The sequence below is a fragment of the Otolemur garnettii genome, unplaced genomic scaffold (assembly GCF_000181295.1).
Source record: "Otolemur garnettii isolate 467f Iridium unplaced genomic scaffold, OtoGar3 scaffold00035, whole genome shotgun sequence".
Classification (NCBI taxonomy): Eukaryota; Metazoa; Chordata; class Mammalia; order Primates; family Galagidae; genus Otolemur; species Otolemur garnettii.
Genome location: NW_003852430.1, coordinates 2,217,555 through 2,289,643, shown reverse-complemented (window position 1 = coordinate 2,289,643; position 72,089 = coordinate 2,217,555). Strand labels below are relative to the sequence as shown.

The 72,089-nt window shown below is 41.7% G+C and overlaps 1 protein-coding gene and 1 pseudogene across 1 annotated transcript; one reads left to right on the top strand and one right to left on the bottom strand.

The window, feature by feature from the left end:
• Nucleotides 1-11,800: 11,800 nt before the first annotated feature.
• On the bottom strand, nt 11,801-13,199 carry LOC100950297 (annotated as a pseudogene).
• An 8,320-nt stretch (nt 13,200-21,519) lies between these two features.
• On the top strand, nt 21,520-64,898 carry GCLC (glutamate-cysteine ligase catalytic subunit). The gene is made up of 16 exons (XM_003789650.3): nt 21,520-22,071; nt 42,322-42,434; nt 43,211-43,393; nt 47,142-47,255; nt 48,791-48,849; nt 48,939-49,072; nt 53,320-53,394; nt 54,032-54,148; nt 55,224-55,362; nt 55,791-55,903; nt 56,998-57,090; nt 57,399-57,503; nt 61,823-61,904; nt 61,991-62,094; nt 62,170-62,290; nt 63,284-64,898. Exons 1-16 carry the CDS (start codon nt 21,922-21,924, stop codon nt 63,493-63,495), a joined length of 1,914 nt encoding a protein of 637 aa, XP_003789698.1. The 5' UTR covers nt 21,520-21,921; the 3' UTR covers nt 63,496-64,898.
• Nucleotides 64,899-72,089: the final 7,191 nt, after the last annotated feature.

Here is a 72,089-nt window from a genome sequence, read left to right as displayed (position 1 = left end):
TATAAACTGAATGAGTGTTCTAGCAAATGAATGAATGCAGCCCCTAATCTTGGGCAAGGTTATTAGGTCTTTGCTGTGGTTTTTGTCTGGGGAAAGGATTAGGGTGTGTGCTCCTTAGTTAGCGTAAAACCATCCAAAAGGTTTCAGGCTGCTTTGTTCATGACCTTGCTAGGGCTCAGAGGGCATGGCCTGCAACATGTTTATGCCTGGAGATGGGAGTCTGATGTCTGAGCTCACCTGAGCCTGAAAAATGGGGGGTTCCCTGTCTAGTTCTGAATGGGAAAATCCTGTATCAATGTTATATCTCATAAAATGACTCTCATTTGTAAAATGTAATAATTTGGTTAAGTTGTTGGGGGAAATGGAGTCTTTGTCAACAGATTAAGATTCTTGCCTTTTAAACCTTCTAAAAGGCTTACCAGTTTGGCTGAGTGAATGGGTGACTTCATAGTAAACTGGGATCCTGTTTTGTGGGAAGTGAGTTTTTGAGAGTAAAAGAAATTAGACAGAAAGGAGAATGGCATTGTGTAAAGAAAGAATCTTGTGTGATAAATTTTGTCCTAAAACAAAATGGTTGTATAAGAAAGTGAAAGGTAGGGCAAAAGTTAAAGAAAGTTTAGAATGTTTGTAGATTGTCTGTGCAGGTTAAATGAAGCTCATAAAAGAGAATTTGGGAAAGAATTTACATGTGATCCAGTTGACTATATATTTCCTTTAAAATATTTCAGCTTGTAATCTTATTTGAACCAATGTTTTAGGCCTTTGATATTTGACAAACCTTCCAAAATCAAAACTCTAAATTGGGGGCTTGGCACCCATAGCACAGTGGTTACAGGGCCAGCCACATGAACCAAGACTGGCGAGTTCGAACTCAGCCTGGAAAAACAACAACAACAACAAAAAAACACAACTCTAAATTTGGTCTTCTTGAAATATTAAGACCACTGAAAGTCATAGGAAAACAAATTAAACTTATTCAATTTATTAAAAATGTATAGGAACGTTGTCAAATACAAAATGGTGATTAAATTTTGTATGGGTTATGGTTATATATATATTCAATATTATAAAGCATTTGTCTGTCCTAATGTATAAAGCATTGGTCTGTCCTCAACTAGAAAGCATTGGTCTGTCCTAACATATAAGACATTGGTCTGTCATAACATATATTGTTGGTAATAGTTTTAATTCCTCTAAAAAAAAGAAAGTGTGTTTTATGTAACTGGCTGAGTCCAAAGTTTATCCTAAAAAGAAAAAGAAATATTAAGAGAGGCTAATGAATTCTCTCGAATTCAAATTCCCAATGTCTTTGGAAATTGAATACCTTTGGACTAAAAGCAGATTTTTAGAACTTTCATTGGAAAGTTAACATGTCTGTGAGTATTACTAACCTAACTGCAAACAAAACAGAAATCAGTTACGTGGAACTGGGCTAGTTTGCTATGACTTTTTGTTCGAAATATTGTTGATTCTGTCTGTGTTCTGTTTTCCAGAAGTTAAGAAAACCGTTTTCTGTCTTTTGAGCTATTTGTAGTTTTTCAAGCAATGTATGTACTTATGAGCAAAATTTGAAACATGTTTTTTTCCTCTCTCTCCTTGATTTCTCTGGAATTTGAAAGCCATTTGGAAATATTCTTAATTTCTGACAATACAGTTATTTGCATAAGTTCAATAAGAATCTGTTTTGTTCTATAGGACATGATGAAGGCACTGGTTATTTTACCAAGGCTTTGGTTAGAATAGCATTTCCAGTGGTGTCCAGACTGCGTTAAGGAATTCAGATTGACTTTATAAGGCCAGTGAAAAAAAGCCCTTTGGAAAACTTGCCAGGCACCCATCAGTAACATTTCCTGATCTGTAGTAAGTAACAAAAGTTGCTTGCTGATGGGTCTGGAATCAAAATGTGCTTGGGGACCTCAAGAGAGGAGGAATTTACCCAATGTATACAGGTATCTAAAGCACAGATAAACCTGGGCTCTGAAAGGCTTTGAAGTCCAGCCTGAGATTCCTTATAAAAGGTTACAACAAAGCAAATTTTATTTATTTATTTATTTTTGAGACAGAGCCTCAAGCTGTCATCCTGGGTAGAATGCTGTGGCATCACAGCTCACAGCAACCTCCAACTCCTTGGCTCAAGCGATTTTCCTGCCTCCACCTCCCAAGTAGCTGGGACCACAGGCCCCTGCCAGAATGCCCGGCTATTTTTTGGTTGCAGCTGTCATTGTTGTTTGGCAGCCAGGGCTGGATTCAAACCTGCCAGCTCAGGTGTATGTGGCTGGCACCTTAGCTGCTTGAGCCACAGGCACCGAGCCACAAAGCTAATTTTAAAGTACCTAGATGGCCAATAATTATTCTTACTGCACTATACACAAATAATCAGACCCAGTATACTGATGGTACAGTTTATTTTGGCAAATAAGTTAGCTGTACTATAATTTATTATTAGTAAAGACAGAAATTAGAGAGAAAAATGATTCAACGAAAAAAGAGACTGTGGCCTACCTGTATTAAATCCCAGCCTTGTCTGTACTGTCAATTCATAAAATGAGACATAACTATTGTACTAAATTGATTTGTTAAATGGAACTAAGAGACTAGCCAAAGAGTACAGAATTATATACAGTAGTCATATTTACTCTGAAGCCTTAAGACTCAACAAAGGTCACCTGTTGGCTACGCTGGAAAAATTTGTGTAGTTTTAAATGTTATCTAATAGATACCTTAGGAAAAATTAAAACCTAAAATAAGAATTTCCCAGTGAATGGAGTAACTGTAACACTGCATCCTACTGTGCCTAATCCATATACTCTGCTGTGTCTGTTGCCAGCAGAAGCCAAGTGGCCCACTTGCCTGGATTTAAAAGATGCCTTTTTCAGTATAAGGTTGGCTTGAGAAGCCAGAGGCTGTTTGTTTTCCAGTGGGAGAGGCCAGACCTGGAAACTTCAATCTAGTACACATGGACCAGGTTGCCACAGGGGTTCAAAACACCCATGTGTTTTGGAGAAGCGCTGGCTTGTGACCTCCAAAAATTCCCAGCTGAAGAATTAGAATGTGTGCTACTCCAGTATGTCGATGACCTCCTCTTAGGGCATCCTACCCAGGAGGGTGTGCCCGAGGCACAGACCGTCTTTTATGACATCTAGAGGTATGTGGCTATAAAGTATCCAAATGGAAAGCCCAGATTTGCCAGCAACAAGTACGTTATCTAGGATTTCCTATCCAGCAAGGGTAGAGGTATCTAGGCATAAAATGGAGGCAGGTCATTAATCACCTCCCCACCCCCATGAGCCGAAAGCAGGTTCAGGAATTCTTAGGCGAGATCAGCTTTTGTTGTCTTTGGATCCCCAACTTTGCCATCTTGGCTAAGCCCTTGTATGAGGCAACTAAAGGAGAGGAAGGAGAGCCCTTAGAATGGGGAGGAGATTAGGAACATGCCTTCTCCCAGCTATAGATGAGGCTGATAAATGCACCTGCATTGGGGCTACCAGACTTGGCCAAGCCCTTCACTCTGTATATCTCAGAGAGAGGGAAGATGTCTGTAGGTGTGTTAACCCAGTTGGTTGGGTCCTAGCTAGGCCTATAGCTTACCTCTCTAAGCAGTTGGATGAAGTGGCAAAATAATGGCCACTTGCTTATGGGCTCTAGCCTCTATGGCTCTCCTTATGGAAGAAGGCGATCACTGAATCCAGGGCAGGATCTCAGAGTGAAAGTACCCCACTCTGTGGTCACTTTAATGAACACAAAGGAACATTTTTGACGCTTTAATGCAAGAACCTACTGAACTCAGCCACACTCCTTCCAGTCAGTGGAAGAGAGATTGAGCATGACTGTACGGAAGTTATAGATAATGTGTATTCTAGCAGACCTGACTTGCGTGACCAGCCTTAGACAGTTGCCAACTGGGACTTGTATGTAGACTGAACTAGTTACATGATTATGCAAGGTGAGCAGCAGGCTGGGTATGCAGGGGTTACCTAAACAGAGACTATAAAGGCTAAGCCCCTATCCCAAGGAGCACTGGCTCAGAAAGCTGAGATAATTGCCTTGACTCAAGCCTTAGAACTAAGTCAAGGAAAAAATGTGAATGCTTTTCTGACTCTCCAAGTACATGGGGCATTGTACAAGGAGAGGAGGCAAGTGAATTCTGGGGAAAAGGATATTAAGTATCAGCAGGAGATACTTCAGTAGCTAGAGGCAGTATGGAAACCCTGGAAGGTGGCAGTGATGCACTGTCCTGGACATTAAGAAGATGCTTCCACCATCACTAAAGGGAACACTAGGGTCAGTACTGAGGCAAAAAGGGCTGCATCCAGACTGCACCAGGTGTCACGAGTGGCTCCCCTCATCCTGTGTGTTCTGGAGCTCTCACCTATCTATCCCAGGAAGAGAAGGAACAGGTAGCAGTGGAGAGGAGCCAGGAAATGGAGGGAGAATAGATAAAGATGCCAGATGGACGAGTAGCAGTCCCCAAGGTCCTAGGAGCCACTGTAGTGACAGGAGTATTTGATGAAGTTGCTGGGCTGGTATCTCTACATCTCCCACCTGGCAGCCCTGGCCAAAACTGTCAGTCTACAGTGTGTCACCTGCAACCAACTCAACTCACGCCAAGGAATGATGATACCCCCAGGAAGCCAGTCATATGGAGCAACGCCCTTAGAGGATTTCCAGGTAGACTTTACTGAAATGCCCACGTTTAAAGGGAACAAGTACTTGCTGGTGATGGTCTATCAAGACTTGGAATAGGTAAAAGCCTACCCCACCAGGATAAAAAGGACTCCTAAAGTAATAAAAGTATCGCCCAGAGAAATTGTCCCACGATTTAGGTTGCCATTCTGGTTTAAATTTGACAATGGACTAGCCTTCATAACAGAACTAGCGATAATAATAAGGTAATGTTTTGAATAACTTATAGGCCTCAAAGCTTAGACAGGGTAAAGTACATAAACAGGACCATAAGAACAGAAATTGGTAAATTCTGCCAGGAAGCAAAGCTTAATTGGATACAGGCCTTGCCACTGGTATTGTCCAAAGAGGCCTCTGTCAATCCTCTGCAATTTAGCAGGAACTCCTAAAAGAACTGGGAAAGACTGAACTGAATAGACAAAAACCCTAGAAAGAGTAGCAAGGAAAATCCCCACTTGGGTAATTAACCGTGTTCTATTTAGTCTTTTGTGTCTATACATCCTTTCTCTCTGGAGGATCAAGGGACCAAGTCTAGGTCCAGAATCAGAACCTGGTCCCCCTGAAACCAAAGTAGAAAGGACTTTATACCATCATCCTGACCACACAAACGGCAGCGAAGGTGAAAGGTATCCTCACCTGGAGTCATCACAGCTGGCTGAATAGGACTTTACTGCTCCTTGGAAAGTAAAGGTAACGTTTAAGACAGTCAGTGTGCCCTGTTCCAGCCACATACTGGGAGCTGGCTGGTCAACACATGGCTGAAGCCTGAGGAAACTCCTTGAGGGACTTGTCTTAATTGGACTTTGGACTTTGGGAAAGGGAGGGGGAGAATGTCACACAGGAAAAAGCAAAAAAGTATGTATATTAGCCCACCACCATGGTACTATTAAGGCCTGAGTAGAGAACCCAAGAAGAGTCACAGTCCCTAAAATCTCAGTGCTGAAAAGTAATTAATATTGGCACCTGTGAAGCAAGCTGATATTGAGACCCCCAAATTAAAATATACTGGAGTCTCAAAAGGGGGGAATGAGAGAGGATACCTGAGAAGGGTGAGGTCTAGGAGAACAAGTCTTCTCAAGGAGACCACAGGATACACCTGCGGGGCCCTCTCCATGGTGACTCAGCTCTTGGGAACTTGTAAACTTAACTTCCTGGAACTTGGAAATCTCTAAGTTCTGTGAAATCCTGTAGTTCTGTAGGGGCTAGAATAGTGTCTCCCACTTGATTCAAACTGGCTAATGAGAAGGGTACCTGTGGGGTGGAACTTTTTGACTGTCCATCAAAAGGGAAAGACCAAGCCAGTGGGGGAGCGCAGCCATTTGGAATTCTTCTATTCGATAAGTTCTCGGCTGGTGAATAAAGCCCTTCCTCTTATTAAAAAAAAAGAAAAGAAAAGAAAAGAAAAGAAAAAGAAATGCAAATTCTCAGCCTTTGCCTTAGAAGCTCGGAATCAGAAACTCTAGAGGCGGGACTCAGCAATCTCTGTTCTAAGAAACTCCCAGGGTGGTTCTGATGCATGCTGAAGTTTGAGAACCACTGGTCTTTATGAGGAGGCGGTGGAAGCAGTTACAGCTGTGTCTATAAGTATCCTTCCTGGTCAGCAGAAGTTAGATACCCATCAGCGTTTTTTGAGAATTCTTACTGCATCTCAGCAAATGCCTTTTACATATGATTTCTGGCAAAATGGCAAGGAAAAAAAAACCCAGAAAATAAAAACAACACAACATTTGTTTGTCTAACTTAAGACTGAACATTTTTGGTATGTTTATAGTTAACATAAATCTTGTGTGCTGCAGTTTAAATTGATTTCCCTGATTGTAGCCTGAAATAAAAATGTAGATCAGCCAGCTACCATCCTGTGGAGGGGCATTTGTTCACTAACAGTTGCGAAAGAATAACAAACACTCTGTCCCACCTGCTGTTTTAAAAAAATCACAGGATAAATGTAGTGTTTCGGTTACTACCTTTCAACACAATATGAACATATACAATGGCATTTGTTCATAATCTCTACTCTTACATTTAAAAAAACCTTATAAAAAATAGAACAAAAACTAATAAGAGGAAATTCCTCAAACTAAACAAATTTAAATGCTGGCAGTATGTGCACTAAAACACACATGGAAATGTGGTGTGTATTTCCTGAAAATGTTAGCTATTAAATAGAAGGGATCATGTTTTTTTTTTATTTTCTTAAATAGGATTTGGCATATTCAGGGTGGCCCATAAGCTTTAAATAATAACAATTTGCTCTCCAATCTGGCCTCCTTTAGCTTCCTTTTTCTCTGTAACATCTTGAAATTCCCCAGTGAAAATTCAACAATTCACTTCAAAAAAAAAAAAGAAGAAGAAGAAACTAAGAATAAACATATTTAGAAAAAAAATAAAAACACAGTAAAACAACCACTTCTTCAAGCTTAGGCTCAACTAACAAGTAAATCATTTACACAGAAAATACATTTCATTTTAACATACAAACTATTAATCCAGATCTTTATCACTACTTTTATTGCACTCTAATAGATTTATTTTCTCACAGCAACACGCAAAAGCTTTGAGCAACCTAAAAGCTCCCACCCTGATGTACAGACAAGATGGACTACCACATCCATCAGGCACTGGCAACAGACTCCCAGGGGAAACTACAGAAAAGAGAAGGACACATAATCTTTTTTTTTTTTTTTTTGAGACAGAGCCTCAAGCTCTCCCCCTGGGTAGAGTGCCGTGGCATTACAGCTCACAGCAACCTCCAACTCCTGGGCTCAAGCGAGCCTCCTGCCTCCGCCTCCCGAGTAGCTGGGACCACAGGCACCCACCACAACGCCCGGCTATTTTTTGGTTGCAGCCGTCATTGTTGTTTGGCGGGTCCAGGCTGGGGATTCGAACCCGCCACCTTAGGTGTACGTGGCTGGCGCCTTAGCGGGTTGAGCTATAGGCACCGAGCCAGGACACCTAATCTTAAAAACTGTGAGACCCCCCTGGAGAGAGTAAAGGCCTTCATGGACTTTGGTTGAGGAGGCAGCAGAGGCAGAACAGCAGGCAAAGAGGGTACTGCCAGGTTCTGATCTCCTTCTCCCTCCTGTTTCCCTTGGACCACTGCCTGCCCCATAACCACTGAAAGTCAGAAGGCAGCAGCAATAATGCACAGTAAGAAGAGGCAGCCACCCAGCTTCCCTGAGCACACACTCCTCCAGTCCTACTCACCAAGCCCGAATAAGGGGTGGCAGAAAACATAAGATAGCTGCCATCTCCCTCCCCTTTCAGAAGCTTTAGAGAAGAACCCCTGCCAGAGTAATGCTAGTGGAGGGCCACAGGTGGACTGTTGACGCCAGTTCTCATACCTACGACTCCCTGGATCTCATCACCTAACTCTTCTTCAGGAAGAGTAACCTGGTACCTAATAACTCCAGGGGAACATCAGCTCACACTTTAAAATACCCAAGGTTAGAACCACCATAAAAAGAATACCACACACTAAAGAATATATGCCATATCAAGCGTAAATGTCGGAACAAACAGATTAAGAATTTAAAGCAAGAGCAAACAATATTGTCAAGAAGATATCAGTAACAGGAAATAGGGAAAAAGTCATAAAGGGAGCCAAATGTTATAACTAGGTCAGGTGTTAAAATACTATACTTGAAGGAAAAAGTACTAGATGGGACAAGTAGCAAGCAAAATATAGCCAGAGAATAAATCATAGAACTGAAGGAGAAGCCTGAGGAAATCTCTTAAAAGACAGAAAAAAAAGGTAAAAATAGACAAGTACGGAACTTAAACGTTAAGCACCATGGAGGATAAAAGTAGACATCCTAAAAACAGGAGTCGAAAAGAAGAGAAAAATAAAGGAAAGGTAAAATATTTAAGGAAATAAAATAAATATCCCCAAATTAAAGAAAGATAAAAGAACTCAGATGGAAAAGTCTGAGGGCCAAATAAACGAGATTAAGAACCTAGAAAGGGTATTGCAAATTTAAGAACATCAAAGAGACAGAGAAAATTCTAAAAGCTTCCAGGTAAAAGGTACATACGTCCTACAAAGGTATGGGATCTGATTCACATGAAATCTCTTAACAGCAACATTGGATCCCAATATTGGGAATTTTCCAGATATTAATCTGTTATTGATTTTTAATACCATTGTGACCTGAAAATACACTTCATATGACTTGAATCCTTTTAACTTTATTAAGACTTGTCTTATGGTCCACACTGCGATCTACCTTGAGCAGACACTTCACCAGAGCAGATATGTAGCAAATTAGCACAGGAAAAGACACCACCATGAGTCGTGGAAATGCAAATTAAAAGCATAATGAAAAACTACCACACACTACCCATACCAAGTATTGCCAAGGATGTACAGAACCTAGAATTCTCATATACCATTGGATAGATATATAAAATGGCTCAGCGGCTTTTAAAAATAGTTTGGCAGTTTCTAAAAAAGTTAAATAAACACCTAACATATGATCTAGGCATTCCCCTCCAAACCATTATCCAAGGAAAAAGAAAGCATATGACCACACAAAACTTGTATATAAATGTTTGTAGCAAATTTACTCATAATTAGCCCAAACAATCCAAATGTCTACTAATCAGTGAGGAGATCAACTGTAGTGCATTTATATAATGGAATACTATTCAGGAATAAAAAGGGATAAACTACGGATTCGTACAATAGCATGGATAAACTTCAAAATATCATGCTAAACAAGCAGAAAAGAATATATACTGTTTTCTCCATTTATATCAAATCCTAGAAAACGCAACTGACCTGCAGATCAGGGATGCCTGGGAGTGCAGAATAAGCACAGAGAGAGGTGGGAGAGCTGGATTGCAAGAGAGCACAAGAAAATTTAAGGGAACAGTGACTATGTTCATTCTCCGGATTATGGTGATAGTTTCACAAGCAAAAATACGTTAAAATTCACTAAAAGGTATACTTAAAATATTTGCAGCTTATTGTACGCCAATTATACCTCCAAAAGCTAGCAAAAATGGAAACATTACTAGAAAAATAAAATTTCTATCTGAAAGAGACACATGAAATATAGACCCTAATTACTTTTAAATTTAAAAATTTTTAAGCTATTTAACAAGTGAACACAGCGAGAGAAAAACTTCTAAAGATATGCTTAAATTCTCAAAGGGTACTCTTTTCAACTATGAAATGGAGATATTATTGCCCACCTCATGCATTTACTGCAAGGATTAAATGAGAGGACGTTTGAGAATCTGAGCATAGTGACGGCCACATGCTAAGGTCCCTCAATTCATGCAACAAAGCTGCTGGAATTATTTGATCCAGATCTGTAAACATTCAAAAATAGCTTTGCATAAATAATCCTTGAATAAGCCATGAATTAAATGAGTCAGCCTCCTTGATCTTTTTCCGTTTTGTAGAATGAATCATCTATCCAACTGCTCTTCAAACAATGAGATATCCTATCTTAAATATGCAAAACAGTAGATTTTGTTATTTTTACCATAGGCACTGATCAAAAAGATTATTCCTTTTACTATACCCTCATACATTCAACTGATTGACACTCCATAAGCTTTCTCACAAATTATCCATCTTGCCAGAGCTTCGCCAAAGACTGCTTGAAATACCTCAAGTACGGTTTCAGAAATTGTACCTCTTATTAAAAGTATATTGTAGAGAATGTTCTTCTGTAGAGAATTTTTCCAAAGTACTTTCGTATGTTATGTTGTGTAAGCCTCAAATTATCATCACAGAGCCAGACTTATTCTTTCCAGTTTCTTATCTTTTTTAATCTCCCCCCCAACTCAAAGGTTAACTTATTTGCCCCACGTGTTATCACTAGCATGCTAATATTGTGAAAGAATAAAAGGATGACTTAATGAATGAGCTAGTGAGTAAGGAATCCAAGCCACTAATCCAGGCTGTTGGTCTTCCTTTCCCTTCCCCTCTCCTCATCTTTCCCTTATCCCTTTCTCCCGCTCTCCAACTCTCCAGCTTTTCTCTTCCTGGTCATTTTTCATAATTTCTACACCACTTTTTATGTCTTTCCTCCGGAACTCTGGAATGCAGTACTAATGCGATCATAAAAACTATAAGCCCTCAGAGAAAACCAAGCACAATAGCCATTGTTTTTTGTTTTTTCAACCGTATTCTAAGTACAGTTAAAACAAACCCAGCTTCTATTAATCATGTAACAGCATGTTACCTGAATTGAGCTATTAACAGACTTTAAGCGTTGAAGTAAATACTTGCAAGTTTGCGTTGGCATTTCCTTTTACCATTAATCATCCAAACAGAAAACATCCCTGTAACTGCATAAACTAGCCAGAACTTGGAACCTCCATAACCCATTACTATAGTCACAATGTAATGATCCTCAATCTTCTTTTTACATCTAGAAAACACAGGAAGAGATGAAACCCTTACTGAGGTGTCCATCTTCAAGCAGAATTTATATTATTTTCTTATGAGGAAAAAACTCCCTAGGGTTTATAAGCAAGCTTCAGTGTAATATAATTAATAAAATTTAAGTTATTTATTTCTTACCAATTTGACATCATCGAATGCATCGGATTTCTGAAAAACAGGGCTCTTTGCACTTTTTCCTTTGTTTTCATTCTATATCCATTCCCCCATCCTGTGGCAGGAACCTTATCAGCCTCGTCTTGCTGCAGAATAATATCTGACAATATCAAAGGCAAGCCATTAATTATTGTTTTTAACTCAAGTAAATTTTGAAAAACATTAAAACCTTAACCATGTAGCATGTCAATTTAAAATATCAATCACATTTTTTTGACATCTTGACACTAGTTTACTGAATAAATCTCATAAATCTCTCATAAACTCAAGCTTTAGAAATTGATTACATATAATGTTTCTAAGGATAGCTGCGTAACAAAAACAAGAGAATTAAAACATTTACCTTTTAACAACATTCTCTCCATTACAGAGAGTAATGGAATATTAGGAGTGATATTTAAGTTGAATTTAATTAAGTACAAATGTTACATACTTCCACCTTCCCAGAAATGATCACGTCATCCTAATTAAAGAAATGGATACTAAGTATGATTTAATTTTCATTCTGTGGAATATGTGTTTAGACAAATTTAGGCAAACAACAAAGATGGAGAAGTCTTCGCAGCAAACCTGTAAACATTTTGAAAATGCTTAAAGTTAACTCTATCGTCCTCCACCTGGTAGGGCACTTCAACAGGAGCTGCCAAAATTTAGCCCAATTAGTCAACTCCAAATAATTAAGGTTCCTTGGGGTCTATAACCTCAGGGGAGGTGACAGTTCTTGACAGTGGTCCAGAGTACAAGATTACTCAGATTCCTTCAATTGGCCCTGACCACTCTGGTGTTGGAACCATGGAAGTTCAACATCGTGGTCACCGACTCTGGGAGGCCAAAATTGTCTTTCCATCTCCAGTCCTTTCAAGCATTGCTGTCATCAAAGTTCATCGGCCAGCTTTCGGCTATGGCCTGGCGTACAGCATCCACGCGGTACGTGATCTGGAATTCCAGGATGTGCTTGAGAACCTCCTGGGCCAGCTCCTGGGGCGTGAAGCTCATGGCATTGATGTTGTAGGTCCTCATGGATGACTTCCAGGGTGGCCCGGAGGCAGTCATCAATGCACATCATTGGGAGCCTCATGCTGAAGTCCAGGTTGCACTCGAATTTGCCGTGCTTTGCAGCATCATAATGATCTAGACTGCATCCTCAGTTGTTCCTCCTCCAGGTTGGGAGTCAGCTGAAGTGATTCCAGGGTAAGTCATGCATCAGAAATCTAACCCATAGATAATAATATTGATAATATTCTCCCATGAGGTATTGATAATATTCTCCCATGAGCTGCACGTGGACCTTGCACACCCCACAGATGGTCCTGGGTCTCTGAATGCAGAGATCAGGAGTCAGATTCTGGGGAGAGGTAGGTCCAAAAGCCCCAGTGGTACTGGGCATAACAGTCACACATTGTGCTCTGCTGCAACGTCCAGAGTTTTTGGCCAGGGCTGGGTTTGAACCTGCCACCTCCAGCATACAGGGCCGGGGCTCTACCCCTTTGAGCCACAGGTGCCGCCCACAATCCAGTTATATTCACGGCTCTCACTAGGGACACGTTTGCTTCTCCAGCCACACTGAGCAAAGCACTATAATGAACCAGCAGGTGATGAGGTTGTTTACCACAGTCTCCCCAAGATTCTTATAATCCAAGATATCAGACTAAATAAATGGGCCGCTATGGAAGACATGATCAGGAGGCTTCCTTATGTCGGACAAAATCACAATGTCCTTCCCAAATCGTTTCCTCAAAAGGTTAGCAAACCCCACTCCCAGCTGGCCAAGACCTCCTATAATTAAGACTCGTGGATGATCTGTTTCAGAGGAAGAGGCAGAATGGAAGTTGGCGTCTGCTAGAATTTGCCAAGGGGAGGTGCCCAGAAACTGGACTGGCCAGACAGATGTTAAAAAGCCAAAGGCTGGGCGTGGTAGCATTGGGCCCACCACCTGCCTCGGCATCCTAACAACTGGCATTTTCTTTTCAAACACTCTTCCAACACAACCCACGCGATGCTGCCAACGTGGCAACCAAGCCCAGAGCTGCACTTGTGCCTAGTATTTTTTATATAAACAAGCCCAGATTTAATCTAATTGGCAGAGAACTGCCTTAGTTACATAATTGTAGTACTTTACACATTATCCAAACTTCCAAACTAAGTTCCTCATAGCCCAGATCAACATTGGGACTGATTTTACACTTTATGACCTTATTTAATCAAAGTTATCAAATATTAAAAGACAGCTATAAAAGATGTCATAAGTGTTTTGTATTATGAAAACAAAGAAGATAGTGCTGAATGTAACCTCGGTAATAATCTATCTTCAAGGACAAATGCTTACATTCAAGGTTTTAGCTATCGCCATCACCATTACAATCAAATTTTTTATGACTCAGAAAAACTACCAAATTTCCCCTCACACATGCTGGCAACTACAGGAACATACCCCTGGACAGTGATAAGCCGTGCTTGGTTCCCCGTATGTGGAAATGGTTCATAATATCTCACAAAAGTTACACTGTTTCTGTTTACAGGAAAAATAATTTTGTGTGTTTGAGACATCTGTGGACAGAGAATTTCCATTTTCAATGCCATGAATATTAAATGATACTATGAATTAATACTGAAAAAGGAATGGCCTGTTTTACTCCCATGGATGTACTTTAAGGATGATACTTAGAGAGGAATTTCCTTTAAAAAGAAGTCATCACTTGGTGGTCTGTTAGCTCTCCTAACTCCCAAATTACTTTCATCTCCAGCCTATACTTCAAGTGACTGGTAATTGAACTTCTAATCTGCCTTATGGTCTCTCCCTATATCTTCCTCCATCAGCACATCACATAGGTATTATTCTGAAACCCAAAAATTATGGACCAAAAAAATCAAAGGGTATATAGAAACAGAAAGGTATAAGAAACTAAAAATATCATCAAATGCAAGTTTCTTTTGGACACCCTTGACCTGTAAGGTGACTCTTACTTTGAAAATCTCCATTGAGTGAATTAAACCATTGCTGCTGGGGCCAGGAGGATTCGGAATCTGCTTTGAAAAGACCTGGGGTTAAGCTTCATTTCTATCATTCGATGTTTCTGCAAGAACTCAGCCAGTTTTAGAAGTAGTGGGCTATGGAGAGAAAATTGTGAAAGAGCCAATTAAATTAATGTAAAATGTACTGTGTCATATAAGTTTATGCATAAGAACTCAAAACTGTTAAAACCATTAAATGAGACTCAATGTAAAGCACCAGGTACACTGTAGGTGTATGAGAAATGTTGATTACCTCACCTCTTATTTGGTCCTTTCTTCTGTCAAAGCACTTTGTAAGCCATATAGGCCTACTCGGATTTCAGGTGTTACAGTTTGTATGGTTTGGTTTGGTTTTTACAAATAAAAAGGAAGCACAATGAACTTGGACTTTGAAGGCAAACAAGCCTGGGATCAAATCCTAGTTCTGCTGTTTACAAATGTGGACTTTGAATGTGCTTCCTCACTGCACTTCAGCTTCCTCCTCTGTACAACGGGGCAATACTTCATAGTAGTCTTTTCCAACCTTTTTCATTGTATACTTTGAAAATGAGAAATATTTTTACTCCAAAGGATGTTGCTACCCACAGTGAGATGTGATCAGACTAGGGAGCTCTGATCACCCAAATCAGGTTCCATTTGCTCCATGTATCACAAAAACTGAGGGCAACTGGCATATTGGCATCCTTTAACTGTTCAGGGCACACTCTTTGGGAAAGTCTGCTTTGTTTTTTGAGAAGGAATAAATATAAACCTACTTGATTCTTAGATGGCAAATAATTTCTTAGTTCTCTTTCCTTTTCCAGATCAAAGACAACCTGCTTAGCTGGTGCCTGTCCCCCTGACTGAACATACCTCTGCAGGGTGGTCTGGCTGTGCCAGGGCAGAGCTTCCCATACCAAGTAAGGCTTTACGGCAACTCTTCTTTGGAGAACAACTCACTGGCCCACCATGCCAAGACAACTGTGGCCTGCCTGCCTTGAAGCGTGATTCCACAAGACCAGGAAGGTTGCAAGCTGTTTCTTTTTATTTAATCCAGGTTTCTACTTGGAAAGGAAGATGTTTTCCAAGCTCACGGCTACTTGTTGCAGTCTAACAGTGTTGTGTCTCCTTAAATTTCTACCTTCCTTTGGTTGATGCAAAAGAAGTATCATTTAATGAGCTTCTAATACATGCCAGATGTTCAACCTGTTACTTTCAATCTTTACACCCACTCAGCAATATATTACTTCCCCCGCCTGTCTTTACACAGGTGATGAAGCTGAATCAGAGTAGCTTGTTCAAGATTAGAGGGCTAGGAATGGGCAGAAATAGTCAAACTCAGTCTTAACACTTTCTAGTATGCTAAATTATTTTGTGTTCAGTAGTAACAGAGCTTCTAAGAAATCTACTGAGCTTTCGTTTATTTAAACTAAATTTTTAGGAAATATAGACAGGGGTAGTAATGACTCTGCAGTTTAACATTAATGTTGGTACAAGTATATAATTAGTTTCTTATGAACAGGCCTAAGACACTTTGGAGGGGAGAGCAGGGCTGATTGAGTTAAGTGGTCACAAGGAAAAGAGAAACAGGATAAAGATGAGGCCCTAACTTCTATTGTAGGCTCCATCAGCACTTTAAAGATTTGGAATAGACTAGATGGCTATATGCATATGTATTTTTTATGCTTGTGATAACTGCAAATGAAATGACGTTAACCACTATAGATGTTCTTCTCAACTAAACATTTTCATGACCTTAGAAACTCTGGCAAATATTTAAGGGAAAGCACTTGTGTTAATTCTTAGAGTTCATCCTAACATATATACATCAAGGTTTCTTAACCTTGGTACTATTAAAATTTTGGAGTTAGACAATCCTTTCTTGTGAGGCTTTCTTGTGTGTTTGTAAGGCAAGTTATTTTCAGTTGAGTAAAATTATTTTTTCCTGAGATACCTATCACATTTAAGCCTACGTGCTAAAGTGCGTGCCAGGAAAATACCTTCAGGAAGGACAATTATGTTATTACCCTTTTTTACATTTAGGAACTGGTCTTACCTAAGCAAAATTGCTCAATGTTCAGTATAACTGCCTTTCTACAAAGATATAATCATGGTTATAGCATTTTTTTCACATCTCATCATCCATGAAAGAAAGCACTGTATGCAAAGGTCAATTATTTGGCGTTACCTAATCTAGAATGAAGTTCACATACTTTATGTGAAATAGGTGAATGATGTAGGAAGGAAAAGGTAGAGACTAGGATTAGTAATGTTTAAATTACTAATACCATGTGACTTAAAGAATGTATTCACATTCTGACACTTGGCTTACTTTAACAATAGTAATTATCCATGCCAGCCATTGTGTAATAGTATAAACCACATTTGACGAGCATGGTTTTCTTTTTGTTTTCAGTTTGTTTTTAAATACAAAGTCCCATAATTTGGAACAGTAATAGCTAATTTGAAATGAAAACAACTGGGTAACGGCTACCATCTCCAATTTCAGGATGAAGGAAATTGATTTTTAGTAAAGGATTAACCTAGGGTTCATTCCTTTCCATCTTCCTGGGTCACCTTCTGTATCAACTGCTCAAACCACATTCTACATTCCTTTCTTTCTTCAACCCTCACATACAGCCTAACTACCTGAGATCCTATTCCACTGAGATTTGCTTTAAACGAATTAGAGGTAAATAACTAAAGCATACCAAAAGTGGATAATACACATATGATGAGTCATTCCACCCTGTGCTTTCCCTTCGTGTTTGATTGGAAATGTCCATAATAAAATGTTGTGTTTTCTTTAGCCGTATTTCAGTCAGAAGAGTGAGTCCACTGGACACAGCTATCACCATCCCATCCCAACACATCATCTTGGCATCCTTAGCCTCTTGTAGGAAGACAATAATACTGTTCTTAAAAAAAAAAAGCTCATCACTTCCCACGTGCTCTAAATTCCATCAAGTTGTGCCTCCTGAAAGATGTTGCTGCTAAAGACATCTTTTCTCCCTTCCACATTGTTCCTTGTTGGCTCCTACCCAAGTCTGTTAGCATCCTCAAGTTTCTCCACCTTGAGAAAAGGTCTTCACTTGACTTCACAGGCCTTTTCTTTAGCTCTGCATGAAAATAAGCACATTTATATTTTTTAAATTTCATATGAACCAAAACTCAAGATTAAAAAGAGTTAAAAGAGGTTCTTTGCTTTTTTTGACTTAATGACAACAGTGCATGTGTTAGAAATATAGTACAAATAGATTTGCACTTTTTGGACTAGTATTAGTAATGATATCAGAGAATAGGCTGAAAGGAAAACCTGACCTTCTCTAGACTCTCACCTCTCAGACAAGGTGAAGAGGAAGGAATCCCTGATGATAAAAATAATTTTGATTAGATCGACTGATCAAGTTACCCTTCCATCTGGGGCAAAATCCCCGGGCGTCTGGTTACCGCTTTTCTATTATAAGGTGCGCCGGGACCTTTTTGAATATGATCAAATCAAATTCCAAGTGCAAATCAATTAGAGAGAGAAAATCTCTTCTACATCTTGCACACTTTACCCATGTACACTGAAGTTAAGTAACTGTTTCTACTGATTAAGAAACTAAAAAAGATACACTCTTAAGCACTTCACAGGCAGACCCGAGAGTTTTGAGGAAAGCGTATGTCAGAGGAGGAGGGCTGTAATGGAGGAGGTCCCAGGGCCCAGGAAGTCAGATCAAGGGAGGCCATGAGTCTCACTTTAAAATCACATTATAGTTCAGACCTCAACATAGCTACTAACTTGCATTACTGGATCTCAGTTGTCTTAGCTATAAAACGTTGCAACCGCCTGGTCTGTCCCACAAATTCCAGCTCACCGTGCCTGGCAGGTGTGCCACACAGAGTAACTTACTGAGACCCACCCAGGAGACAGACAATCGAAATCAAGGGGGCCTCAAGCCAAAAGGTGCAGTAAAGGTAGGGGCAGGGGGCCTCAAGTCTTCCTCAAAATTGCCTGAGCGCTACCCCTCTGCTTTACTCATTTGACCTCGCGAAGCTGCTGACTCAGGGTAAACTGGGAACGGCGTGGCCACTGGGAAATATTTTTTCCTCCTTGCGTGGAGGCCCGAAACCTGGCGGGTCTGAAGTGTGCTGCAATACCACCAGCAGAAGCCCATAGGTCGGGAGTAACACAGACTTCGTCCCGCAGCAACGTCGCCGGGATTGACCTCCAACACAGAGCCCGCACAAAGTGCTGAGTCACTAGGAGGCGGTGCCGCGCGCCGGGGGGCGGGCCCGGCGCAGTCACGTGGCGGGGGCTGGATCACAACAACGGCACGGCGTGCAGCGCCCGCGGCCCGCGCCGCTTCCTCCCGCGACAGAACCGCTCTCTGAGCATGCTCAGCTCGGCCTGGCGACCGCACGGCGTCCCCGGTGGCCGGACTCCGCTCCAGGTTTTCTCGGCCGCCCGGGAGGCGGAGCTTGCGGAGCGGGACAGCCACTGGGCGAGGGTGGGTTCCGGTCGGGCGAGGCTTGGGGTTTTTCCGCGAAAGAAATGAATTTGCCTAGAGAGGAGCTGACCGCAAAGTAGGAGCTGTTCTTTTCCCTTTAGTAATTGTCACAGCCCTGATGGAGCTGTCCGCCGAAAACCTACTTCCAGATGTCGAAACCCGGCTTTGGGTGCAAACCACGGAATGAAATGGAGACTTAGAAGGCAAAACGCTGTCTGACAGGGGAATGACAGTGGTTGAACATGACTTCCCTTGATCCGTTCTGGGGGTGTTTGTTTTCTTCTCGTAACTGAGACTGCTAAAAGCATGGAGGGGATCAGTGGTTTAAATTTGGCATAACGGCCTTGTGGTGCAACAATACCTGCACCTGGTATGGGATCGTCCAAAGCCCCTGGACCTTTGCTAGGTCGAAAATTCTGGGTTAAGGTGGGAGAGGCCACCTTATGTCACTGTGAACCACAATCCAGTGAAGAGGAAAATAGTATAGTGTTAAACTCTCACTACGTTTAGTATCGCCTAGGGCTTCGGCTAGACTGGAACTTTCTCCCCAACCGCCTGTGTCCTTGTTTCCTTACTCAAATGAGAGTGGCACTCTCCCTCTCTAAGACACAGGCTTCTTGGTATCGCTGTGAGGAAAGGCAGCAGGTGTAAGGGAAAATGTGCTTTGCAAAGTGTAAATCAAGGTCCACATCACCACTGTTTCAACAAAGTGGAATATTGAGCCATGTATCTAATCTTGAGTTTTCTAGTAGCCACTTTTAAAAAGCTACAGGTGAATTAATTTAAATCACATGCTACATATTTAACTCAATGTGAGAAATACTATGGTAGCAACTTGTAATCAATATAGAAATCTAAACGGGATATTTACATTCTCTTTTTACTACTGTGTTACAGGCATTGTCTGAATCTGTGTTACACGCATTGCACATCTCCTGGGCCACTGAATTTTCATTGGAAATACTTGATCTGTAATTAAATTTTATAAAATTAACGGTTGAAAAAGAGGATTCACTTTCCCAACTTGTTCCAAATTTAGTTAAAAGTTTTCCAGTAACCAAGTGGAATGTCATTTTAAAATTTATATTTAGATTGATTAAATAAAACTAGAAACTCAGTTTCCTGGTCGTGTTAGCCACATTTCAAATGCTCACCAACAATACAGGTGTATGGAAATGTGAGATGAAATTATGAGAATAACCAAATAATCCTTTGGTTGTCTTACCTGCATGTGAAACCCTATTTCTTGCAGTCCCCTCCTTTCCACAGAGAAGGTAACATTAAACACCTACTCCATACCAAGCACTTTTTTTAGAATTAAAAGAAAAGGTGCAAGTTATCTCAACCCCAGAGGAAGTGACTGACTAGCCTGACGGTATTTTTTAAATGATCCTATTTTTAATGTACAAAGGCAACTAAAATACAGAGAAGAATAACTGGGATTGAAAAGATGAACAGGAGTCTGTTAGGTAGAGAATTCCAAGCAAGAAAATAAAAAAATCAGAGTGCCAGGACCTGCTGAGGCCTGGGAGAGTTTGTAGGAGGGCACAAGGCAGGTGGGAGTCAGTAGCTCAAGTTGTTGACCAGGCTGTGGAAAAACTAGAATGAAATAAAATTGGCATATTTTCTTTCCTGCCTGCTGGGGATTGAAACATCATCTCCTGAGCTTGAATACAACTCCCCCAGGGCCCTCCATCCCCATCCCCTGTGTATGTACAGCAAGACCTTGGGTGTCCATGTCCCCATGTCCTGGGATGGGTCATTCAATACAAAGGCTGAAGAGAGAAGAGACTCCTATCATGTTCTCATTCAGAAATAAGTGCTTACCAAATGTGAACTCTGTAGTGCACACTTTTGTTTTTACTATATGCATGATCTACTTGCTGTCACTTTTCCCAACCTGTCAAATCATCATTGCTCTGTCAACACATATTTATGGAACAATTACCTGGAGCCAAGGTACCTCCTTCCGTCTCTTTCGCTTGAAGATAAGGCCAACTCTGAGTTTTCCTAGCGTCTTCTACTCCCGTAGTAAGCTCCAGTGAACATCATTTTGATCACTTAATGGATGAATCTCAAGTTCACATGGTGGAGATGTTGACAAAGTCCCTTTTGTTGCAATGAATGGTGCCTGTGCCATCCAGAGAACACGTCATCAAATGTTTAACTTAGAGAATAACAAGTAATACATCAGCAAATTGATTCTTCTTAATACCAGGTCAGTTTATTGACCATCAATTCTTATACACATCCTTACAACATCCTTAACAGATAGGATTAATGCAGATACAGAATGAATTTGCTCCAAGGCTCGCACTTAGCTGTGGAGCCTAGAGTCGAGTATGTGTTTCACTTGGCTCCCAAATTAGGATTTTTGTCAACACATTCTAATGATTTCATAAATGTGAGGACCTTTCCACCTAAAAAATATGGTGGGTTCTTCATTAATTCAAATACTCAATGTTCTTCCCCAACCTGGAGTTTATTTCTTTTGATTAGGGAAAACGGATTTCCACACTGCGTTCACTTAAAGCGAAGACCTCGCCAGCTTCCCGGGCGCGCACCCCACCTTGGACTCCGCCCTAACCACGCCCTAACCACACCTACCCCTTGGCCCGCCCGGGATCCCGCGATTCGGCCACGCCTCCTCCCCGGCGTCGCCTCCTTTCCTCCCCGCCCCTCACGCCCGCGGTCTATAAAGCCCGGAGCGACGAATCCAGTCCCAGGGCGGCGAGCGAAGGCTGGGACTGGGCATGCTCGGCGGCGGCGCAGGTTTTGGTCACAAGTAGGAAGAAACCAGTGCACTACACCGGCGAAGAGCAGCGGGAGCTGCTACTGGCCTGCGGCCGTGGGGTCCGTCGTCGCCGCCTCGGAGCAGGAGCAGGGCGGGAGCCAGGGCGGGAGAGGGGCGAGGCCTGAGAACCGCCCAGCCTGCCTCCCGTTTTCTGCCTCTTGTCCGCGCGGTGCGCCGGACCCCGGGTCTGTCACCTGGGCGTCAGGGACTCCTGCGCCGGGGAACCGTAGCAGACGGAACCCTCCGTCCTCCGGCCGCGGTCCGTGGGCGTCCCTCCTGGGGTGGAGCAGCCGCCGTCCTCTGCGGGCGGCTGAGTGTCCGGCTCGCGCCCGGACCGAGCGGCCGCCGTCAGCCCGGAGGAGGAAGAGGAGGACGAGGAGGAGGCGGCCATGGGGCTTCTGTCCCAGGGCTCGCCGCTGAGCTGGGAGGACACCAAGCGCCACGCCGACCACGTGCGGCGGCACGGGATCCTCCAGTTCCTGCATATCTACCACGCCGTCAAGGACCGACACAAGGACGTTCTCAAGTGGGGCGACGAGGTGAGCGCCCGCGGTCCTCGCCCCCGCCGGCCACCCGTGTCAGGCCACCCCGCGCCGCCTTTGTCTGGACCTGTGCCCCCAGCCCCTTTGCGGTGTTCAGTCCTCCGCTGCGTCGCAGGGGTCCCCGGGCGCCTCTTCGCCGGGGGTGCGGAGCGCCATTGAGATTATGCGGGCCCTGCCCTGAGCCTCTTGGCCAGATGTCTCTCTCTTATTCATTCATTCTTCTGGAGTTTCCCCTTCATTCACCAAACGTGGGTTGGGCGCTGGTAGCCCTACAGTGAGAACGAAAAAGTGACATTAGGTACTGCGAGCTTTTGATCCAAAGATCGGTAACTACTGCGAACGGTACCCGTCCGGTCTCAAAATTCGCTTTTGCTATTAATGTGGAAGAGACTAAGTTGTCTTAGTAGGCCTGTTGCTTTTAGAAATCAGGTCTTGAGAATGTCCGTTTCTGCACTGTTTCACGCAGGTGTCTTAAACCTCTCCAACTTTTCATTCGCCACCCTTCCGCTTTACAGCTATAAATTAGGGCTCGATTTTTCTATGGGGACCTTCCCTAATCCTGTTTAGTACTAAATGGGGATGCTTAAACTTTCAAAATTAGCATCTGTTTGTGCCTTTCCATTGCCTAGGTCCAGCATCTAAACTTTACAAATCAGTGTTTCAACGTGTGTTTTGCTTAGAGATGTTCTCTGGATTAAGAATAATTTGAACCATTTTTTATTGGAATGATCTGGAAAAGCAGCAGTGTTAAAACTGTTTAGCCTTTTCTGCCTTCCCTTCCTGTTCTTAAAAATCACGTGTATTTGCAGTAATTAAATTACGTCTTGAGAGGCCCATCTGTTTTAGCTTTTGCCTTAGATGGCTTGCCACCTGTGTAAATAGTTTATATAATGGTTAGTGTTATCACTTTTAGCCTAAGTGTTGAGCTGCTACATTAGTGCAGAATATCTCCTGGGGAAAAAGTCAGGTGTTTTTATTTCTAAGATTGGAAGATAATTCCACCTCCTACAGCTGAATTGCTGTTTAAAATTAGGAAAGTATGATGACTAGTAATTCTTATTTCTACCAAAGTGGTCTGTCACACTTTGAAAAGAAAAGGGACACAGAATGTGTTTGATAATTTTTCAGTTTTGGTCAGAAGTTCATTGTTCCTTTTCAGCACCTTACATTTTATATATTCGTTTGTGTATTCTGTGTCATTCAAAGGAAAATTGAAGCCAAAGGAGGGCAGGGATTATACTACTTGTTCATCTTTGCCTTTGTAGGGTTTAACCTTGTGCCTTATAGGGCCTGCATCATACTTGTGGCATGATGAGTGAACTGCCTTTTAAGCTTCCTGCTATAAGATAACTAGCCATTCTTCAGCAATTCAGAGGTAAAATTTTGTGCCTGTCTTGACATTTATCTAGGTCTACCAAAAAAAAAAAAAAAAAAAAACCAGTAATGTCTTTGGTAGGCGATGTCCCAGATAGAACTATATCAATAGGAGACTTGTGGCACAGTTGGAGCACAGACGCTTACTCTAGAAATACCCCTCAGGCCTGTTCATCTTTTGCCCATTTACTGTGTTGGTACAGGACCTTCCAGGAATCTGCACTGTGGCTTACACCTGTCGTAGGACACTGGGTGGCCGAGGCAGGTAGATCCCTTGAACTCAGGAGTTGGAGACCAGATTAGCAAGACCAAGATGACCGACCCCCCCCCCCTTACTAGAAATAGAAAAACTAGCTGGGTGGTGGTTCGAGCAGGTTTAGTACTAGCTACTCAGGAGGCTGAGTGAGGCAAAAGGATCTGTTGAGCCCAAGAGTTTGAGGTTGCTGTGAGCTGTGATGCTGTAGCACTCTACCCAGGGCAACAGAGTGAGGCTCTGTCTAAAAGAAAAAGTTTCTCCAGTTGGCAGGAGGAGCATTTGGAACTCCTATTTTTAAGTAACTTATAGTTGCAGAAATCAAAGTGAGAAGAGCTGAGTAGGAGGGCCTTGAAGTAGGTGTTTCCACTTTGACGGGCTTCCATGGAGGAAGGTTTGTAATAGGGTTGCCTGCCGCCTCTTCCCGCTGCAAAAGGAACAAGAAAGAGTGGCAGTAATTCTTACTTGTAGTGTGCATCTGTATGGGAGGACAATTGGGCTCAGTATTTTAGCCAGGTAATAACATTTCTTGGAAAGATGACACTGGGCAGATCTGTGGAGGATTAGAGTTGTATTAAGACTCTTAATAAGTTGACTGGATAGCACTGCTCTTCACGTTAAAATGTGTTGATGTTTGGTGAAAACTTTTTTTAGTGACTATTGGGACTGCATCTTCAAATTTCTTGTTGCAGACACTGTATCATAAATGAAATACAAAACTATGAATTTGTTTTTTTAAAGTTTGAGATGCTTTCTTTTTACCAGCATTCTGCTATTTTATGATCTGTCTTTTCTACTAGATTTTTTTCTTTCCTGTGTCTTCCTTTACACCCCCACCCCACCCCAGTAATGTATCAGTGTCCTGGGTGTGGGGAGCTTATTGCTTCAGAGAAACCATGAAGTAGGAAAGTTGTCTTAGATGATAAAAATGTATAATCTGGTGCTCATTTATTTTAAATTGTGCTTCAGTCGTGTCTCTGGGTAGAGTAGAATTTTTGAGAAGAATAACATTCCAGCATGTAAGTGTAGACAGTCCAGTTAGAATTAGGCAGCCTGACAAAAAGGGAAGAATGGTGTGAAGACTGCCCCGGTGGCTAGGAAAAAGCCCCACCCTAATTTTTCTTCTGAAATGGCACTTTAGCGAAACCTTGGTCTCCCCTCCGGTCTTTCACCCTTGACCTGTGGGATGCAGATACCAATTCTTCATTATGGTATCTCTGTTTCTTCTGGGCAGAGAAAAGGTGTGGTGTTCTCTGGAGAAGCCTCATTCATACCTAAGTATTTGATGCCTCTATTCTTTCAGAATTATGTCAAAGTAATTTAATCACCTTTTTGTAAGAGTATTATTTTTCAAACTGCAGGTCATGATCCTTTAGTGGGTTGAGAAATAAATTTAGAAGATTCCAACTAGGCCTTTAAGTGTATAATGCGGTGTTGTTAACTATGGGGCAATATTGTACAGATTTCTAGAATTCACTTGTCTTACATAATTGAGACTTTGTGCTTGTTGATTAGCAATTCCTCATTTTCCTCCCCCACAAGCCCCTGGCGACCACCATTCCACTCTCGATTCTATGGGTTTGGTTATTTTAGATACTTCATATAATGGGATCAAGCAGTAGTTGTCTTATGACTGGTTGATTTCACTTAATGCAGTGTCTTCGGGGTTCATTCAAATTGTTGCATATTGTAGGGTTTCCCTTTTTTTTTTTTTTTTTAAAAAAGCCGAGTAATATTTCATTGCTTGTATATGCCACATCTTCTTTATTTCATCCACGAACATTTAGATTGTCGCCACATCTTGGCTGTTGTGTATAGTGCCACAGTGAACCTTGAAGTGCTAAGGTTATTTGTTAAGCAGGCTTTAAAAAAAATGAAATGCAATATATGAAGAATATTATATAAAACTTTAGAGTTAACTTATTTGAAGATATGCGTGAACATCAGGGGTATGTGTGTCAGGTTGCATGTAAATTGTTAACTATTTACAATTAAAGGACTTTGAAGGCCCCAGTCTCATAGAAGCCTTCCTTGATGAGGTGAGCCTTATGAAAAAGAACAATAGATTACCCTTAATTTTGCACTTAGTAGGAATTTATTGCATATACTTAATAGGAGTCTAAAGACTGGTCAGAAGCCTAGATGATCAGACAAGCTTGTTTACATGCAGAACCTTGGGAAATAACTCAAACAAGCTGGCAGATAAGGTGGGGTGTGGCCCCTGGAGATGGATGGCCCTGCTGGATAGAAAACTGTGTTTTGGATGTGATATGTTGGACTGTATTAGCATAATATCAAAATACTACTTTTCATGGTTTGGTGTTGCACTTACCAGGCCATGGATTTGAGAAAAGGGAAAAAAAAAATCTTTAAAATTGGTCACAGGTATGGTTGGAAGGAGAGCCCACAACTTGAGAAATGTGCCTTGACAATGTCCTACTAACTAGGACAGTATTTATCTCCTCACATCAGGAAAGAACCCTGGATTGGGGGTTCAATTTGTGTGCTAGTCCTAGAACTTCCAAACTGCCTGTGTGACCTTGAGCCTTGGTTTCCTCATTTAGCAAATGAGAGGATCAGACACTCTTTGCCTTCCAGTTTGAATAAGATTTTTAATAATGTACATATTTCAAATTAGCGTCTGTTACTCTTTGAAATACACATGGGTGTAAATGTTTAATTGCTCAGTAAAGAGAGAACTGCCACCAATCACTGAGGTGACAAGAATTTATTTTTCCTATTTTTATTCTAGAGTTTTGTGCGCATTTTCCTTTTCTTTATTTTTTTATTGTTGGGGATTCATTGGGGGTACAAGAAATAAGGTTACACTGATTGCATTTGTTAGGTAAAGTCCCTCTTATGTCTTGCCCCCAAAAGGTGTGTCGCACACTGAGACCCCAACCCCCCGACCACCCTTTCCTCTCTCTGCTCTTCCTTTTTGCTTTTCTTTTTAAACTAATTTTATTGAATTATAATTTGCATAGAGTAATATGTGCCCATTTTTGTACACTCTGAACTTTCAACAAGTATATATACTGGTGGCCAGGTATCTGCCACCAGTCAAAATATAAAATAATACAAAAATTAAACACAGGTATAACACTGATGCTCACTTCGGTGTTGTAAGTGCACTGAATAGGTATATCCAGTTTGTAGACATCTTTGTGTAGTTCTGGATAAGTAGAGGTTTGGGTGTACTTTAAAAGCATGAAGGGAGCAGGATAGAAGAAAAGGTTTTATTGCTGCTGGATACCTAGCTCTTGTACAAGAATCTTCTAGGGCCTACCATGACCCCACAGTATCGCTGTTGAATTCCTTCATGCGAAGACCTCACTGTTTAATGGTATTAGCAGATATATTTGTGATTGGTATTCTGTACGTAGACCCATTTTGAAGCATAAACCTAAATAATGTTCAATAAGACCCTGTATCTTAAGAAAAGATGTCACACTATTGAGCCCCTGACATCAGAATTTGTTTCTAAACATTTGTACATACTCAAGGCATGTGTGTATATTGTTCAAGATAGAAAACTGTATATATAGGGCATTACTGATGTTGGGTAACGTGGGATGGGCCGTATCTTAATGAGCTTGCTAGTTAGTATTCTTCTGCATTCCTAGCAGAGCCAAGTTATGGGTTTGTATTTTTTTAACATTTTAGCAACTTTAATTTTGCCGATTATACCTCAGTGATTGCACATATCTAAAATGTACAATTTTTTGATGTTTGTACACCTATAAAACCACTGCCACAGTCAAGATGACAAACATAGCCATCATTCCACAAATGGCCTGTGCCCCTTTGTGCTTTCTCTACATACCACCAGGCATTTTATCTGCTGTCGTCTCTGTGGCTGGTTTGCACTGCTCAGTGATCATATATGTAGATATTTTTGTTTGTTTGGTCTGGCTTTTTTAACTTTGTGTAAATATCTTGAGATTCACCCACACAGTTGCATGTCAGTAACTTATTCATTTTAATCCTTGAGTAATACTTCATTCTCTGTATATGGCACAATTTGTTTATCCATTCACCTTGAGTTATATCTAGTTTTTGTCCATTCACTTTGAGTTATATCTAGTCTTTCACTATGATAAAAATTTAATGTACGAGTCTTTAGATGGACTTATGCTTTTATTTGTCTTGATTATTACCTAAGAGTAGTGTGTTTTAATTTTAAGGAAACTACCAAACTTTCCCAAAGTGGTCGTACCATTTTCCTTTCTCCTGAGCAGGATATGCCAGTTCCATTTCAGTCACATCTTGCTAACACTTGGTATGTAGAGTCTCTTTAATTTTAACCAATTTAATAATAGACGCATGGTGTTTTTGATTGCATTTCCCTAAAGACCTGTGATATAGAGTATCTAATGTCTTATGTGTCGTCTATATGTAATTTGTTGTGACATGTGTTAAAAATCATTTGTGTTCAAAGTATTGAATTTTGAGAGTTCTGTGTATTCTGGATGTAAGTTTTATCAGATACAGGCTTTGCAAATATTTCCTCCCAGTTTTTCATTCTCTTAACAGTATCTTGCCTTTTTGTTGTTGTTCCCTGGAGACAGGGTCTCACTTTGTTGCCCAGGCTAGAGTGCAGTGCTGTCATCATAGCTCACTGCAACCTCAAACTCCTGGGCTGAAGCAGTCCTCCCACCTCAGTCTCCTGAGCTGCTGGGACTATAGGCACACACTCCTTACACTCAGCTCATTTTTCTGTGTTTGGTTTTTTTTTTTTTTAATAGAGATGGGGTCTTGCTCTTGCCCCTGCTGGTCTCAAACTCCTGATCTTCCCACTTGGGCCTCCCAAGATTAACAGTTTCTTTTGAAAAACAGAAGTTCTTAATTTTTAGGAAGTCCATTTGTTTTATGGATCGCGAGTGTTATGTAGTATCTAAGAAATCTTTGCCTAATCCAAGGTCACAAAGATCTTGTTTTCTCATAGAAGTTTTACAGTGTTAAGTTTTACATTTAGGTCTATGGTCTGTTTTGATATATTCCTACATATTCTTGTATATGATACAAGGTATCTATTAAAGGGTTTTTTTTAGTTTATCTAGCACCGTTTGTTGAAAAGGCCAGCCTTTCTCCACAGCCAGGGGCACTGCCTTTACATCTGACTCCGGGGGTCCATGTGCAGTCCCATTTCTGGACTCTGTGCTGTTGTGCTGATTTGTCTAACTTTATGCCAGTTACTCTTACAGTAAGTCATGAGAGCAGGTAGCATTAGCTTTCTAGTTTTGTTCTTTTTCAGCCAGTTTGACTCTTCTGGGAACTTTGAATTTGTATGTGAATTGTAGAACCAAGTTGGCAATTTCTACTAAGAAAATAAATTCTGCTAGAATTTTGGTTAAGATTGCATTGAATATATGGAACTCTTTGGGGAAAATTGACATCTTACTAATATTGAATCCTCATATATGAACAAGTAATTATTTCTCACCACTTACATTGTGTTTACCTTTCCTCAGCAATATTTTTGTAGTTTTTGGTGTATGGGTCTTTCACATCTTTTTTTGTCAGATGATCCCTAAGTTTCCATTTTATCATGGCATAATTATTATTATTGTTATCTTTTTGTTGTTGTTGTTTGCAGTTTTTGGCCAGGGCTGGGTTTGAACCCGCCACCTCTGGCATTATGGTACCCTACTCCTTTGAGCCACAGGCACTGCCCCTGGCATTATTTTTTCAATTCTGTTTGTTGCTAGTATATTGAAATAAAATTTATTTGTATATTTTGCAGCCTCATTAAGCTTACTTTTTGAACATATGGAGTGTAGTTCTAACAACTAATGTCCTTGGCTTCCAATTCTGTCTTTGTCATTTTAGGTCACATTCAATTGATGGGGGGTTTTTTTGTTTTTTGTTTTTTTGAGACAGTCTCATTATGTCAACCTCAGTATCTTTTCTGTTATTGTTGTTGTTGTCATTATTGTCTAGCAGGCCCAGGCCGGGTTCAAACAGGCCTGGTGTATGTGGTGGGCGGCCTAACCACTGAGCTACAGGTGCCAAGCCAATTGATTTTTTTTTTTTTTAATTTTGAGTATATTTCTCTGCTTCTTTGAATGCCTAGTAATCTTTGATTGGGTGCTAGACATTGTGAACTTTATCTTGTGGAGTGTTTGATACTTTTCTTTTCCTATAAGTATTTTAAGCCCTGTTCTGGGTTACTTGGAGATCCTTTCAGATATTACTTTCTAGTTGGTTAGGCAGATCCAAAGTGGTCTCAGTTTAGGGCTAATTATTCCTTTCTACTGAGGAAGACCTTTGATAGTCCTCAACTCATGATTCAGGGCCCTTGGGTAATTTCACCTGGCCAGAAGGAACACACCCTGTCTCAGCTTTGGGGACTTGCCTCACATGCGTGTGTATTTTACTACTTTTCTTTCTGGTCCTCTGTCCTGTGAAAACTAGTTTCCTTAGTAGCCCCAGACCTGCAGTTGCATCTCTGCAGTTCAAGAACTCCACTGGGCTTTGCTTCACCCTCCTGCCCATGAGCCGAGACCTCTTCTCAGGTATTGAGTTGGGACAATTGTAGGGCACACTTAAATCTTTCTCCCGTATCTCAGGGATCTCTTCCCTTTGTTGTTTGATGTCAAGTGTCTTGAAAATGGTTCTTGTCTAATTTTTCCCTCTACCTCCTTTTTTTCATTTTTTTGGTGGTTTTAGGTGGGAGAGTAAATTTGGTTATTCCATCTTTATTAGAAGTGGGAGTCTTTACCACTTTTCGTCTTTCGGCCCAGCACTCCTTTGTCTATAAACTTTGGACAAAGTCTGGCTTGTGGTTTATAATACCTGCCAACACCTAAAATTTAGCTAAGTTTTAAAGTCAGGGTTTTCTTAACTCTTAACCTGTAATGTTCATTTAGTGTCCATCTTCTCATCCTGTGACTGGGTAATTTGTAAAAACAGCTGTTTTGAAAGTTTACATATATTTTATGGGTAAGCCTCAATGTGAAGTTGAGAGTTTAGGCCTTGGTTATGTGATCTTAGATATGGACCTTGTCAGACCACAGTTTCCACATCTATAAGACGAACCAAGAAACTCTACCATTTGTTTTTGAAGTGCATGCTTATGTATATATTATCTCTTAATTTTTAACTGCTTCAGTATGCTTTAGTTTTCACACAACTTTTGAAAATCAGTCAGTGCATATGAGAAACAGTAGAATTCAGTTTCTCCAGCTGTCACCTTCTGGGTTTTAACATTTTCTTTGAGATAACATATTTTATTAGCAGCTGAAAAAGTCATCTAATTAGAAAGCCACAGATACTAGGTTTTTAGAAATTTAGCATGAGAGGTGCGTAAGATTGCCACATGCAGGAAAGACGGCAGCTTCTTAGAGGTACAGAAGGATGCCTGAAGCGAACCCACTGGCTGTGCAGTCGGGCAGGCCCTGGAGCTCTGGCAGTGGCCTATCTTGAATGTCTTAAGGACTCGGGGAGAGCAAAAAGTGGTTTCTAACCAAAATAAATGCCAGAGAGCCTATGCATGGTTTTATAGCTCATGTGATGCTTGAAATCTTAACTATAATTTTTAGAAGGAAATAGGTTCGGACAGGGATGGCGTGTGAGTTTGGATCGTCACTTAGGTGGCGTCTCTGTGCTACTAAGTTATCCCTGTTATGTGGTGACACTGAGTGAAAGGGATGGACTGTATTAGAAGGACAACCTTTAATCTCCACTTAATGGTTATGTTTCTCAAGCGTTGTTTAAACGTGAGGAGTTAAGTAATAAAGCTCAGATTTCTAGCCTAAGGAGTCCATTTCTGACACATCTTCTCAGGACCTGGGAGACTTGGTTATCTGGGTTCCTGTGTCACATGGCTGAGGCTCTGAGATCATTTCTGTCAGATGATCTTTAGAGAACTTCTCGTATTAGGTTTTTGTGTCTGTTATGGTTAGGATTTGGTAATTGAATTTATTTCCACAATAAGATTACAAAAGAGTCCCCCAAATAGATGTTCCTGATTACATAAACGTTCATACAGACCCACTGCCCTTTGTCCCCTCCCTCAGATTCTTTCTTTCTTCCTTTGGATTTGGTTAACTCCTTTCTTTATGAACTGGATGCTGATTTAGCCGAATTAAAACCCTAAAATGAGAGACTCCATGACCTTTTTCCTAGAAACTCGTAAAAATCTGGGCTATGATTCTACCACGGAGTTCACAGCTGGCGTGTCCAGAGCGTCACAGAGACAAAGGTTTTGTCAGACCTATAAAAGCTGACTGTCTCTAAAGTGCTTCAGAGAGTTTAGGACTGTAACAGTGACCTTAAATGCTAGAAAGTGTCTTCTAAAGTATTTATAAATTACATTTTCTAATAACTGTAAGCCTCTGAGGTTATGTGGGTGTGCTCCTTCATTTCCCTCTCTGAATGGTCACGTATTTCCCCAAACCAGACACCTAGAAGCTATGTTACTTTCTAACACACTTTTCAGCAGCTCAGCCAGGGCTAACCAGAGTTGTTCTCTGCCCTGCCGTTGTTGTGTTGTGTCCAGGAGTTAGGGTTTGTTGGCCCCACTACTCAAATAGACTGAGAACTAGGAGGTAAACAAAAGTCGTCTAAGCACAAAGTCCATGCACTTTACTCCCAGAAGTATATCTCAGCCCATATCAGAGATCACTTACTCAGACACAGTCCTGTAAGCTTACTCACTCGGTTTCTCAGCTCAGGATGAACTGCAAGAAATCAGTTGAGGCAGGAATGAGAGGGATCAGTTGAGAGCCACTGTGAAAAGTTTGTCCAGATGTGGCTTCCAAGAGCCTTGCTCTGTTGTAAATGTAGTTAAAGAAATAAAATTGCTAATAAAATCTGAAGCCCTGATAACAAGTGAAAATATATGCAGTGTCTTCCTTCTGAGCAGAGGAGGATGGGATCAATTTCAGAAAGATTTCCAGTGGATACATACTCAAGACTTTATAAGAGTACACACTAGAGGAGTAAGCTTGGGGTAACAAGACAATTCACTTGAATAAAATTGTCTTCCTAGCAAGGCAGAGTACCATGTCTCCCCCAAAATAAGACCTACCCAAAAAATAAGCCCTAGCAGGATTTCTATGCATTTGTTAAATATAAGCCCTACCCCAATAATGAGACCTAGTGATGGTCTTATTGGTCTATGCGCCATGTATTTCAGCACAGAAAGGAAGACATCCCCTGAAAATAAGCCCTAGTGTGTCTTCTTGAGAAAAAATAAGTATAACACAGTGTCTTATTTTCAGGGAAACACGGTATTTGGTAAGGGTAGAAGAAAAACAGGTCTTCATGCACAAAAGGGATTTCTGGGAGACATTAATTACAGAAACAGTAGTTTAGATCTGGAAGAGATATTCGTTCTCTTATTTTACAGATGATGAAACTGAGGCCTCGAGACTAAAACATATTCTGGCGGCTACAATGGGGGGAAATTAAGACCGCTTTGGGCAGCGTAGTCACCTTGCACAACTTCATAACTTCAGGAAGTATGGGTGTGGGTGGTGCCTTGGGGTGGGAATGGGAAGGGGGATCAACAAAGGTCCCTCTGAAGAGATGGCACTTGACTGGAGATTCATTAGAGCCAGCTCCTTGGAGGGCCAAGGGAAAATATTTCCGGCAGGAGGAACAGAAGTGTTTGAAAGGCTCTGAAGTGGTGGTTGGAGAAACAGAAAAAGGCCATTGTGGCTGCAAGCGTGGTGGGTGGGGGGTGGGGAAGGAATGGAAGAGGCTGAGAAAATGAACCCTAATGCTCTTGGGGAGAGGTGCCGTATTTTTTTTCTATTTTTTTGCAGCGTGTGAGCCATTTAAGAGTTTGAAGGAAGAGTTTGGCCTTATTGGTGAATGAAGGCCCTTGTCTACCTGATTGCAGTCAGACAGCCCTCCATACTATTAGCTTTCACTTCTGTACCTAAAATCAGAGCCTTGTCAACAATATTGTCAGCAAATAGTACTTCCCTTCACATGAGCGGCGTAGTCTGATATTTCTGTTCTAGTCTATTGAAACGTTTTGTAATGTTTATCACAAGCCACCAGGGCCCACTAACAGGTTAACCAGCTTTGGGGAAACACTTAATAGACTTTTTTTTTTTTTTTCCTGCCTCAGTATATCATTGCCCTTAAGCTAGAAAATAGTAACCACTAACACCTGTGAACTTAATTAACACTGTTCTAGGCACTTGACATGCATTATTTCATGTAATCCTCCCCGAGTAACCCTGCGAGGCCAGCATATTACCCCCATTTTACAAAAGAGAAAAAGTGAAGCACCAGGGAGGTTGAAAGTGATTGAATCGAAAGCCAGAACTTTTAACTGTTCCCCCACATACTGCCGTCCAAATGGGCAGAAGGAGACAAGTTCTGTGACAGTTTTAATGGGCTCCACCTGGAGCTGAGATTGAAGATGGAGAGGGAAGACGGAAGAACCGAGGAAAGGATGGTGGTCATGCAGGAAGTAGGCTTTTTTTTTTTTAATGTGTAAACATATCTTAGAGCCACAGATACAGGCGTGAGCAGTTTTTTTTGTACCAGATAGCCAGTAATTATTTCCTAGTGAGATGGCAGCACTCTTTCAGAATGACACCATTGAATATGTTTGGTAAATTTCTCGGTCTGCAGGACAAATGCTAACAAGTTTAGTAATGTGACTTTGGCCTTCCCAGCTAATCTGCTGGCCAGCGAGCCTTGTGAAAATGCAGATAGATGCAGGACCAGCCCTTTATAGGGAAATCAGGCTGACCTCATCTGATAGTTATGCAGCCTGTGCCAACCTCCTCCCAGGGTAGCAGGTAGCAGACCAGAGTCAGAGCCTAAGTCAGGGGTTTCCACTTATCTCAGATTTTTGTCCTTTAACCTGAATTTCAAATATGGAGAAAAGGAGTTTGTATTCACAAGAGTCTGAGTCTTCCAAATCCTGGAGGTTAGAATTACTTTGTTGGTGAGATCAGGTATAACCCCTGAATAGGAGACCGATGAAAGAGAAAGAGTCTGTGTGCAAATGCTTAGGATGGTGGAATGGCATTGTCATCTTGTCACTGAGGGCATAGGTGGTCCCTTCTGAACACAGAAGTCACTTTGGAGTTAGAATTTTTCTGTTTGGCATTAGCTCACTTGTTGGATTGGTTAGCCTAATACCAGTAGCTCTGAGTTAAAATCCTGAATTTCTCATATTTCTCATCGGTAGTCCTTGAATTTAGGCTGACCTGACTTCTACCTTAGAAGGGAATATGATTGCTTGCTTGCTCACCCTGGACATGCATCAAGTGCTAAGCTGGGTGCCGCCCAGAGAGGGTGCGTGTTCTCTCTAGGAATAGTCATGCCCCCATGGTACAGCCCTGAACTCCTTTGCACTTGGGGAGCTGCTGAAGATTCCCCCATAGGCCTCACTCCCTACAGCACCCCAGCTCCTCTCCAGCTCTGGCCACTGCAGGGCAATTGATCTAAAGCAGCCTCTGTCTGGACCAGCATGCCCTCTTGTCAGCCACATAGTGATTGGGACTGGGGGATGGGGAGAATATATTCTCAGTCCTTGTCTTTAGAACCCACAAGCTACTACCGATATTGACAGTATTGTTCCGTGAAGAGGAAACGTGTTGTGGTTTAGGTTTCTGAATTACAGAGGGTCTGTGCTGTGTTGGTGGCCACGGTAGATACCACCATGGGTAACTTGTGCCGTGTTTTCTGATATTAGTTTGTATAAGCAAACCGGTTCAATTTTGCTAAATTTGGTTTAGACATAAGGTAGGAGTGCCTTAACGGTCTCTACTATTGTCAGAAAATTAAAACTGACATGTGCCTGAAGTGTGGTTATGATTTTCTAAAATCAGCCAACACATTCAGAGGCCCAGTAAACAGTGTCTCATGCCATCTTTAAGGGCATAAAAAAGCAGATCTTTATTCAAGGATTTCCTTTGTGACAACAGGAATGAATTAGTGGGTTCAGATTTCTCTTGGGTTTAGTAGTCACATGTGCCTATTGGGTACATATGCATAGCGGACACGATTTTCTTTCCTTTAATGAAAGATATCATTTTCCCTCTTTATGACATTCACAGTTTTTCCTGCAACTCTCATTTTCTTTCTTTTAAAGTCTCAGTTTTTCACTTGGGCTTCATATCACTAAACTAGGCATGTGAAGAATGTTTTCTCTGTGTGAGCCAAGATAATGTCAAGGAAAGTGCTCTGCTGAATTCTGCGGGAAATTGATATTTTTAATACAGTGTTATGGTTGAAATTAATATATTATGAATGAAAGGCAACCTGCTCTGTAAGCCAGAGTCCTAATCTAGGATGCCAGTAGAACAGGTCAGGGCAAGGCCATATTTATTTTGCTTTCTAAAAGTGTAAACTTCCCCTAGAAGGTATCATGTAGTTCTGTGGTATGAATTGGCATTTCAGAGTTAAAGGAGGGGGGCCCTATCTCCTCAAAATATATGAAATGTTTTAAGAAGCTGATAATGTTTTGGCAGTTCAGTCTAAAATATTATCTTTTCAAGACATAGGGTGGTTTAATTGTAATATATCAACAGTCTCCAGTTTAAAACATCACCGTATATAATAGATCATATACAAAAAGTGCACACATGACAGTTGCTACTTTGTACTTGCTGGTCCCCCCAAAGGACTCAAAGCTTACCTTGTAAAACTGGTTTTGTTATTTGTGATGTCTAATGTAGGAGGCTACCTTAAACCAAATTCTGGAGTCATATCAAATCTCGTTACATCCGAATTAGAAATGCCTTTTGAATTTTCTGCTATTGTAAGTGCAGCAGCTCTTATGGTCTTGTCACTCAGGCCTTCTGTGTGTGGCTCACTATGGAGAGCACCTCTGTAGATGCTCGGCTTTAGGTGCCGTGCTAGCCACGGACACAGGAGCCATCCAGTTCCATGGTTCTGGTGTTTTTTGCTCAGGTTTTGCTGTGTGAGCAAACAGTGTTCTGGGCAGAAGGCACAATCCCTAACTTTAAAACAGCTTATAGCCTTCTATCCCTAGCTATTGTGGCTTGGTCTATGGAGGGCAGCCCAGTTGATCTGCATCTCTGCCAGGCCAGACAGGTGATCGTGCTGCAGTCAGCGGTCCAGTGTCCCAGGGGAGGAGTGGAGGTTGTGTGCATGTTTAAAGATTCTTAGACCCTCACCTCTTCCCAGACGGTCCTTCCGGGAATCCGCTTATGTTACGTGGTGCTTCCTCTGCGAAGCCTCCGGAGCTTCCAGGCTTTCAGTGTTTGGCACTGACGAGTCATCAACTTGGCTAGAGCAGTAGCTGTCAAAATAGTTTGTGGACTTATTAGGAGTCAGTGTCAGGAGGAAACTGGGTCTCTGAGAAGCAGCAGGTGCTTCTGGCAAACAGATTGAACTACTGCTTGGGCCAGTGGAAGAGAGCAGACAGTGAAACGGAGGAGCTGGCCATGAACCCCAGACTCCGGTGGGGGCTGCATGGTCATTCTCCCCACTGAGTCACGTGGAGCCCTTCATAGCCTTGCCCCCTTTGTTCTGACAACTTGTACACAGATGCCCCCTAGCGCATGAGAAGGGGAGAGTCCTTGGGCTACCACCTGGGTGGAATGTTAAGGACCTCACAAGCCATTGTCCCTCCAGGACTTGGTGACAGGTTCTTTCTCTCCAAAGGTCAGGTATGTGTTAGCTTAAATACTTCGGGGAGAGCTGAAATACTTTAGTTCTGATTTACACGGAAACTAACAAAGGAACTTTCTCAAAGTACAGTTCCACCCCTTAGATGAGGAACTGCCTATAACTGCTCTGATTCTTACAGAACTAGATTGTCTAAGTAAGCAGTTTTTATCACAAGGTGGTAGAAATTAAGAAATTTATGTTTCACGAAATGTCAACTATTTCTCAAATTCTGAGCTCCCTGAGACTCTTACTGCTAAGGTAAGTTATCAAAATGTTCAAAACAAATGAAAATTTGTTTTACATTAGTGGTAAATGCCATCTAAAGACTTAATATTAACTGACATTTTTAGGATTTATATTAACTGTTACTTAAACCTCATTGCCGCAGGTAGTTTGCCGTTATTCTGTGTTTAGCATTGTACTGAGTACTTACATCATCCTCAGTTGAGATACTTTGTTTTTATTGGCCTAATTTCAGATGAACATAAAGTACCTCGCCCTGTTTAAACCTGCATTAAACAACTTGAGGATTATGTCCAGGCTGTGCCTAGCAACACTATGTAACACATAAGGCAAAGTACATAATCGAGTTTGCCCTTGATTCGGCAGCTCAGAGATATTAGTGACTTTCATTCTAGTCTTTTATATGTGTTTTTGTCCTCGATTCGACAGCTCAGGAATACTAGTGACTTTTATTCTAGTAGGATAAAATTTAGCCTTTTAGTAATGGAAATCTAAGGGATTGTAATTTTCATTTGTAGGAGCAGTAGTGCATATTTAAAATGAGTGTCTTGCAAAGTGGTTGGGTATTTTTCTTGGGCCTGTTCTCCCACATTTAAAAGGATAACTGATGGGTGCCAAATAATAGTGTCCCAAAGTCACATCTGGTGAGTTTTGACCTGTATTGTGGAGAATAGAGCTTAGTGGGGGGTTTTTCCTATTTCCAAGATGGTATGTTAATCATGCGAATTTGAATTGTGACTGCGTGACCCGTTGATGATGCTCTTTGGCTGTATACTTTCACACTGGGTTTGTGCACAGTGTACAAAGAGATGTTGCTGGGATTCTAGGTTTATAGCCTAGATGCTGTTCAAGTTAGGAAGCGAGTACAGTTTAATCCTTGGAATCAATGTTGTAGTACAGAAGGGCCTCTGTTTTACTTTCTCTTTGAATTTGTTCCTCTCATCCTTTGGATGCAAAAAGGAAGTTTATGATGAGGACAAATCCGGAAATCACAAAATAAATCATTGTGGCTGTAGATGTTTTAGAGTGGGAAAGCACTGCCTTAATGTATCTATCCCTTTTCATAATCTTGTATCATCTAGGTTACTGAACCAAACTCCATCTCAGCTGTGGTGTGGCTTTTATAGATTTAGTTAATCATCAGTGTGAACTAAAATTGGAAATAAATATAAATGTATTGAGGTGACAGGGTGATTAAATAGCAAAAAGCTAAGTGGTCAAAGAACTGCTTTTAGGGTGACACAGAAAGATCAGGGTGATTATAGAGGATGAGGACTTCAGAAGGCCTTGAATTTGAATTTGAAAAATAGTGAATTTTTTTTTTTTTTTTTTTTTTTGGCCAGGGCTGGGTTTGAACCCGCCATCTCTGGCATATGGGGCTGGTGCCCTACCCTTTTGAGCCATAGGTACCGCCCAGTATTCAGTAAATTCTTATGACTTCTTATTGAAAAGTAAGTCTCATTTTTTCCCCCTTTCATTTGGTAAATATTCTATGTTTTTGTTTCATTTGCTTAATGATATCATGGAGCAGTTGTTTTTAATTAAGAGTTGCGGTTTGTTAACATTTTAAATGTCATCCATTTGGCTGATATATAAAACTCATAATGAATTTGAGCTTTTGGGTCTTTTGCCTTACTCTTGCTTTAAACTTGTATGCTAAAAGGAAATTTGGAAACAAAGAATTTCAATTTTTTTCAAAATTAAGAAACTAACTGAAGTTGTTGAATTTAAGCTTGTATAACTCGTGCAAAACTTACTGCTCTTTTGGTAATAGATAAATGATACAGACCCAGTGAACCAGAAACTATGTCCTTGTCTTTCTTTAGGGAGCATGGTACTGGTTAAGAGGGTAACTTAATCCTGGTAGCATATGATGCCAGGCAGATATATTGAAGTCTATAAGTGAAAGATACAGATTCCTTCTGGCTGGGAGAGTTAAGAATGCTACACAGAGCAAGTGGGCTCTGCCCTGGCTCTAAGAAATGGGTCAATTCATCTGTTTAAATCTATGGTGCAAAAAAAAAAAAAAAAAGAAAAAACCAATAGTTATAAATGTAACTATAGGTTACATTTCCATTTCTATGATATAGTATTAGGCCCACTTCATAAAATTGAAGCGTAATCAATTTGAGATTTTTCTGGCCAGTATTATAACCTTTTCCTACCTTGTTGTGTAGCTTATAACACTTTTATAAAAAGCTTAACATCTCTTACCAAGATTGGCATCCTCTGTAGTTCTGGTAGCAAGGTGTGCTGGGCCTTGAGATCAGGCAGCACTGGCTTCAGATCCCAGGGAGACGCTAGTGGCCTTGGATAGCTTACTCGGCTTCTCTGAGCCTCTTTGCCCCCCTGTAAAATTGGTGACCATGTCTACTTTCATATGCTAGGTTTTAAGGTCAGGATCCATGTATGAAAATACACCCTTTCCATTATGCTCACTTAAACATAAACCTGTTTCTCATATACTACTTAGATCTTTTCATGTATCCACCCTAAAGCTTAGTTTCCTGTTGCATAGTTACGGCTGTTCAGCAGTATTTGTGGGTCCCTCCGTGCTTTCTAGCAACTAGACGCTTTGGGGGTCTGCAGCCTAGAGTTGGCAGCCCTTAACAATTAGCGACCGTGCAGGGACAGATATCACATTTCAGCTTCCTGAACCTAAATCGAGGGGTCTTACCCATTTCTTGAACTAAAAAATTCTGAAGGGAACCTAAATTCATCAGTAAGACAACTAATAAGAGTTAATTGAAAATTTCTTTTCTTTTTTTTTTTTTTTTTTTTGTTTAAACCTGCTGAGCAATTTCCTGTGGTTACTAACATTTTTTTCCTCTTAGCCAAAGAACAAAACATCCTCTTACATATTATCATTTCTGTGTGATGCGGATGGCTGCCCCAAGTGCCTTCCAGGACCAGACAGGTCAGCTACACACAAATCAGGAAATAGAATGTACCCGCAAAGAAAGCAGCCCCCCCCCCCCCAAGCCAGGCCCAGTGCTGCTGGGCTTCTGGATGTTTTCAAGGGTGAGAACCTGGATTTCCATGTGACATACCAGAGATGGTGGATATACTGTTGCACATCTCTCCCCTTTTTAAAGGACTGGTGGAAGCCAAACCAGGCACACCAGACTGGTTTGCCCTGTGAGACATCAGTTTGCCACCTCGGCTCTAGAGTAACTATCTTGGTGCCTTGTGTAAATGGTATTTTCAAGTGTTTGCCTGAATAATCCAGTTCCATGCCCTTCACTTACTGGTAGGTAATGTGGTTTTATTTCAATCACACATAAAGACTCATGATCTTAACTATTCACACCAACTGTCATGATTTGAAGCATGCAATTTCAGGGGAAAGAAAAGCAGGTTCTAGTTGTACTCTGCCTGGAAGAGTTTTACTTTGGCATTTAACTCTTTATTTTTATCAAAATTCCACCATAAGGTATTCTTAATAAATGCATGGTGTACCCTGCGTTGTTAATTTTTTATGACTTCAGAGTGGAGAAGTTTTAAATTACTTGTAACAAACCAAAATCAAAGTGTTGAAACCCCTGAAATAACTTCTTCAGATTGATATATTTACTTATGATTATAGTTTAACTCTTCAGAAGTGGAACTTGTACTGAGAATGATTACAAAATCTGCCATCACGCTTCCTGGGTGAAGGAAACCACTATACCTCTGACTAGACAAGTACAAACAATGTAACATCATCATGTGTACCCTTCTAGTAATCTGAAATAAAAAAAAAAAGAGTAAGAAAAAAGATGCTAAAGAAAAGGTGTAGTAAGATTTTTAAGTTAAAACCTTTGTTTTAGGTGTTTGGGGCTGGGTGCAGTGGCTCACGCTGTAATCCCAGCCCTCTGGGAGGCTGAGACAGGTGGATTGCCCTGAGCTGACAGGTTTGAGACTGTGTAAGAGCGAGACTAAAAATAGCCAGGCATTGTGGCGGGCTCCTGCAGTCCAAGCTACTTGGGAGGCTGAGGCAAGAGGATCACTTGAGCCCAAGAGTTTGAGATTGCTGTGAACTATGATGGTACATCACTCTACAGAGGGTGACAAAGTGAGACTCTGTCTCAAAAAAAAAAAAAAAAAGAAAAAACTTATTATAAAGGTAGTATTTATTTTACAAAATTAGAACAAATGAGTTTTAAAAACTTTATGATCTCGTATTGCAGAGTCACTAAGACTGTTGACATCTTTTAGATCTTCTAGACTTGTATGTGTATTGTTACACACAAATAAATACTGTGGGGGAAAGAATCTGCCAACAAGTTAATAATCTGCCATAACAGGAATGTCCAGTAACCACTTTCTGAAACTTATAATAAGGCAATTGAGTACATAGTAAATTTTAAAGGGGAATTTTTTCTCTACGACTGTAATTTACAGAACCTTAGCTTGAAACCCCTCTGAAAGTACATTTGATAAAAATGGTTATCTTGACCTTTCTATAGGACAGTAAATAGAATAGGGGAAAGAAAAGATGGGAAGAATAAGAGTTCTCATCCTCCAGCAGTGCCACTAGTGACTCACTATCCTCCACGGGTTTCCATGTTACACAAACCCACCCTTCTCACACGCTGTAGCGTGAACAAAAATGGCTGCCTTGAATTATTGGGGATCCTTTCCAGCCTTCACATCTCCCTGCCTTTTTCTGCTAAAGATTACACTGAGCTCAAATCTGGAAGAACGTTAACCTTTCTCACTTTTGGATTTAGTTTTGTTTTTTCTCTGTGTACTATCTATTTACTTTTTCTCACTTTCGTTTTCAATAGGTGGAGTACATGTTGGTATCTTTTGATCATGAAAATAAGAAAGTGCAGTTGCTCCTGTCTGGAGGGGAAGTTCTTGAGACTCTACAAGAGAAGGGGGAAAGGACAAACCCAAAGTAAGCTGCTGTGCTGAAGGCCTGTTTGAGAGTGTTAGAGCTACTACGACATAGTCTTTCTCAGACTTGTGGGAGGCAGGATCGCCTAGCAGTTAAGACTGCAGGCTTTTTTTATTCCCGGTTGCGTGGGTTTTAAATCCTTGTTCCTCTACTTATTAGCTGAATAACCTCAGGAAGTTACTTAACCTGTCTGTGCCTCAGCTTCCTCACTGTAGAGAGAATACCTATCTCTAGGGTGCTAAATCAGATACATTAACATATTAAAGCACTTTGTACAGCAAACTAAATTCAACACTTGTTTACTATTAAGCATTTTTCTGGAGGAAAAAAAATACACATTGCCAAAGCTTAACTGGGATCAACAACCATATTGCATAATGAAATTTGCAGATGGGTTTTGTTTGGCCAGTAGGATGTTTTTTAAATATTTAAACAGAGGAAGTGAAGGAGGCGGATATGTCCTCTCTAGTTCATTTTCCACTCACTACTTTTGGGGAAGCTGCATTTCAGTCTGGGCACCCAGAGGCCCCCTCTCCTTCCCTGCAGAGTTGGTCTGGCTTGTGCTGGGCAGTGAGTCCCCTGTGTGCATTTTCAGTTATTTATAAATATTTTGGACCCAATACTTAACCCTTATATAGATGAAGAGCTATGGAAAAGTAATACTATTGGGAATTGTGACTGAATTCTTAGCTTTGTTTATACCTAATGGTTTCTAAATTTTTTTTAATGACCTTAAAGACTTCAAACAATGGAACTAAATTATTTCTTGCCTATAGCCATCCTACTCTCTGGAGACCAGAGTATGGGAGTTACATGATTGAAGGGACGCCTGGGCAGCCCTATGGAGGAACAATGTCTGAATTCAACACAGTTGAGGCCAACATGAGAAAACGCCGGAAGGAGGCCACTTCTATATTAGAAGAAAATCAGGCTCTTTGCACAATAACTTCATTTCCAAGGTTAGTTCCTATATTATTAACATGGCCCCAGCAGACATATGTGTTAAAGCTGTAGCTTATAAAGAAAGCAGATTGTGACCTGAGGATTTCACCCCCACGATCCTCATAATTCGTACTATATACACTACATTTAACAGGCGCTCTCATGGTAGAGCTGAAGGCTAAATTGCATGCCAGCTTCAGTCAGTGGGTGGTGGCTGCCCGGAGTACTGTGATAAGGGTATTCATCTGGGCCCAGGGAAGAGACCTTGGGGACTGTGATGAGGACCAGCAGTGGTGCCTCTGTCCACCACAGACAAGGGTGGAGGGAGCGGCACACCCACCAGGTAGTTCCAACCCTGTTGACAGTAGCTGAGCCTCCTAGTGACCTCTGAGTGATTTTCTCACTTGTCTGTCGCTCCCTTGTACAATTTCAAAAATAAGCATTTGCCTTCTAGTGGGTAGTGGAACTGGGTGGCAGTTCAGGTCACTTGTGCTGCCTCCCTATGTGCTATCAAGGCATATTATCAACAGGATGGGTCACTAGGTTGTATTTGGCTATTGTGCTGAAAAGATTTAGGATTTGTCATCAAATCTAGTTATAACAATAGAATGCATAAAAGTAAATATAGTGAAATAACATTCTGAGCTTAGAATGAAGTATGAGAGTATCGTACATACATACACAGAGCCTCGGTACAAGAAGGCAGATCTCCCAGATCATGAATGGGACTTGTCTGCATGCTTACCTTCTTAAAGTTCAAAAGAGTTTTGAGCCTTGGCACCTATGGCCTACAATACTTAGAACTATTTTTATACCTTTTTGTCCTGATAAATGTCCACAGTGAACACAAACATTCAGAGTCATTCCACTGGTCTTAGGCATTTTCTTTTTTTTTAATGTGTTATTGTCCAAGCATGGTGGCTCATGTCTATAATCTCAGTACTTTGGGAGGCCAGGTGCTCAAGACCAATCCAGGCAGTATAGTGAAATCCTGTCTCTGCTAAAAACAGAAAAATGCATCAGATGTGGTGGCATGCATTGATAATTCAAACTACCTGGGAGGCTGTGGCAGGAGGATTGCTTGACCCACAGAAGTTTAAGGCTACAGTGAACTATGATAGCAACACTGCACTCTTGACTGGGTGACAGTGAGACTCTGTCTCCAAAAAAAACTCCATTGTGCAGGCTACTTTTCTACTTTCCAGAAGAAAAAACCAAGCCGGGCAAGGGAGGATAGGTATAGGTATGTTTTGACAAGAGTTAGCACATTTCTGAAAGAGGAGGTGACAAAGTCTGCTGTCACTCAAGCTCTTTGAGTGTCTATTCCATTCCTGACCCAGGCAGTAAGAACTGGCCATCATGAGCAAGAGCAGGCACTCAGGGCCTCTGTGGAGCTGGGGAAGACAAAGGTTAATCCTGCCCACAGACTGGGGAGTATGAACTTGGGGCAGTGCTGTGAGGAGGAGGTGGGGAGCGCAGAGAGTGGCATGGCTTTCTTCTGATGCACTCTGGGGCATGGCAGACAGGTGATGGGAGTGATGTCCAGGGTTCTAGGAGGCTTGGCACAGGAGCAGTGAGGAGAGGAATGTCCAGGAGAAGGGGAAGCAGTGTACACAGAAGTCCTAGGATGAGCCAGGTGAGCAGGAGCCTTCATGGAACTAGAAGACAAGCTGGCCAAACTAAGTGGGAGGAATTTGGTGTCATCCGAAAAGCAGTCAGAGGCCTTAGAAGGTTAGATTGAGTGGATAGCGTCCCATTTTTGCATCACTGCCCTCACCTGAACTGTATGAGCATAGCCGTGTAATAGGTGCCCAGCTTTCTAGGACATAGGTGAGGGGCCCACTCAGGAGGCAAGGGTGGCCTGCACATGGGTAGGTGGAGGGATTAAAAGGCAAAGCCAGTGGACCTGCCAGGGGAGAGGAGACGTCGAGGCTGCTGCTCTAGTGATTGTCCTGAAAACCTGAGAATACCAGGAGAGGCCAAGAAGTAGGTTACAGATGATGGTATGTGACAACTTCTAGTCAACTGGAAAATTTAAGATCTTACGTTTTCTTTTTTCTCCTTAACATTAAGAAAGTTGTACATTTCCCTTAGCAAATTTAAAAAAAAAATGGAGTTTATAACACCAGAACTGTTTTTATGTTTTTAAGTTTAGAGATGTGTAGTTTTGATAGACAGTGGTAGTTCTTTCTGGGTAACAAAGTTTTTGGTTCAACCTAATGTATCTCTTTTCTTAATTGAGAATGGCTCTGTATGGAGTAGTTGGCCTTTTTTTTTCCTTTATCAAACTGGAATAAGTTTTATTTTAAAAACCTGTAATTTTAAAGCCTAGCTGTATGCATTAGGATGGGAGGATATTTTTAGACTTGTAAACAAAAAGGAACAATTATTATTTAGTGGTTAGAGGCCTCTGCTTATATCTCCAGTAAATGATAAAGGAGTACTCCAGTCATACGTGGAAACAATGGATTTTTCTCTGTAAAGAGGCAGAGCTCTATAGTATGGAACCGTAGTCCAAAACACTGGCCATGAGACTGTTCAGTTTTTAGTTCCTCAGTCACACTAGCCTCATTTCAAGTGCTCAGTAGCCACATGTGGTTGGCGACTCCCACACTGGTGTGGACAGTGCAGATGTGTCAATGTCTGTTACTGCAGAAGGTTCTGTTGGACAGCCCTGGTCCACAGGAAAGCTGGGCTGTGTCCCTCTGGAGAGCCAGTTCTGACTCCTCTTCTCCGTTCCACACCAGTATATTCATGGTGGCTCTTCATCTCACCTGATTTCAATTAGCAGGGATCCTTCAGATTCACGTTTGTTACTCAACTAATGGGCTTTTCCTAAGGTTTGCAGGCTCATCGTAAATAATGCACATAATTGCAGGAATTCACAAGAGCCCTGGTAGCTGGGAACTGTTTCCAGATAGGATCAGCAACTTGTTTCAAGGTGGATGTGGGCAGCCAACTGGCGCTTTATTTTATGAAAGGTAGAGGTTAAAAATAAGGTGTGAGCTAGTATCAGCCCCCAAGCCGAAAGTCTCCTACCACTGATCTAAAACCCTGATAAGAGCCTCCCTTGGTTTCTTTTCACTAACTTTGTTAATCTTTGTCCTCCCTCACAGCACACTTAATCTTGATTTTTAAATCCCTAACTTGGAAAAACCAGCAGCGTCACTGCAGGTGAAGTGGAACTCGAGCTTTACACTCAGGATAAAGATGGAGCTTCATTTTCTGGGTTGGAATTGGAGCTCTTCTTTAGGTCAAATGAGATAATAGGGTTGGGTTTCAGACTTCGGGAGATCTCTGGTGGAGGCAAAAAACACAGGCCCTTTCCAGAGTTCAACAAAGCCTGTCAGGAGGTGGGGGGCCGTGTGGTGTGGTCAAAAGAAAATGAGAGTCTAGCACTGGTAAATAAGGACAAGGATGCCTCAGAAGCTGTGTGGGGAACGTGTACAACCCCTGACAACTGATGCAACCAGGGGAAGTGACTTCCATGCTGGCAGGCCTTCCTGTTAGATGAGAGGAGGACGACCGGAGTAAATGCTCTGGATGGTGAGTGGGACTCTGGTAAAGTCAGTAACGGGCTGGGATCACAACAGACCCACTGAGCAAGATGCTGTCCGTGAGTGTAGGGAGTGGTCGCAGAAGGGCACAGTACTTACAGGGCCTTTGTTTTCCCTCTGAAAAGGGAATGCTGGAAGTGAGGTGTTCTTAACAGGTGCAGTGGTGGCAAAACACATCCCATCTACTTAGTTCTTCCATTTGTTGTAGATTAGGCTGTCCTGGGTTCACAACGCCTGAGTACAAGCCCAACCCAGTTGAAGGAGGAGCTTCCAAGTCCCTGTTCTTCCCCGATGAAGCAATTAACAAGCACCCTCGCTTCAGGTGAGTTGGGCTTCCTGTTGAAATTCTGAGAATATGGTGTTCCAGTCTGGGAATCCTTTCTGAGCATTTACTGAATTCTGGCTCCTTTCATAAAATAACTAGAGAAATCAGGTGACTTACACCTGCTCGCATCCTCAGTACCCTCAAGGTGGTTTCTTGCAGCCAGCCTTGATTTCATTTTCCAAGTTGTATTAAAGTCATTTGGCCAGTCACTGTTCCCTTCTTAATGAGATTTTTTTTTTGGTTCTAGTTGTGTAAACACCTACTTCGGGACTCCTTCCTGTAGTTATTCCTACCTTTGCCCTAAGTTCCCTTCAGTATCTATCTGCTCATCTCACCCCATAGACCTGGATGGGAAAGAATAACTTGCCCCGCAGCTGGTATAGGCGCTCTCCTTCTGGTAACATCTAGTTCTGTTAGTTTGTAGTTTGATTCTTAGGTTTGAAGTTGCTTCAGGGCTTCACCAGTCTGCCCTTGGCTTTGTACCTTGGTGCTTGCTCATCCATCATCCTGGGCTGGCGGTAGGAACATGGGGACTTCACGGTGTTCATTCCTTTAACAGGCCTGCACTTGGGCTACATGCAAAGTCTTTCAGAGAGGCAAAGATTAGACACAGTTCCCAACTTCAAATGTTGTCATGGATTTAAAGGAAAATAAAAGTATTCAGCTGCAAGGAAAGATAGATTATGGCATATGTCCAAAGGTGGTAGCACCAGAGATACTCCTTGGAGCAAGGAGGATGTTTCTGACTGAAGGATCAAGGCGAGCGTCATAGAAAAGGTGGCATTTAGGCTGAACATATAGCAGCATTGTCTGAGAAACATGATACAAGCCACAGTGTAATTACAAATTTTCTGGTAGCCACATTAAAGTGAAAAACAGGTGAATGTAATTTTATAATATACTTTGTTTAACCCATATATCCAGAATTTATAACAAGTATGTTTAAATTGAGAAATTTTACTTTCTTTTATTTGTACTAAGATTCAAAATCTGCTGTGTATTTTATTCTCACAGCATGTTTTAATTAGGTTTGGCCAAATTTCAAGTGCTTAATGGTCACCGTGTAACTTCTGGGTTGGGCAGCTGGGGTCTGGAGGATAAGTTAATGTAGAAGATGCAGATCAGGGGAGAGGGAACTGAGGTTTCAGGTGGGGCTCCAGAGAAGCCTGGGGAAAGGAGTACTACAGTTTGGCCAAGGACTTTGAGTTAAAATGGGAAATGTTAAAAACCGGGTGAAATCGGACATTGGCAGACCTTGACATCTCAACTTGATTTGGTAAGTTACCGGGAGCTATGAAGCAGGGCCAAGCGGGAGACAATGGCATTCTTAAAGTCTAAAGAATTGATATTAACGTAGACCCTTTTTTCCAGAAAATTCCCTTATAGTATCTTGAGCCACATTTTCTGTAGCGATGTCTTAGAGAATTACCAGTGGTTTGAGGTGTGATTTCGTTCCATTTACTTGTATGTGATATTCTTAAGACATGATGAGCCTTAGGTGACCAATTATGCCATTTGCCTTTCTGTTCTAGTACCCTAACAAGAAACATCCGACACAGGAGAGGAGAGAAGGTGGTCATCAATGTGCCAAGTAGGTCTGTGGGGGCCGGGAGAGATCCCTCTTGAATTGTTTAATATTTGATTCTCAAATGTTTTATTTTTGTCTTTGAATTAATGCAGTCTTTAAGGACAAGAACACACCATCTCCATTTATAGAAACATTTCCTGAGGATGACGAGGCAGCAAAGGCTTCTAAGCCGGATCACATCTACATGGATGCCATGGGATTTGGGATGGGCAACTGCTGTCTTCAGGTATGCTTCCGACAGCCAGAGAGGGAAGCGTCCTCATCCATTTTATACTTGCTGCTTTCCTTTTAAAAGTCATAGTTAGGCTGAAAAACCACGAAATTATTTTAGTAAATTCATTGGAAGCTATATCTTGACTCATAATTCTACAGAATCTACAGTTTGTCATAAAGGTATATACTGTATTGTGGTTATTTATTAACTTAAAATGCAGAATGTTCTGTGATCCTTGTTCTTAACGCTCTTTCTATAACCTGTGCCTATTTTTTTTACTGCCATCTAGTGACAGGCTGGTGAGGTTGTTAAACATCACTTCTTATTTCTGGACATGAGCTCTCATGGAAATATTCCAGTGATTTTTGTAATCCAAGACACGGATTGTTTTGACTTTAAATTTTTATATTTGTGCAAAGCCATCTAATAGTATAAAAGAATAATCTTCAGCAGCCTACACTGGTCTTTCCTCTGGCTAAGTTGTACAAGGGGTAAATAGCCTTTCCTTATTTACCCATTTAAAATTTTTTCTAGATCTGATTGAATTCCTGGTGCCCCTGGCAGTGATCATTGACCAGGCTCACTTAGGACCTCAGTGGGAGAGCACAGAACCCAGGCAGCACACTGGCTTGTGACTGGGTTTGGGCTCAGATGTTTGGGTAACGCCCTTCACTACTCTTGGCTCAGTTTTTCTCATTAGTTAAAAGAAGGGCTTCTTGTAATCCCAGCACTGGGAGGTGGAGGCAGGCAGATTGCCAGAGCTCAGGAGTTCAAGACCAGCCAGAGCAAGAGCAAGACCCCCCCTACCTCTAAAAATAGCCAGGCATTGTGGCAGGCACTTGTAGCCTCAGCTGCTCAGGAGGTTGAGACAAGAGAATCACTTGAGCCCAAGAGTTTGAGGTTGCTGTGAACTGTGACACCATGGTACTCTATGGAGGGTGACAAAATGAGACTGTCTCAAAAAATTTATATATAAGGGCCTTTTATAGGTCCTTTATATTAAGGCCTCTTATAGGTCTGACTCTCATCTAATATTCATCTCACAGCTTTAACAGAGGCATATGTTTTAACTAAACTTGATTAAAGTCATGTTGGAACAGGCATAGAAGTTGCACAAAATGTAAATTTTCAAATTGAAAGAGAGCAGCTGCTTGGTATTGTCCGGAGGTTTTACACTGTTCTGATTGGAAGCAGAGTCCTTAGGGCCCTAGAGCAGCACAGAGCCTGGCCCGTGGGAGGCCCTCAGCCTGATTGCTGTCAACACAGAGGCCCAGGAACCAGTGCTCCCCTCCTCTCCCACGGCTGCCACACACACACACCTTACATGCACACCTCTAATCTGTTTGTTTTTTAAACTGTGTATAATCCAAATTGAATGCTAGCGTCAGATTTTTCCATGAATGTGTTTAAATAACATGGCCAAAGATAATTTTGTTTTCTTGGCACACATGTGGTAGAAAACATGTAGTTTGTTTCCAAACAAGCACAGGCCAGTAAGTTTCAGCCACACTTCATGAAGAGACCTTTTGACTTTCACATGTTATCTATTTTGCTATCTTAATTACAAATATTTCTAAAGGGAACTATTTCTAGAACTCACAGTGCTTGGCTTTAAAATTGTCTAAGTGCGTTAGAGTACTGATTGCCTTTTCTTGGTTTAATATTAAACCAGGATGGCGTTTTTTGCTCCAGTAGAGTTCCAAAAGGATAGTCTTTCCCTTGAAACATTGTGTGTCGATAAATATGTCCTAATGGGAGGAGATAAACACTCTTGTTGCTTGTAGATAGCCATTTCCTATCCAGAGCAAGTATTCCTTGTCCCAGTATCAGTACTTCCCTTAACGTTGTGTGTGGCGAGTGAGACCGATTCCACGACCACCCCAGAAGGAAATCCCTGCTTTGTTTCTCCTTTATGTGGAACACTAGAAAATACTACAGTAAAGCCGAAAACAGAAAGCATTTTAACCACATTCCAATTCTTGACTCTTTTTGGACTTTGTAACAATCATTTATTCAGCAATAAGTTTATAACATGTTTTGATAGGTTTTTTTCCCCCCTGAGAAAATTGTGTTGACTTCAAAACTGGTTCTAAGTTTTAAATGAGGTATTTAGATTTCTAACATTTATTTTCCCAGTTCTTCTTTTTTGCCCCCTTCCTCTCAGTTTCCTAGTGGCTTTGTGCCTCTTCTTTATGTGATGCTTTAAAAGACTGCCAGGGCCACAACTGTTCATATAGTCACAGCTTTTTAAGCTGTAAGAACTTCTTTCCATTAAAGCCATCATTTGGTGCTTGCTCTATCAGATCTAGAATAAAGCAAACTACTAAATGTATTGAACATAAGTCACTTCACTGTTGTAAACATTATTAAATCCCAGTTGCGGTTTTTATAGGCATTCCTTTCTAGGGTCAGCTTTTCCAGGCTTCATCTATTAATTGTCTAGTGTATATTAGGGGATAGGTAAGGGAAGCCAGTCAGAAAACCAGAAAGAACAGATGCTTCTCAGAGTATCAGTAAATACTGTGCATTTAATGCGTGTTTGTTAAGCACCCAGTAGGTGGCAGACGGTGCCTTACAAACTTGGAATAGAGAATGGAAAGATAGATCCCTGCCCTCCTGCAGCTCACATTTTAGTGATGGGGTCACAGCAAATACGTACATTAATACTTTCCTCACCTGTTACCATGTCCTCGCCTCTGATTTAATCCTCCCCACGCCCAGACTGTCCGAGTTCCCACCTGTTTGCAGAAACAACCCTCGAGTTCATAGTGACCTAATTGCCAGTCCTTCTGAATCTTTACCCCTGTTAACCTCCGAAACTTATGTTCCTTGATTTCTGTGACAGTCTCCGTGTTGAATTAATTTGTAATGACTAGTTAATTATCATTACCTGTTAATTAAAATATAGTGCTGACTTTATAACATGAGAATTATGGGAAGGTCAGGACACTAAACTCTCTAATTATTTTCTGTAGTCTCCACACTGACACGAAATGCTATTATAATTGAGCAGATAAACTTGTGAATCACCAACCAGAAATTGTCTACTGTTAAAGCACAAAGTTGAGATCTAGCTCAGAGATCTAAGCTCTGAGATTCTGACGGGCTAGGATTTAACAGTAAACGTATTCACTCAGCTGCTGTTATTTCAAGGCTTAAACACTTACATTATTTCCTATACCAATGCTAAATTCAAACTGTCATTATTGATATCAGTAACAGAAGAAATTAAAACTGTTCCCAATTTGCAGTTATTAGACGTGCTAATAAACACAATTTGTATTCCTTGACCCTCCTACCTCAATTGCCCAAAAAAGGCGATTCTTTTTGTTTAGTTTCTATTGGGTATTTGTTGTAGAGGATTTGTGCTAACCAAATGATGTCATCTTTTTGCCTGCCTGACTCTTAAGTGTCCTGCCTGCCCTGCCCCCCCTTGTGTGGGCTTCCTGGGTGATGTCTCCAGCCTCAGAACATCATCTGAGCCTACTCTCCAAATATTTCTGCAGTCTAGATTTTTCTTCTGGGCATAAACCCCAAAGACCCAGCCACTTACTAGGCCTCTGGGTCATCTGTTCTGTTTCATGGCCATCACGTCACGTTACCTCTTTGTCTCTAACTCGTCTTCCTGCTTGTCCTTGGAATACCCTAAGCCAAAACCTAAGTGCCTTCCCCACACCACTCTGTCCCCGCTGGTCACCAGCACCTGCTGTTTGGGCTGTGATGTGCCTCTTTCCATGGCCCTTCTCCACCTTTTCCTTGGTAGGTAGAGTGTTTTAACTGCTTCCCTGTCTCTCTGGACTTGCCCTGTTCCGAGCTGTTTCCCATACTGCCCCCAGCGAACTTCAGAAACCCTTGTGAACATCTCCAGATCCTTCTTGTTCCACAATTCATGTAACCCCTCAGCTAAATGGAGGGATGGGAAGTTGTAAAAGGAAATAAGCCCATAGAAGAAGAAATAGTTTCCTGAACTTCATTGTATATTGCCGTCCTGTTTTTCTTTCCTGACTTCTTTAACTTCACTTAGGAACATAGTTACATGTTAGTTGTCTATAGGTAGAGGAAAATGATGAAATAACATTTTCTAATTAAATTCACTGAAGACAGCTTTGAAACAAAAGCTCTGCTTTAAATGTTATCACCAGTGAAGGGCTGCCCTCGCCCCCACCCCCTTCCCCAGCCGTCTTCCTCCTCCAACTTTACTGCTTGGGGAGCACACTGATGACTTTTCCTTGTTGTTAATAACCTGTAATCTTAAACAGGTGACATTCCAAGCCTGCAGCATATCTGAGGCCAGATACCTTTATGATCAGTTGGCCACTATCTGTCCAATTGTCGTAAGTAGAAATTGCATCTCATTTTGAATATCGCTTTGTAGAAAATAAGATTGCATGTGCAGAATTTGCTGATAATGTGCTGTTTAAATCATATCAGTGAGGACTTCATTTGGAAAACAAATATAAATCTACAGACTTAGACCTAAGAGCTGTAGAAGTTTACTGTTGCTAATAAAACATTTATGTGTTAAGTGTCAAGTTTGAGTGTAGCCATTTTCTCTTCATAGGAGAGGATTTGGGTTGTTCCCACATTATAGAGAGGATGATTTAAATCAGGGATCCTCAAACTTTTTTAACAGGGGGCCAGTTCACTGTCCCTCAGACTATTGGAGGGCTGGACTGTGGGCCCAGGATGAGTCGGCTGCTAAGCAGGACAGGCAGCGCCGGCAAAAACACCCAGCGGGCGGGATAAATGTCCTAAGCGGGCTGCAGTTTGAGGATGCCTGATTTAAATGAATCAAATTCAAGGATTTGGGTGGTTTCTGATGTGTGTTTCGCTCTAAGCAGGGAAGCACAGGTACACGTGAACTCTATGGGTTGCATAAACTGATTATTTTTGAGTAGAAAAATAACTGGAGCTTTTTCCAGCATGTAAGCGACACTGAATCTGCAGGAGCTGACTTCTGTTTGTTTTTAGATGGCTCTGAGTGCTGCGTCTCCTTTTTACCGAGGCTATGTGTCAGACATTGATTGTCGCTGGGGAGTAATTTCTGCATCTGTAGATGATCGAACTCGGGAGGAGAGAGGACTGGAGGTGGGAATGACTTTTTTCCTTAATAACCCTTTTAAATCAAGCAAGTAAAAAGGAGCTATTGTAACTACTTGGAATTTTGAAGTTGCCTCTGAATTTTTATCTTAAGTAGGTTAGTCACATATGGGAAAAAATGCCATCAGAGACCTGGCTTTGTTTCTGGTCTTTGACTTCATAGTTTGTTTCAGGGTGGACATGTGGGGAAAGTGGTTGGTCTGGGTGGGGAATTGATTTTGGGGGGGGGGTGCACTAATTTTATCATGTCATTATCTGTTTCATCATCTTTTAAACTTAATGCCATTTTTCTATGCTTTGGGAGTCAGTGCTGGTGGCTGTTCTTACAAAAGGCTTTTGGCACTACATGAGTGCTTTGTATATGATGCGTTCTGCTGAAGGGTAATTTTTCATAAAATATTTTTTTTCCATTTTAAGGGTTAGGCTTTGCCTAAAAAGGGAGGTTAACACATCTTGTTGGCGTGTTGAACTGTAAGCCTACACTCCTCCCACTAGGGGTGTGCATCACAACCACAGGTGAAGATCTTAAAAATAAATATTCAGGCTTCATCCTAGACCTGACAATTAGAATCTCTAGGTCTGGGTCCTGGATGTGATGTTTTTAAAAGACCCACTCTCACCTCCCACCAATGATTGTGATGTCTCAACCTGGACCAGACTTACTACTGCTTTGATCTTTTTGTGATTACTCATAAATTGTTGAACATACTTTCTGAGTAGAGGTCAACTTTGAAGGATAGATCATATATTACAGGGTTTTTCTTTGCTTTCAACCTTTTATTTTCCTACCATATAATACAAATGAGAACAATCTGCTTTAAAAAGAAAAAAGTATACTTATATCAGAAGAGAAGAATACGTAAATTGCCTTCAGATTTTTTTTAAACATAATTTTTCCCAATAATCCTTTCTAGGGTTCACTAACTTTTTTCAGTATCTTATGTTGAGGTTTATATATTATTGTTACACATAAAAATACGTAGCATTTTATATAATTAGTTGGCCCATTAGTTTATTTCCAGATCATTTTATATGGCATTCATTCATATTTTTTCAATTTTAGCCACTGAAGAACAATAACTATAGAATTAGTAAATCCCGATATGACTCAATAGACAGCTACTTATCTAAGTGTGGCGAGAAATACAATGACATCGACTTGACGATAGATAAAGAAATCTACGAGCAGCTGTTGCAGGAAGGTGAGCTCCCATGCCATTGTTCTAGGTTTGATTGTACATCTTTAGTTCTTCAAGCTTTTAAACTTTTTTGCTGACTCCTGGTCTGGTTTCTATTTTTAGTGTGAAGTCTCTAACTTTTCTTATGAGGCTGCTTGTTCCTAAAGTTTCAAGTTCCAAATACTTGTGAGATCTTCTTGACTTTTAGCCAAAGGAACTTACTTTGGAGGTCTGTACCTAGGTCCACACCAGTGCCCCCGCAGGCATTGTGTAAGTAGTGAATAAAACTCTGACACTTCCCCAGTGTCCTTAGGATAAAATCCTGGGCGAGGTGAAGATACTAAACAAACCAGCCATCTCCTAAGTGTCTACACACCCTTTCTTCAAACGTCCTGGACTTAGCGTGTTATCTCCTGCTGCGCGGTGAGTCCTCGTGTGATCTGTCTTCGCAGGCATCGACCACCTCCTGGCCCAGCATGTTGCTCATCTCTTTATCAGAGACCCTCTGACTCTGTTTGAAGAGAAAATAAACCTGGATGATGCCAATGAGTCTGACCACTTTGAGGTATCACTCTGTCTTGAATGCCTTTCCTTCCATGAGCCAAGATAGAGGCAGTTTCTTGTACCTGTGAAGAATTGGTAACAGTAGAAATCTCATATGCCTTTCATTACCCAGTGCAGTAAAGGACTAAGAAAAATTAAAAATTGGTTTAAAGTACCCTTAATGGGCTCATTGCCTATAGAAAAGTGGTTAGGGTGCCAGCCACATACACCAAAGCTGGTGGGTTTGAAACCAGCCTAGGCCTGCTAAACAACAATGACAACTGCAACAAAAAATAGCTGGGTGTTGTGGCAGGTGCCTGGAGTCCCAGCTACTTGGAAGGCTGAGGCAAGAGAATCTCTTAAGCCCAAGAATTTGAGGTTGCTGTGAGCTGTGATGCCACGGCACTGAGGGCAACCTAATGAGACTCTGTCTCAAAAAATAAAATAAAACAGAAAATACTCTTATGATGCTTACTGGTTATCTCTCTAAATTTCCTTGTTCAGTATTCTCTCGTTTGCCTAGCATAACACGAGCAGTTTTTTTAGTGTCATATCACCTAATGTTATATGTAGATATTACATGTATACCTTTCTAAATATGATCTAAAAATCTCAAAAAAGGAGATCTTTTCAGGATGCCCAGCAGCTTCCCAGGATGGTTGGAACCAAGAAAAAACTATGTGTCAGCATTTTAAGAAACAGCTGCCCTTCTCAGATGCTGGGGTCACTAATACAGTAGCATTCATAGGACCCAAGGGGAGGACAGAGGAAAGGAGACAGCCATAGTGTCCAGGATTCTAGGTCAGAAGTATCCAGTGATTCTTGGAATGGCAGCCTGGCTACCAGAACTCTGAGTGGGCATAGAGGCGGACCCTGTGGCTCCTCAAATGCTGCCAGTTGGTGGGGGTAGACAGTAAGAATAGGGGTGAGGCATGCTGTTTTATTTTCTTAAAAGATCATGCTCTAAGAAAGTCTTATTATACCTTTTTGTATTTGTAAGTTAAAGAGTATTTGGCATGGACCACAAATAGTCTTCTTCTCTAACTAAATATCAAATCATTTTAATATTTCTCTGGATCTGTGGAAAGCTTGGTTTATTCTCTTTTTTTATTATAGAATATTCAGTCAACAAATTGGCAAACAATGAGATTTAAGCCCCCTCCTCCAAACTCAGATATTGGCTGGAGAGTAGAATTCCGACCCATGGAGGTAAGACCCAGCCAGGCGTGAGCAGGGACTGACTCAGAAGCACTCTTCCACTGTTCAGCACCCTCTAGTACTCCTACCAAAAGCCTCTCAAACTTGTTATGAGGCAATAAAAATCTAGTACATGCATATGAAAAGAAAGTCCAAAAACAAAGGAGGGTTGGCTTCTGAGAGCAGAGGTGGACAGAGCACTTCCAGACCCAGAGAGGAATTGAGAGAGGGCTTGGGAATGGTGATCCCCAGAGGGGGCCAGGGTCTGGGAGGAGCAGGTGTCGTTGGTCTGTAACGTCTCTGGGCTTCTGCTTGTGTAGGTTCAGTTAACAGATTTTGAGAACTCTGCCTACGTGGTGTTCGTGGTACTGCTCACCAGAGTGATCCTTTCCTACAAATTGGATTTTCTCATTCCGCTGTCAAAGGTAAGGATGTTTCATTGTAGTGATGGGTTAGCTATCTAAAGATGCAGTCCTTTATGTGTCTACTCTGTTTTGTCAAATCTGACGTCACTTAGAATTGTTTACCGGAAAGTGCTTCTCCCTCCACACTCTTCTTTTTTCTTTTTAACCATAACTTTATTTCTAGAGACTTTCTCTTAAAGATGACTGATGGCTAGAAGTAGTCCTACAAATTTATTTCATCTACCCCCCAAATCCCATTTTGATTACAACATACAAATTAGGATGGGAAAGGAAAGTATAACCTTTGGGCTACAGGGAGTGGTCTCAGTAGAACTGAACTTGAAATATTTATGAAGAACAGAGGTGGCATTGAACTACTGGGAAAAACAAACCCGAGTTGATCAGCCCCAGCTCAACAAAGATAAGGGATGCTTTCTGGAAGAAGTTTACCAGCAGAGCCTTGGAGCAGCTCTAGGCAATGAGGCAGGAAAGCTGAGGAAAGTGTGGGCCTTTGGCTCCTGGGCCTGTGGTCCTCTCGGCAGAGAGTGACTGGGAACGGCGGCTAAGCAGGGTGAGGGCTCTGCTACAGGGGCTCCTGCTGGGTTGTGAGGGCCAGAGAGGAAGAGGAGAGCAGCAGCTCTGTCACAGCAAACGAGGGAACAAGAATAAGACTGCTTCGTCCTGGCATCTGTCCCCAGGATACCCAGCTCTCTGACTCTCTCCATGAGGGGTTTGCCAGCTTATGCCTGCCTGTTCTTCACTACCCAGATTGAAGGTGACCCACAGACTTCTGTGTGCCCACAATTCCCTTCTGGGTACCTGCTGGGGAGACCAAATCCATTGAAGGGAGAGTCTATGTAAACTACCAGTCAAGGCCTTTGTTTGTAAATGAAAATACATGTAAATGTCTGAAAGGCAATAAAAACTTGAGGACAATTAATAGCCTTAAAGAGAAGGGCCCACTTGGTCTAGCAGAGAGTGTACTATCCTCAGTGGTATGTAGTTGATTCAAGAAACTGTAAAGAGGCTCGACGCCTATAGCTCAACCGGCTAAGGCGCCAGCCACGTACACCTAAGGTGGCGGGTTCGAATCCCCAGCCCGGACCCACCAAACAACAATGATGGCTGCAACCAAAAAAAAAAAAAAAGCCGGGCGTTGTGGCGGGCGCCTGTGGTCCCAGCTACTTGGGAGGCGGAGGCAGGAGACTCGCTTGAGCCCAGGAGTTGGAGGTTGCTGTGAGCTGTAATGCCATGGCACTCTACCCAGGGGGACAGCTTGAGGCTCTGTCTCAAAAAAAAAAAAAAAGAAACTGTAAAGAAATTGTAGATAAGGGTCACATACATAAAATAAACAAGCATTATGGGCCAACGAACATTTGGAGACGTTCTTAAAAAACGTGGTAGCTGTACCTTTAAATCTCCAGTGTATTGTAGGTGCTCACCAGAAGAGCAGATGCTAAAGATCCAAGTTAGTGAATTAGGAGAGCAAATTAAAATTCATCCCAGCAGGACGGCGAAGAAATGGAAACTATAGGAAGGCTGAAGAATATAGAATTGCTCACGAAAGTTCAGCATTTATGTAATATTTTAGAAGGAAACAAATTCTGTATCGAGAGATGTGAAAGAAATAACAGGATTTTTCCTTAATATTAACATAAGGGGTATAAAGGTGAGGCAGAAATGTTTAAAGAGAAATCTAGGCATTTCTGAATCTCAGAGAAAACCAGCTGCCCAGACAGGAGAGAAAATTAGGATTCCAGCAATGTGGGAGGAGGGGGGACCAGAGGAGCACATTTTCAACATGAAGTGTTAGATTGGGGGGAAAAAAGCCTTCAGAATCTGAAAGGTGAAGAATTAGAACTCTACTGTTCTTTTCCCGGCCAAGTTATTCCTTAAATTCCAGATGATTCTGACAAAACTTAATGGGTCAGATTAGTGCTAAAAGTATGCTGAAGTCTTTACTAGAATGTTAGTGCCAGACTGTTTGAGCTACTTTAACAAAAATACCTATCAACAGAGTGGCTTACAAACAGTGGCAATTTCTGTTCACCCTTCTGAAGGCTGGAAGTCCAACGTGGAGGCGTGGGCAGAGTCAGCATGTGGTGGGAGCCCAGTGTCTGTTCCCAGGTGGTGCCTCCCTGCGTCCTCCAGTGATGGACGGGCCTAGCTAGCACTCTAGGTCTCTTTGATTAGAGCTCAGGTGCCATTCGTCAGGCTTCAGGACCTAATCACCTTCCAGAGGTCCCACCCATAACCTTTTAAAGGCTAACAGGAATGACAAAGTAATATCAGAAAGCAAACTATGATGTAGAAAGCATTAAATGGGATAGGGAAAGCAGTTTTACATATTCTTCTAAGACGATAAAGCTACTGCTCCGTTTGTACCATAAACTGTAGCCACACTTCTGGAATCATGAGAAGAATGTAAGATGACAGGGAAGATACATAGGTCCAGTGTGAGGGCAGAATACATAAATCCTTTGTACTGCTTACCAGCATACAGCTTTTTAACCTTGACAAGTTATTCACCACCCTTTCAGTGTCTGTTTCCACATGCAGACGGGTATGGGTGGTAGGCTATTGTGAGTCCATGTGGGATTGATTAACAGAGGCAGCCCACATAGAGTACCTTGCTTGTTACTCAAAAGCCGACAGGTGGAATCAAAGGTTTTGGGGGGCGGGGGCAGGGGACGGGAGGAACAGTGTCTCAAGCTGTCACCCTGGGTAGAGTGCTGTGGCATCACAGCTCACAGCCACCTCAAACTCTCGGGCTTAAGCAACACACTCTCTTGCCTCAGCTTCCCAAGTAACTGGGACTACAGGCGCCTGCCACAAAACCCAGCTATTTTTTGGTTGTAGTTGTCTCCCAGGCTGGATTTGAACCTGCCACCTCTGGTGTATGTGGCTGGCACCCTAGCTGCTGAGCTATAGGCACCAAGCCTATCAAAGGATTTTTGAGAAAAGCCACTGAAGAATTAAATCACATGGTTAAATAAGTGTATTTGTATAGCCTGTATCACATATCTCATGCCATCGGACATATTTTTTTCAAATGCCTTGAGAAAGATTTACAAAATTTAAGGGAAATTTTTACAGGATGTGTTCCCACCCATGTTTACTAAAAAGATACTCTAGAGCAGTGGTTCTCAACCTTCCTAATGCCGCGATGTATTTTCATTGTTACAAAGGGGTCATGACCTTCAGGCTGAGAACTGCTGCTCTAGAGAAATTTAACTATTAAAATTTAAAGTACCTTCACAATGGGTTTTAGATGAATCAAAACTAGAATTACAGATTACATAGGCGAGTGAATGGCAATGTAATGTTGGCAGAACTAGTCTTTTTGAGACAGAGCCTCAAGCTATCCCCCTGAGTAGAGTGCTGTGGCAGCCCAGCTCACAGCAACCTCCAACTCCTGGGCTCAAGCAAGTCTCCTGCCTCAGCCTCCCAAGTAGCTGGGACCACAGCGCCTGGCTGTTTTTTGGTTGTAGCCATGATTGTTGTTTTGGCGGGCCCGGGCTGGATTCAAACCTGCCACTTTAGGTGTATGTGACTGGCGCCTTAGCCACTTGAGCCACAGGCACCGAGCCTAGAACTAGTCTTTAAGGAAAAGATCATAGCTTTAAATGTCTTAACAAGAAAATTGAAACTAAACCTAGCAATCTATAGAGTAAAAGTAAAATATACTTTTAAAAAGGAATTCATAAAAGCAGAAATTAAAATGAAACCAGTAGTCTTCATGAACTCTTGTCAAGACTAAGAATAAATCAAAATATATTGTTCGAGTGAAAGCAGATGTTCACAGCCATAAGAATTTTAGACTATTACTTATAAATATGTTCTTAGAAGTATTGAGATTATTCAGAAGGTCTTATATGTCTTTAAAAAAATGAAGCAATAACAATAGAGCTTTCCCCATAATAAATATGGGAGGACACTAAGTACAAAAAGATTTATATTGTCTGTCGCACTTCACAGTGGCTCTCTAACTTATGGCTATTTCATATACAGTATTGAGATTCCTTCTAAGATTTAATTATAGAAAATAAGGGATTACTATTACAAAGTTTTAAAAGTCCTGCTTTGAGGACCTTAAAAAGTCAGTGGAGAAATGGAGAATTCACCCACAAAACAGTTCATGAATAAAGCATCACTGCCCCGAGCTGCCAGGTAGGCAAGCAGCAGTGCCCCTCTGCCCTTGGAGGGCTGTCTCCTTATTCTAGACCTGACAACCTGCTGACTACTTTTCCTTTCCTTACTCAAGTGAAGAGGCGCAAAACCCCAGTGGCATGAGGGATGGAGAGCGTTTGGACTCAGTCATGATTCTTTTTCTCCCTTAGGTTGATGAAAACATGAAAGTAGCCCAGAAACGAGATGCTGTCTTGCGGGGGATGTTTTATTTCAGGAAAGATATTTGCAAAGGTATTACATTCTTTTAGATTTCTAGGACCAGTTTATGCTGCAACAAGTGGCTAAATCTCCCCTGCTTCCCCCTCCAACCCCCACAGGTGGCAACGCCGTGGTGGAGGGGTGTGGCAAGGCCCAGAACAGCACGGAGCCGCCTGTGGAGGAGTACGCCCTCATGAGTATAGACACCATCATCAACGGGAAGGTAGGCGCCCTGCACACAGCCTCTTGTCTGTGCCCGCCGCCCGCTGGGCCTTCATACCATGTCTGCCTCTCGTAGGAAGGTGTGTTTCCCGGGCTGATCCCAATTCTCAACTCCTACCTTGAAAACATGGAAGTGGATGTGGACACCAGATGCAGCATCCTGAATTACCTGAAGCTGATTAAGAAGAGAGCATCTGGTAGGACAGCCTTTCCTTGATCCCACAGCATAGGCAGAACCTCACACGCTCAGCGTTCAGCTTCCTGGAGTAATCTTCTAAAGCACACCATATTTTGTCCATGCGTACTTTTTCACATTGTAACATTTCTATAATTGGATACACCTTACTATCTTTGATTGTCAGTTTGGATTAGTAGTAGCTTTTTATTCTTATTACTAGTCCATAAATAGAGGTGCATCTTAAAATCAGTGCCCTCTTAGATGAAGTAGGGTATCTGGATTGCCTGTTTGTCGTTTCTGTCCCACGGTGTTCGTTGTTTCATTGTGGACCAGTTTATGCTGCAACAAGGAATTACGGAACCTGCAGGGTAAGCTGCACGGCTGGAATGTCCGGCTCCTCGGCCTGCCTCCACACCCAGCCTCCGCAGAGTCCCCTTTCCGTGTTAGCTATGTTGCTTCGCAGTACGTGGTGCAAGGGAGCCATCAGCTGTTAATAAAAGCAGCGGTAATAGTGATAGGCACAAAGGGTAGCTATAGGACACCCCACCCCAGCCCAGTCACCAGTGTCCCTCTTCATTCACTCTCCTTTCTGTTCTCTATTCTCCACTTCTTTGATCCAAGATCACTCGAGGGACCCTACAGTCCTCTGAGGCAGTCTCATGACACCGGCGTATGTAGGCCTAGCCTTCTGGCCAATGGGAGGACACATGCTCTTGTACACATGTGCTGGCTCCTGTCCCCTAGGAGCTGGCAGTGTCGGCATATGGGTGGCATCTAACAGGTACCACAGAAACTGGATGTGTGTGTTCTCATTGCCTGCCTGCAGCCTAAAATTTGTCCCCAGGAGTTCTTTAGACACTGTGAAAGACACGTCTCCAACCCCTGCCATGTGGCTACGCTAAAAGGTCATATTGATTTCTCTTAATGCTGGCTATTGAATGTCAACTTTAAAAAAAAAAAATTTCTATTATCCTAAAAATTCTATTTTTTTTTTTTTTTTTTTTTTTTTTAGGAGAACTAATGACAGTTGCCCGGTGGATGAGAGAGTTTATCGCAAACCATCCTGACTACAAACAAGACAGTGTAATAACTGATGAAATGAATTACAGCCTTATTTCGAAGTGTAACCAAATTGCAAATGAGTTATGTGAATGCCCAGAGTTACTTGGATCAGCATTTAGGAAAGTAAAATATAGTGGAAGTAAAACTGACTCTTCCAACTAGACATTCTCATAAAGGAAAAATGCGTTAACTATTCTGTTGACAAACTGGCTGCAGTGCCATGCCCCTCAGCCTGTGTGTATGGTATGAAGACCAAATAGAACTGCACTGTCTCCTGGGCCACTGAGCCAGGAATTGATGTAGAAGCTTACTTCAATAGGTAAATCTAGAGTTTATACAGTACATGTACATAGTAAAGTATTTTTTTGATTAACAATGTATTTTAATAACATATCTAATGTCATTGTGAACTGGCTTGTACATTTTTTAATTCTTACTCTGGAGCAACTACTGTCCAGGCAGTTTCGTAGATGCACTGGTGATTGTACAGTACCTGCATTCCAGAGATTAAAATGTTTACTGTAAATTTTTGTTCCTCTAAAGACTACCTGGGACCTGATTCACCGAAATTTTTCACTTCACTTTAAAAATGCTTTCTCTTGTTAACTTTCTTTGAGTCATGCCTTTGTTGGGTACATAGAATCACTTAACATCCATTGAAGTGCTTCAAGAGTAATCTTGGGTCCCTGGGGCCCTATCTTCATGTTTCTTTTGCAATTGGAATAGCTAATCACTTGGTCACCTTGCCCTAAGCTATCATACTTGAATAAAACCCATTGAACTCTGATGACTGTTTATAAAAGGAACTTTCCTTGTTTAAATTTGCTGATTCAGGCATTAAGCTGAACAACTAATTAACAACAAGACAACTCTGTAGGAAGAAAGACTTGCCCAGAATTGACATGTAATGGTTACTGGGGATGACTTTACCTTCCTGTACTTACCAAGAGTATTGACAAAATGGCATTAGAGCTTCTTGTGGCCTATTATTCTGATTGCTGCTATCTACTTGAATTTTCAGATTGAACGCATTTGCTTTATTTTGTTACTGTCTCTAGTTTTCAGTAAGTATGTTGATAGACTTTCTTGTAAAAGCCATTCACTCTGGTTTCACCTGGGGAATATCCTGTATACTGCTTACCTTCTCTCTCAAGCTCATCAATCATGAAATGCACTAAGTTTTGTGAATCAGGACCCTCAATGTTTAATTGTAAATAATTTCAGTTTCAGATAATTGTTAATGGCTTTGTGCTGAAGTTTTGGTTTTTCAATTTGTTATATAAGTCTTGTTTCTGAAATAACTATATATTGTAGATTATGCATACCTTTCTAGGCATAAATATTTAAACTGTAATGCTAACTTTAAGAGATTGCAATAAAGTTGCTTCACCTAAACCTGTTTGTTTAAATACTAGGGTTTGTTCTATATTTCATACATGTATTTTGGAGGATTAAAGAATGCCTGTTTTTTATTTGCAATTTGCTTGTATAAATCAGGTTGTAAAAAGGCAGATAAACTAAAATGTTTGTGGTATGAGGAAATAAAAGGATGGAATTAGCATTCAGAAAATTCTTGCTTATGTGTGTATGTTCTACAGCTAAATGGAAATGTAGGATTTGGGCTTTTCCTAACTAGTTCAGATGCTATGAAATTATTTCAGCATCTGGGTGATCTCAGGTCTTTTCAGAAAGAAGTTTAGTGAGAAACAGATACCTAATCTCTATTAGTAGCTATCAACTCCTGTGGGGAAGAGAAGGGGGTCGTCTTCTGGCTTGGTGAGTCTGGGGTGGGACCTGTTTTTCTGACAAGCTCCCCAGTAACTGCTGGTCTGTTGGCCACATAAATGACAAGGACTTAAGTCATTTTCTCTCCCTAAATTTTAACAAATTAATTTTGCCTTAAATAGCACTTGCCTTGGATTCTACTGTGATGTGCCTGGATTTACTAAAAATCAGGTAATAATACTCTTTCTCCAAAACAGAAAGTCGGCTCCACAAGTTTTCATGAGCTTTACCATCTAAACACAGCTGAGAATTTGGGATTTGGGGAATAGAACTATAAAACATTGAAGTTAAGCAAAAACTGCTTTCTCCTTGGTAGATACTTGGGGCCAAGACCAGACTTTCAGACGCTCGTTGGGATACAGCTGAGTGTTCTGTAACTTGCTTTTTTAACTTCAAGTCTGGTTTCCGGCCCTTCCAGTCTCCTGCTTCTTCCTGGTCCCAGGATGCCTCTGCCACTTGGGCTGGACCATCTCCAGAGCTGGATGTGAATCTTGAGCTTGCCTTGGCCTTGTTAACTAAGAAAAAAATAGGTTTATACTTTAAGGGAAGGTGAGCTGTATTTCTCCTAAAGGGTTTATAGCTGCGGTGGCCATTCTGGCAGGCAAAACCCTGTTGCTGGCCCTGAGCAGAAACGTGTCTCCAAGAAGGGAGGGACAAAGGGAACAAGATGATACCAAGCAGGGTGGCTAAATATACTTAACAAGGAGGATTCATGAATATTAAAGTGTATATGCAGTTGTGTTTTATACCTCCCATCCTGTCATGACGGGAACTGAGTTTTAAGGTTTCCCTTGGGTGAGAGAGGTCTGTTAGGCTGCTTAGGATTCTAAGTTCACATTCTAAACCACCGCCAAGAGATGTGTGGGAATCCATCAGGTGGGTCACAGGTCAGTCCATATCTCGGAAGACTTGATGGAAGGTTTCTCAGTGTCCTGAAGAAAAAGTGGAAGCTGCCTTTAAGCTGCTTGTAGGGTTGACAGAGGGGGAAGAAGCCCCCGGACCCCCATCAACACCAGATGGGGAGGAGAGAAGGAAGGGGGCTAGGGGAGTTTCAGGAGTGTAAAGTACACTGCTGAGTCGTGTGGTTTTCAGAGGTCCCGCTGGTGCGCTTGCCATTTGGGTTAAGAGTTCCTCACTTTCCCTGAAGATAAGCCCCTGAGTTCCTATCAGCTGCTTTCTCCTCTTCATGAAGCTTTTGTGTAAATATTTAACACATCCAAGTGTTATTTAGAGAAGTGTAAGAAGGTGTCTCAGTTCAGGCTTCTGAGTAACAGGGCCAACCAATGGGAAGGTTAGGGACATGTGAAAACAGACTACCCTGACTCCTTCCCCCACTGGTTTGCAACTATTAAACAGCAGACGTTCATTTCTCACAGTTGTAGAGTCCGGAGGTCCACGATCAAGGCACCGACAAATTCTGTTCTCTTTGAAGGCACTCTCTGTGGTTTGCAGATGGTCATCCAAGAGTTTGAGGTTGCTGTGAGCTATGATAGCACGACACTCTACCCACAGCGACTGAGTAAGACTCTGGCTCCAGAAAAAAATGTTTAATTAGAAAAGTAACTGGGCAGGGCACAGTGGCTTGGGCCTATAATCCCAGCACTGTGGGAAGTTGAGATGGGAGGATTGCTTGAGGTCAGAAGTTTGAGACCAGCCTGAGCAGAGGAGATACCCCATCTCTACAAAAGGTAAAAGAAAACAAAAACCCAAACAGGCATGCTGGCATGGGCCTGTTGTCTCAGTCAAGAGGCTGAGGCTGAAGGATCCCCAAGTTCAAGGCTGCAGTGAGCTATGAATCTATGATTTAGCCACTGCACTCCAGCCTGGATGACAGAGCAAGATTTTTTCTCATGACTTTAGAGACAGCAAAGTTCTGTTGGTGGTACCCATGAGACAGCTTATAACATATGAACCCTGTGGTTGTGCAGTCATACCAGTTAACAGTTACTGCTCAATTCTAAGAGCTTTATATGTAGCATCTCCTGTACAACCTTCTGTAGTGTCATTATTATTGGCATTTTGCCAGCAAGAAAACCAAAGCACGACCAAGTTAAGTAACCTTCCAACTTTTTTTTTTTTTTTTTTAATTTCAGGTTGGTCCTGATTTGGCCAATCTTGAGTGATATTGCAGTGCTTATAAATAAAAAAAAAATGGGATTATTTGTTAAAAATCTTAGTTTCTAGTCCCACTCTACTAATTCATTTTTTTGTTGTTGTTGCCCTCGGTAGGGTGCGGTGGCATCATAGCTCACAGCAACCTCAAACTCTTGGGCTCAAGAGCTACTCTTGCCTCAGTTTTACATTTTTAGCTGAGAGGAGGTCTTACTCTTGCTCAGGCGCAATCCACTTGTCTAAGCTTCCAAGAGTGTGAGGATTACAGGCGTGAACCACTAAGCCCCCAGCGCTACCGGTTCATATTTTAACTTAAGAATTGATTCAATTGCTTGGTTGTTCCATTTGAAAAAAGAGGTTGAAGTACATTTCTAGAATCCTTACCATGTGGCGAGTCTATATTTTTATATTGGAAATTTTGTATTTTTATGATTACCTGACTCTAAAATGAATTTGTAGAAAAGGATGCTTTAAGATTATCACCCTCCCCCCTCCCCAAACCCTTCTTGTGTTTACGGACCATCTTTTCCAGTCATGCCAGGTGGCCGGTTTCACTGGGTTACTGATGCCCTCCACCCTCACCCTCTCTCCCTGCAGAAGCCTATCCTAGTGCTTTCAAGTGTGGCCAAGTTAAGGTGGTAACAATAACAGTTCTTTGTTGAGTGTTCACCAAGTGCTAAAGACAGGGTATGTCACTAGTCAACACAAAACCCTGTGAAATGGGTACTATCGAGGCTTTTTAAAGCTTGTGACTTGAGGGCGGTGCCTGTGGCTCAAGGAATAGGGCGCCAGCCCCCATATACTGGAGGTGGCAGGTTCAAACCCGGCACAGGCCAAAAAAAAAACAACTTGTGGCTTGGAAGATTTAAATGCCTGGTTTAAAGACAGTCACTAGCAGTGGTCAGTGGAGACAAGTGTCAGACTCTCACCTAAACTGGACACACCTGGCTTCCAGAAGGCTATGTTTTAGAATATCGATTGTTTCGTTATCTATTTTTTAACTTGTTCATTTTTCTCTTCCCAAAATTTACTTTTGGTAATGAACCATTTTAACTAAAAAAGCCTTAGAATTCCGGCAGCCCCCTCACGGTGGCAGTATAAGACTGATCCATGTACAGGCAGCCTTCAGTGTCAACAAGCTAACCCGCGAGCAACATACTTCTCAGCAAACCCGCTTTTGGTCAGTTCTGATGTTACACAAAATGCAAAATTCAGATACTCCAAAGTTAGGGGGAGGGAGGAGTCTCAGGCATCTAGGTTATTGAGCTGAGAAACAAAAGAAATTCGACAAACTAGCAAACCAGAGAAAACAATTTCCTAAGGTGGGGGTGGGGAGGGGGACAAATCACCTACTATTGCTGCCCACCCATTCAATAACTGGCCTTGGTCATCTTCCAGCAGCAACACAATAGCCCTACCCACAAATGTTTTTCCCATTTCCTCTGTCCCCTTGAAAACAAGCATTTGAGACTAAATAGTTCATTTCTCCTGTCTTGATTTCCTCCAGTGATTTTTAAACAAGGGGACAACTGGCATATAAAGGTGTCACATATTTTTCTTGACTACATATGGCCTTAGGAACTCCTGCCTGGTGATCAAATGAAGGATTAATTCAGCCAGGGTTCTCAAAATGCTTGGTTGAGACTAATAAATTAAAAAAAAAAAAGACAACAAACACTTACTGAGTTAAATCCAAGTACAATAGACAGCACTGGGCTGTCTTCTCAGCACTGGACTATTTTTTTTTAGAGAACTATCCCAACTATCCACAGAATTAGCCCCCAGGAGTCTTATTTTTATTTCAGGACTCTTGGTCACAGGTGATTGGACTAAAGGAGAACGCCTGACTCTAGAGGAGGCAATCCATTGGCTAGCCAGGAGCCAATTAGGTTCTCCTTTTCGACAACTCCAACTGAGAGACAGAGGTCACTGGGTCCAGGTGTGGGTGAAGCATCAGAGAGCAGCCCAAGGACTTCTGCTGCTAAGGCACAGGTGGTTCAGCTTTCCACAGATTCCCAACAAATTACCATTTTCGTTTAAGCTTCATCTAAGTGGGTTTCTGTTATATGCATTCTCCATCATAGACACCAAGCCACTGTGCATAGTTCAATGTGGGTATAAATAAGAATCTATGATGTTTACCTACCCATGAGTAGGGGTAACTTTCCTTGCTGTGGAAGAGAACTAGATCTCTGAAATTCAACCCAGCTTTGTGTGCCTGTGAACAATCTTTTTCTCTCTCAGACCTCAGCTATGTTCCCAGTAAACGTGGAAATGATAACATCTGTCTAACAAAATCATTTCAAGCAGGAAGTGTCCATCAGGCAGGGTGGCTGGCTCAGGACAGATCATCAATAAATGTCGGCCCCTCCACTGCCTTGCAATAAAGGTCCTTTGGCTGTTCTCAAATGCAAGTCGCACAAAGATCATGGGAGCTTTTAAAATAGAAAATGCATCATCTCTACAAAGAAAAAAATTACAGCTATATTTAATGATGGCTATTTAGCCAGGGATAGGTTCTCTTCTGTTTGAAGCCTGTGGAGGTGGTGGAAAACATGGGTGGGTCACTCGTCCCAAGAAATAGGCTTATGGATAAGAGGCCTGTTTCTGGAAAGGAGGCAAGGAAATCCTATATTTTAAGCCAATGGTGAAGGTTAAGTAGGAAAGTCTAGAGGGATCCTTGAACCCACATACTTGGGAATATCAGTGCAGAAGAGCAAGTCTAACCCTCCTTTGCCCCCTCTTGTACTACATATGGCCTTAGGAACCCCTGCCTGGTGATCAAATGAAGGATTTTTCTTTTACAGAGAAAATATTCATTTTCATAAAGACACAAGAGCCCAATTTGGATATCACTTCTCTAGCCATTTTCAAAGATGTTAGTGAAGATGACACAGACAGAAATAACTCTATGTATGGACTTTCAGGCACCACTGGGAAAACTTTGCTCTAGGGCTGGCTCTCAGCATGTCTTTAAATCACCCTATTACAAATGGGGCATTAAATCACCAGTTCTGCCTAGAGAAAAGATTTACAAGATTCCTTGGAGGTGCTAGGAAGTTCTTCATGTCCTCACTCCCCTATTACTGAGAAGACATTGATGATGCTGGGGCAAGTAGCATTTGCGTGATGCCAGGGATTGTCGAACTAAGAGTTCAGGGTGCCCAAAACAAGCACTTTCTGACCTGCAGAATCAGCATCCCATGAGTATCTACCAAGTGACACCTAGAACTTGGGGTTCACATATTTTTCCCTGTTCAACACCCTCGAATTCCTATCCAAGTTTTGGGGGGCTTAGAAGAGCAGTTTCCTCTAAGTCCTTCACAACAGTGGGGTACCAGTAAATCTCATTACTCCTTTTTCAAAATGAAGCATAGTAGAGGATGAGTTCGTCCATTCTGCAGTTGGTTCTTGAGTAGCTTTGCCACCCAAAGGGTTCCAGCCCTAATGGGCATTGCTGTCACTTACCACCGGGGAGTCTATCCATCCTGGGACCCCACAGTCAGACAAGTGTTAGAGATGACAGATTTGTTTGTGAGCACACATGAGAGCCACTGGCAACATACCAAAGTATTACAGGGACTCGCTTGGACTCGCTATGAAGCAAAGTGTCACTTACACAATCAAATAACAAACAGGAACAACTTTTTCGAAATTAAAGGTCTATGTGTACCTAGGATTCTTTCAGAAAAAATAAACAGGGTATGAGATAAGGATCCAGGTTTGTTTTGGTATCACCGTAGTTACCAGAATGACTTTCAAAATCTGATAATAGTTTTTCTCCTCCTTTTAAATATATGCCCCCAAACGAAGCACGTCTGAGTCTGGTCTAAAGAGCCTGGGGTGCATTCTCTTTGCGGGATGGGTTTAGCACACTGCTAAGTTCAAAAACAAAAACAAAAATAGGGACTATTCCCTTTTTTTCTGGCTCAAAAAAGGCATTGGTAAGAAAAAGTTACTATTAGTGACACGAATTTGGGGTACTATCAACATCACTCATAACAGATTATTATCAGTGAGCACTTGCAAACATACCCACTAAACAAAGCCACTTACTGGACAGTTACTGAAACACTTCGACATAACATTTTGAATAAATTGCTTCATGTTCTTGTTTTTCCCATAGTGTGTTTTCCTTTCTCTGTCCCGAAGTGGAAAGAATCCCTTGACCTAGAACTCTTTACTCTGCTGCCCTCGTCTAGAAGAAGGACCTAACATCCTTGTCCCACTGCCACTTGATACAGGGTTTCCCAGTTGGCAGAGATCCTACCATGAACTGTTGTTGAACTGTTACCTTACTCTCTCTCTCTCTCTTACACATATATAAAAAAATTCAAAATGGAACAAAGTCCTAAATACATATAAGACTTAAAACTATAAAATTCCTAGAAGAAAACAGGGGGAAAGCTTTAAGACATTGACTTTGAATATGATTTCTTGAATATGACCCCCCAAAACACGGGCAACAAAAACAAAATCAGGCAAATGGGACTACATCAGACTCAAAACTTTTGTGTATCGGCTCAGCGCCTGTGGCTCAAGTGGCTAAGGTGCCAGCCACGTACACCCAAGGTGGCAGGTTCAAATCCAGCCCGGGCCCACCAAACAACAATGATGGCTGCAACCAAAAAATAGCCGGGTGTCGTGGCAGGCGCCTGTAGTCCCAGCTACTCAGGAGACTGAGGCAGGAGACTCGCTTGAGCCCAGGAGTTGGAGGTTGCTGTGAGCTATGATGCCACAGCACTCTACCCAGGGGGATAGCTGGAGGCTCCTGTCTCAAAAAAAGAAAAAAAAAAACTTTTGTGCATCAAAGGAAACAATTAATAGGATGAAAAGGCAATCTACGTAACAGGAGAAAA

Bases quoted from the DNA above. Each gene is read 5' to 3' on its own strand.
- GCLC (XM_003789650.3), top strand. From the start codon at position 21,922: ATGGGGCTTCTGTCCCAGGGCTCGCCGCTGAGCTGGGAGGACACCAAG. The intron at 42,435-43,210 runs GTAAGCTGCTGT...TCTTGCCTATAG, and splicing joins GGGGAAAGGACAAACCCAAA to CCATCCTACTCTCTGGAGAC. The intron at 57,504-61,822 runs GTAAGGATGTTT...TTTCTCCCTTAG, and splicing joins TTCTCATTCCGCTGTCAAAG to GTTGATGAAAACATGAAAGT.